Source organism: Neoarius graeffei, chromosome 2 (genome assembly GCF_027579695.1).
Source record: "Neoarius graeffei isolate fNeoGra1 chromosome 2, fNeoGra1.pri, whole genome shotgun sequence".
NCBI classification, from domain to species: Eukaryota; Metazoa; Chordata; class Actinopteri; order Siluriformes; family Ariidae; genus Neoarius; species Neoarius graeffei.
The window spans coordinates 8678862-8750950 of NC_083570.1; the positions used below are offsets into that span (position 1 = coordinate 8678862).

At 41.6% G+C, this 72089-nt stretch overlaps 1 protein-coding gene across 1 annotated transcript; it reads right to left on the bottom strand.

The window, feature by feature from the left end:
• Positions 1 to 8613: 8613 nt before the first annotated feature.
• LOC132868687 (E3 ubiquitin/ISG15 ligase TRIM25-like) lies at positions 8614 to 28268 on the bottom strand. Its single transcript, XM_060901778.1, has 5 exons — positions 27931 to 28268; positions 13229 to 13823; positions 11501 to 11596; positions 11145 to 11372; positions 8614 to 10050 (listed from the first exon to the last, which is right to left on the bottom strand). Exons 1-5 carry the CDS (start codon positions 27990 to 27992, stop codon positions 9427 to 9429), a joined length of 1605 nt encoding a protein of 534 aa, XP_060757761.1. The 5' UTR covers positions 27993 to 28268; the 3' UTR covers positions 8614 to 9426.
• Positions 28269 to 72089: the final 43821 nt, after the last annotated feature.

Consider the following 72089-nt stretch of genomic DNA (forward strand, 5'->3'; position numbering starts at 1 on the left):
AGGCTGTGAACACTATAAAGGTGAGCAGTGAGCAGAGACAGAGCTGCTCCTAGAAACACACACAACATGGACAACGAGTCATTTACAGTCCCAGTAAGAGAGGGAATGATAGACGAGCTTTAAGTCGTGTGTGTGTGTGTGTGTCCCCTAACAGCTCAGTGCACAGACAGCAGTGGAGGACAGTGAGAGGATCTTTACTGAGCTGATCAGCTCCATGGAGAAAAAGCGCTGGGAGGTGACGGAGCTGATCAGAGATCAGGAGAAGACTGAACTGAGTCGAGCTGAACGACTCCTGGAGCAACTGGAGCAGGAGATTGCTGATCTTCAGAGGAGAGTCACTGAGCTGGAGCAGCTTTCACACACACACGATCACATCCATTTCCTCCAGGTAACACTCATTGTCTGATATCACTTGCACTGTGGTCTGAGACTATTCGTCCATCTCGTACATCACTCCGTTTCCAGTCTCTCGGTGTCTCTTCTGGACGTGGCGACTCATCCATCATTACTGTCCATCAACATGTTTCATTTGATGGAGTGAGGAATTATCTCTCAGAGATGAAAAAGCAATTCAACAAAATCCCTTCATATGGTGAGAGGAAGTAAAATGTTATAAATCCACGCATATACATAAAAAAAAGATTTATTGTACTTATCTGAACTTAACATTGTCGCAGCTACCATCTGAAAGATATTGTACTTATACAGTTCATCAGTCATATTAAGATCATTTATTTTGCCAATATTCATAAATTCAAACATCGTGTTTCCTAAAATCACACTCTGAACATTGTATATTATTCCACCTCCATTTTCTCTCCGTCACAGCAATTTGGATGAATTTACCTTCAGAGCTGAAGACTCGAGAAGATTTTCTACAATGTATGTATGCATCTCTCTCTCTCTCTCTCACACACACACACACACACACACACACACACACACACACACACACACACACACACACACACACAGACAGTGCTGCCAGATCATTAAGAACATATGTTGTTTTTGGAGACGTTTCCTTCCACAATAAAGAGAAGTGAAGAATGGAGGTGTCATGTTGAGTGTCGCTGACAGCACAGCGCTGGTGAAGTTCGATATGTTTGATCCATGAATGTATATGAAGGTTAATAACATTCTAGTCATTTTCTTTCCTGAAGTTTATACAAGAAGCAAGTCAAGTTTATTTGTATTGCACTTTTAACAACAGACATTGCCACAAAGCAGCTTTACAGAAAATTAAAGACTTTGACCATGAGCTAATCCATCCATCCATTATCTGTAGCCGCTTATCCTGTGCAGGGTCGTGGGCAAGCTGGGGCCTGGCTGGGTACACCCTGGACAATTCGCCAGATCATTGCAGGGCTAACACATAGAGACAAACAACCATTCACACTCACACCTATGGTCAATTTAGAGCCACCAATTAGCCTAACCTGCATGGAGCACCAAGAGAACATGCAAGCTCCACACATAAAGGCCCCCATCAGCCACTGGGCTTGAACCCAGAACCTTCTTACTGTGAGGCAAGAGTGCTGTACCACTGTGCCACCACATGAGCTAATTTTATCCCTAATTTATCCCCAATGAGCAAGCCTATGGCAACGTTTGCAAGGAAATACTCCCTCAGGCGACACGAGGAAGAAACCTTTTGAGGAACCAGACTCAAAAGGGAACCCATCCTTATTTGGGTGATAACTGATAGCATGATTATAAATAACTCTCTTCCATAACTGTGTCCTACAGAGCCACAAATTATAACTGTGTAACCAGGAACTTCATTATAGTTTTAACACGAAGTCTGTTTTGTTGAAGTTATAAACTGTTCATTGATGGAAACTTGAGTGCAAAACTGTTCAAGACAACTGCAGTCCTAAAGTTAGCAAGTCAACTGTAGTTCTCAGACATAAATATATTACTGTAAGTGTCCAGAGCATCTTCTAAGTATGACTTTCGACTGTCCATATGGGACCATCCACCACAGGAGTGATGTGATGAGACTCCAGCCAGAAGTAGGGCATCAGGATGGATCAGGCAGGTCCGAGGAGCAGAAGAGGTCAGCATCACTGGTTTCTCAGAATTGACATGCAACTCAACAGAGACAGACAGAAGGAAGATATGAGAGAGAGAGAGAACAAAGGTTGTGAGGTATGCCCAGTGTCACCTTATGAATAAGAACAGTATATATTTTGCGCTGAGTGCAAGCAGGGACTCTGGCAACACTAACTATGACAACATATTTAAAAGGGAGAGCCAGAAGGTAACACAGGCATGAGGGAGCCCCGGGACATAAAGCAGCAGCCACTCCACCATCAACAAACCTGAGTGAGTGAGTGAGAGTGGGGGACTGACAACATCCATATATCCCAGTTTACCAAAACACTCTATGCCTGAGGACTCACCAGAGTTACTCCTTTACCGAATAAAAAACTATCTTGACTGAAAAGATATATTTTCAGCCTAGACTTAAACACTGAGACTGTGTCTGAGTCCTGAACACTACTTGAAAGGTTGTTCTATAACTGTGGGGCTTTGTAAGAAAAGGCTCTGCCCCCTGATGTTGCCTTCACTATATGAGGTACCAACAAATAACCTGCATCTTTTGATCTAAGTAGGCATGGCGGGTCATAAAGGACCAGAAGTTCGTTCAGGTACTGTGGCGCAAGACCATTCAGTGCTTTAAAGGTCAATAGTAGGATTGTATAATCAATATGAAATTTGATTGGGAGCCAGCGCAGTGTGGATAAGACAGGGGTGATGTGGTCATATCTTCTAGTTCTAGTAAGGACCGTTGTTGCTGCATTTTGAACTAACTGGAGCTTGTTTATGCACTTATTGGAACATCCAGACAGTAAGGCATTACAGTCATCCAACCTGGAGGTAAGAAAAGCATGAACTAGTTTTTCTGCATCTTAGTGACATTAAATTTCTTATCTTGGCAATATTTCTGAGATGAAAGAAAGCTATCTGGGTAATGTTATCATTATGAGTTTCAAATGAAAGACTGGAGTCGATGATCACACTGAGGTCTTTTACTGCTGCACATGAAGAAAAAAGCAGTGGACCTAAGACAGAACCTTGCGGAACACCAAACTTTACCTCAGCATGCATAGAAAAATCACCATATACATCAAGAAACTGATAGTGATCAGTTAAATAAGAGCTGAGTCAGGAGAGGGTCGTTCTCTTAACTCCCACAACATTTTCTAGTCTATCCAGGAAAATGGAATGATCAATAGTGTCAGAGTCTGCACTAAGGTCAAGCAACACAAGCAGCGAGACACTGTCCAGATCAGATGCCAACAACAGGTCATTTACTACTTTAACCAGTGCTGTCTCTGTGCTATGATGAGGTCTAAATCCTGACTGATACATTTCATGGTTGTTATTCCAATGTAAATATGAGCATAACTGCTGTGCCACAGCTTTTTCTAGGATCTTGGAGATAAAGGGGAGGTTTGATAATGGCCTTTCATTGGGCTGACAGGGGTCGAGGTCAGGTTTTTTAATCAGGGGTTTGATAACTGCAAGTTTAAAGGATTTGCATATGTAGCCAATTCTAAGGGAAGAATTGATTATTTCTAGAAGAGCTTAAATTGCTTCTGGTATTATCTGTTTGAAGAGACATGTAGGTAAGGGATTAGTACACAAGAAGAAGATTTTGATGTGGAAATTAATGAAATTAATTTGATTTCTCGAAGAGGAGTAAAACATTCTAATTGCTGAGCTTATAAAGTTATATTGTTAACGACTGGGTTATTTAAGTTGTCTGGGCTTAAATGAGTAGTTTGAATTTTTTTGTTGGATATTTTCAATTTTGTGATTGAAAAAAATTATGAAGTTGTTGCTGCTGCATATTGCAGGTGCATGTGTGTCTGTAGTGGTCTTTTTCTTAGTTAATTTTGCTACAGGATTAAAAAGGAATCTAGGATTATTTTGTTATCTTTGATTAGGGTGGAGAGATACATTGATCTTGCAGCACTAGGAGCTTTTCTATACTTCAGGAAGCTCTCCTTCCATGCTAATTTGAATACGACCAATTCTACAAGGAATATCATCTAATTGTGTAATCTCCTGCGCTCTCTCTCTCTCTGATATAATGTGTAAGAAACTGAGGGTGTGAGAGAGTGTCAATATGAGGCACTAATGAATTACTGGTTTAATTATGACTCATTGTACCCCAGTGTTTAATACACGATAAACTTTATTGCACAACATCTCTTTTCTTTCAGATTTCTGTTATCTGACTCTGGATCCCAACACGGCACATGGTTCCCTCCGTCTGTGTGAGAAGGACAGAGCGGTGAGACGCAGTTATAAAGAGAAGCCGTTCCCTTATCACCCTGAGAGGTTTACCTCCATCGCTCAGGTGTTGTGTAAGGAGAGTGTGTGTGGACGCAGTTACTGGGAGGTGGAAAGGAGCAGTGAGGGATGTGTGTACATCTCAGTCTCATATAAAGGGACCAATAAAAAAGAGCAGCCCAGACGGACCATATTTGGGTACAACGATCAGTCGTGGAGTCTGGTGTGTTCTCGGACTCCTCTTCATTTCTATCACAACAACATTAAGACCGAGTTCGGAGTTCCGTCACCTTCCAGAATAGGAGTGTATGTGGATCACAGTGCAGGAACTCTGTCCTTCTACAGTGTCTCTGAGAGGATGAAGCTCCTCCACAGAGTCCACACCACATTCACTCAGCCTCTATACGCTGGGTTTACTCTGTGGGCTCCTGAATCAGTTGTCAGGTTTTCTGATCCACAATAATGGATCATTAATGTATAGTATCCTGTACTGAGTGCTGCGGAGTTCTGGTCTGAAGGTGTTGATTAATTCCCTATAACAGCAGCTCTGACAGTAGTGCAGCTGCAAATCATTAGTGTTTCTATAGTAACAGCTCGTGTGTGTTTCTCACAAGCATTCCACCTAAAATACTCTCTTACTGCCACTCGACATGAACATGGTGGTCTCTGAAAGACTATACAGGCATCTGCCCAGGAGGTTGTGCCAGTTTTAGGGCTTGAGCAGTTTTTCGTCTCTTGTGTCTCTCATCCTTTGATTTCCGTCGATTGGATTCAAAGGTCTCAACTCCATTGCAGACCACACGCCTCCAGAGCAGTCTATCAGTTGATGCTGTAGCCCAATCAATAATCCCACACTCTTTAAAAGTTCTTTTTAGGGCATCCTTGTATCTCTTCTTAGGAGCACCAATGCTTCTCATTCCTGTGGGTCGCTGACTGTAGAAAAGCTGTTTTGGAAGTTGTTTTGCATCCATTTTAACAACATGTCCATACCACCTCAGCCTATTTTGCTGAAGCATAGCCTCGATGCTTGTTAAGGAGGCTCTATCAAGAATTGCAGCATTGGTAACACGATCATACCATTGGGCGTTCATGATGGATCGTACCGTAGGCATCTTCAGTGAAATTTCTCAAGTTGTTTTACTTGATATTGGTACGTAGTCCATGTTTTTGACCCATACAGGAGCGTTGGTATTATAGTGGCATTATAGACTCTTATTTTAGTTTTCAACTCAAGTTCGTGATGATCAAAATCATGCTTGCATAGCTTGCCAAAAGCAGTTGCTCCAGCACTGATGTTGTTATTAATTTCATGGTCAAGGGAAATATCACCTGACACATAGCTGATGAGATATTTAAAGTGTGGGACTACCTTAAGAACAGTTCCATCCACAGAAATTTCAGGTTGGGTGGTGATTGGGATGGAGGTGTCAGAGGCAGGTCGACACACAACCTCTGTTTTAGTGCAGTTCAGTGATAGCCTGAGTCTTTTGTAGGCTTCTGCAAAGGCATCTGTGATTCTATGCAAGCCAGCTTCTGAGTATGAACAGAGCGCAGCATCATCAGCATACTGAAGTTCCACAACTGAGGCTGTAGACACCTTACTTTTAGCTTGCAAATGATGTAGGTTGTACCATTGTATTGATAAACTATCTGTATTCCATGATAAGAAGAACAACAACAACAACTTTATTCATCACATGTACACTTATGAAATTCCTCTCTGCATTTAACCCATCTGAAGTAGTGAACGCACACGTGAGCAATGAGCACAAACACGTACTCAGAGCAGTGGGCAGCCGTGCTACAGCAGCCAGGGAGCAGTTAGGGGTTAGGTGCCTCGCTCAAGAGCACCTCAGCCTAAGGGCACCCCATGTTAACCTAACGACATGCCTTTGGGCTCTGGTGGAAACCAGAGCACCTGGAGGAAACCCACGCAGACTCCACACACAAAGGCCCCCGTCAGCCGCTGGGCTCAAACCCAGAACCTTCTTGCTGTGAGGCGACAGTCAAGTCAAGTTTATTTGTATAGCGCTTTTAACAAACATTGTCGCAAAGCAGCTTTACAGAATTTGAACGACTTAAAACATGAGCTAATTGTATCCCTAATCTATCCCGAATGAGCACGCCTGTGGCGACGGTGGCAAGGAAAAACTCCCTCAGACTACATGAGGAAGAAACCTCGAGAGGAACCAGACTCAAAAGGGACCCCATCCTCATTTGGGCAACAACAGACAGCATGACTATAATATTAACAGTTTTAACATGAGGACAGTTTCGTTGATGTTATAATTCTTCATTGATGGAAACTTGAGTGCAAAACTGTTCATGATAATTGCAGTCCTAAAGTTAGCAAGTCAACTTTAGTCCTCAGCCATAAAAGCATTACTGTAAGAGTCCAGAGCGTCTTCCAGGTATAAGTCCAGTAACAGTGCTAACCACTACACCACCGTGCTGCCCAGATAATGCAGATTCGGCTTGGCTACATGCAGGACAGCGCCTGTGAAGAGAGCAAACAATGCAGTGGCTACACAGCTTTGTATTACACTAACTTTCACAGGAAAAGGTTCCAGTTCTTCATCTTCACAGAGAACAGAAACAGTCATCCCATCATGGAGAAGACGAATCATTGTGATCAGTTTATCTGAGCACCAGGAATTCTCCAAAGAACCTCTCTATTCACTGAGAGCAAGAGATACTAAGAAATACTGAATAACGTAGAACTCCAGCATCATGAAGCTGAGAAATTTACTGGACTTATTGTCTTTTTTTTAAAACGAGACTAAAAAGCTGCTGTTCCATTAAACCCAGTTACAGTATGACGCACAGCAGGGACCGAATAAACCATTCATCTCATCATGAATCAATATTATTGATTATATTTATGATAAGACAAGTTTTCAGTCTGTTCTGATGTGAGTTCAGCAAAAATATTGAAAATGGTTCATTTCTTGCAGCGTCACGTGTCTATGAGCATCCTCTAGTGGTCAGAAATGATAAGACAAGTTTAAATTGCAGTCATTTAAATTTAATGAATAAATCACTCAATTTTTCATTTTCTGAAAATTTATAAAGAAATAAATGGCTAAAGTGAGATAAAGGAATTCTTTAAAGTGAATTTGATTTTATTGTCGCCTACACATGAATGTTAAATGGTAAATGTGGCCAGAGATCGATTTCTGTACTTCAATAGAAAGTATCATGTGTCATTTATGTTCTTTTCCCATTTTGTCCTTTCTTTCTGTCCATGAAGTGTATGCGGTGAAATCACATTTTAAAATCAGAACTCCAGATAGAATTCTATAATATGCGAATACAATCGAGTTGTTATTTGGAGGCTCAGTTTTACAGAGTAGCACCACATCACTGAAAAACAACAACAAAAAAAAAAAACCCCAGCAGCCTATAAACATCAATTCTGTATCTTCACTAAAAGACACACAAGAGGATTTACAGCAGGACCGTGTCTTACTACAAGCACTAAAAACTACCACATTGTGTTCATTAAGGATGGAAATAAAGCCGAAATATTTCACTGTCATCTGCACTTCAGTGTCATTTGTTCTGCTGAAATATTTTCCTCATTCTGTCAGTTTGGAATTTAGTGAGGAGTGAAAATGAATCGAAATAAATGACTTTATTACCACAAGGGGAGTCAAAACCTGATTTGATTTATTTTGCATTGTTTATTGCTAATCGAAGTCCCACTTTCTCATGAACAGATTGTTGAGATGGAAATGAAGTTGGTAGATGAATATGTTTGAGATCAGAGATCCTGAGTCGCCTCAATCAGTCATTAGATGTGTCTTTGAGAAGTAGGAGAACACTGGAGAACCAGGAGGAAACCCACACTGACATGGGTCATTTTACCTTTGGGTCATTTTAACATTGTTAACAGACTGAAATGAATCTCCTGAAAGGCAGAAGAAAGAAATCTGCGGGTAGTGTTAACACAAGACTTTATCTAATCCCAGTCAGTGCAGGGTTCAAACCCCATCCACCAGAAATATCATTAAAATCAAAGGGAAAGGCAGAGACGAGGCGAGATCATCAACAGGAGATCTATCCAGAATAAACACGGCTCACAACTGAGGAGATTTAATAACACACTGGAAGGGTTCACAGTTACTGTAGGATCATTGTGCATTTTTATAACAACAGACAGGAAATGAGTGGAGGAAGTGAAGTTATTCAAAATGTGTAAAGGCGCCCTCTGGTGGTCTGGAGGAGAAATGTCCAGGTTAAATATTACTGTGTTCATCCACGTTTCTTTTATTTTTATTTGTGAACACACAGGTCTAAAATAATTTCACTTCAATGAGCTGTTACTATAGAAACAAGGACGTATTAGTGCAAGTCCATTAATATAAACCTGCACTACTGTCAGAGCTGCTGTTATAGAAAATTAATCAACACCTTCTGACCAATCAGAATAGTCAACTGGAACATAATTTTTTTTTGTTTTATTTGATTGAAAATTAAAAGGATTTTTAAAAAATGTTTTTCCAACAATCATGTTGAGAATCTAAATCAGGAGTCAGAGCACAGACAGATCCAGTTCACAGAGACAGATTTATCATCATTACTCACACACACAATATATATGACAACATTAAAAGATGTTTTTTGGAGGAAAAAGTCAGTTGTAGGTTTACAGTGATTTTCACAAACACATATTTAAGACACTGTAGTTATTTCCCACAGATTAAATAATCTAAAAATATCCATCCAAAGTGGAGAAAACCCCCGTTGCGCATCAATCCAGCGGCTTGCTGACATCCTGACCTCAGTATTAAAAGCTTCTGTCTGAAAATGAGTTCAGCACAGAAACTCCATCACTGGGGGAAACTTTATTCTCCTGTGCTCTTATCTTTTATTCTGCAAAGCTTTGATTGTAATATTTGAATAAAAATCCCAAACTCACAGATAAACCTGGATTTATAAGGTTCTATCTGCGGGCCAATCATCATCCAGGCTGAATATGGGATGAACACGACATCGGCATATTTTATAATCTAAATATTAAAATGAGTGTTTTTGTGCAGCTGGATTGTGTTCTAGTGAAACAGACGACTGAGCAACAACGTGGCAACGTGCAGGAATTTTACAGAAAACACTACACACTTATTCTGGATCACACAATCTCACTGTAGAACCAGAAACCCCAAACCCAGCGTATAGAGGCTGAGTGAATGTGGTGTGGACTCTGTGGAGGAGCTTCATCGTGTCAGAGACGCTGTAGAAGGACAGAGTTCCTGCACTGTGATCCACATACACTCCTATTCTGGAGGGGGATGGAACTCTGAGATCAGTCACAATGCTGTTGTGATAGAAAGAGAGAGAAGAAGAAGAACAACACCACAGACTCCAGGACTGATTGTTGAAACCAAACCCACACTCATTACCCAGTCCTTTCCTGCTGATGTCTTTATATGAGCCTGATATGAACACACCAGCAGCACCGCTCCACTCCACCTCCCAGTAACAGCGTCCACACACACTTTCCTTACACAACACCTGATCCCAGGAATCAAATCTCTCTGGATGATCAGAGTAACGCTGCGCTCTCTCACTGACTCTCACTGCTCTGTTCTTCTCAGACAGAATGAGGCGACGATGTGCCGTGTTGGGATCCAGAGTCAGATAACAGAAATCTAAAATAAAAGAGAAAAACAAACTGAACAATGTGAACATGAATATCCGCGCTGGGGGCGTGGTCACGAAAACAGCAGTTCGGTTGCAGTGAAAACTTTTCTCTGTAGAACCCTGTCACTCCCCCCTCCCCCCACTCTGGGCTCAAGAACACAACAAAAGGGCAATAATATAACAACCAATCAGAATTCAGATACGACAACCAATCAGAATTCAGATACAACAACCAATCAGAATTCAGATACATTCTGTTGCCAAGTAAAATTGTAACCTGTCAAAGTTCTCGAGCCCTCGTGCTGTTTTACCGTTAGATCAATCACATATCAGCTTAAACTAGCATTCTAAACCTAGTTAAAGATCCCACAGAAGAGAGCGACTCCCCCTGCCAGCCTCATGGAACTGAACAAGTTGACTTAATTAAAAAGTTTACTGTTCTATGAAAGGGTGTATTTGCATGATCATTATTATTTTACTAGTGGAATAAAATTGTCTTGAAAAGACGTCAACAATAATATCGTTTATCACAATAATTTCTGAGACAATATATCGTCCAACAAAATTTGTTATCGTGACAGGCCCAGAAGCGTGTGTGTGTGTGTGTGTGTGTGTGCTTTAGATGTACATTTCAGAAACTCTTCTCTGCTCTGTGGTTCTGGTTCTGAAATGATCTGAACTGCTGCAGCTGTGGAGAGAAAAATAGAAACATGAGTTTGTGTAAAAGATGGAAAGAGTTTAAAGTGATCCAGTCAGTTTTTTCATTTTAAACCAGTGTTTTAGTTCAAAGTGTCGGGTGAATAAAGTGCCTGCAGAAAAGAAAGCAGGAGCATCGCTAAGAAATAACACATCACTGTGTTTCTCCAGCAGGAACAGCTCCTCTTACCATGCGGAGGGATTTTGTTGAATTCCTCCTCACAGAATTCCTCGAGTCTCTTTTTCAGATCTGAGAGAGAATTCCTCACTCCATCAAATGAGAGATGTTGATGGACAGTGACGCTGGATGTGTGAAATAATGGTCTGTGAAATGGAGGAGAGCGACGTCCAGAAGCTAAAACCTACAGAAAGCAAATGAAATGTAAAACCCACTTGTGATGTCAGACAGGGACATTTATTGTTCCCTTAATGAGAGGTGTTTTAGAGAGTGTGTGAGGAACAGCTGGCTCTGTAGATCAGACAGTGAGTGTTACCTGGAGGAAATGGATGTGATCGTGTGTGTGTGAAAGCTGCTCCAGCTCAGTGACTCTCCTCTGAAGATCAGCAATCTCCTGCTCCAGTTGCTCCAGGAGTCGTTCAGCTCGACTCAGTTCAGCCTTCTCCTGATCTCTGATCAGCTCCGTCACCTCCCAGCGCTTTTTCTCCATGGAGCTGATCAGCTCAGTAAAGATCCTCTCATTGTCCTCCACTGCTGTCTGTGCACTGAGCTGTTAGGGGACACACACACACACACACACACACACACACACACACACACACACCTGGGACTGTAAATGACTCGTTGTCCACGTTGTGTGTGTTTCTAGGAGCAGCTCTGTCTCTGCTCACTGCTCACCTTTATAGTGTTCACAGCCTGTTTCAGCTCCTGCACCTTCTTCTGCTTCTCCTGGATTCTCTGCTGGGATTTCATCTGCTCCTCCTTTAACTCACTCTGAGGACAAATAAAATACATTCAGCTTTTTATACAGTACGAGCGAACTGGTTCCATATTAATGCCAGTTCAAAGTACATTCATGTTTCGCTCTGAAGGTTATGTACTCTGTGTGTGTGGGTGTGTGTGTGAGAGAGAGAGAGAGAGAGAGAGAGAGAGAGAGAGAGAGATGTTCACTAACTGATCTGGGCTGGGTTTCCCGAAAGCCTCTTAAGGCCAAGAGAGTTTTAAATGACCTCTTAAGATCCATCATCAAGCTAACGTGGTTTTCCTGAACAACATCGTAGCATAAGTCGTCCTTTAGTTTGCTCGGAATTTACGAGAGACCCGGCGCACTCGTTCAAAACAAAGAGCGACTCGCTCGCTGCCGAATCCACAGAATGCGCATGCGGCTCTGAGGGACTCTCACAGTCAGCGGGGGAAACTGGGGTTGAATCTGCTGGTGGTGTTCAATTAGTTTTCTTCTACATTGCAAATACATCGAGTTAATTATCAGAGGTGGACAGTAACGAAGTACATTTACTTGAGTTCTGTACTGAAGTACACTTTTTGAGTATCTGTACTTTACTTGAGTATTTTTTTTTTAAACTTATGACTTTAACTTCACTACATTTGAAAGACAAATATCGTCCTTTTTACTCCACTACATTTCTATCAAGGTCCTCGTTACTCGTTACTATGAAGCAGCTTTGAAAGTGGATGTTTTTTATTTTCTAAAACGTGATTGGTTTTTCCGCAGGTGACACTGAGACAGTCTATCAGTAATCACTAGGGTCACGTCACGTCCATAGACTGGATAAAATCAAGATCAATGATTTCTCCGCAGCATTATTTAACACGATCAGTTGATGGCAGAATGGAAGGAGGCGGTTCTTCTGGGGAATGCACACACCCACGGTTCTATAGCTAGAACCCATGATTCAGTTTTCTGAAAGGAATAAAGAGTCATTTTGCTTTAAATGTTTGCTTTGTTTGCCTAAAACGGAGCACATCACAGCCGACAAAAACTCGCCATCCCAACTGTGGAAGCATATTGAGGGATATAAGCGTTTTATTAGCTTGCAGTGAAGTTGTCTGTGCTTTTAGAGTTAGTGATAATGTTGAAATAACTATGTAGTCTGATTAGTCAAATGATTTTCTGTGGATCTGCCCGCCAAGTTGCCATAGTCTTGTCCATGGCTAATGTGTACACATAGCCAGTTAACTTGGACACTGTTAGTTATGTCCAATACGATGCCTTTAGCAGCTACTAATGCCTATATCGGGGACGCGAACTACAAAGACGCTCTTCGTCCTGTTGCTCTTTAGACTCCTTCTTATGAGTGAATTCCGGAAAACCACACACAGAGACAACGTTCATTCTTTAAGAGAGTCTCTCAACTCTCTCTTTAGGTCTGAAGGGCAACGTTATCAGGAAACCCACCCCTAACCAGATTACGACCATCACTGAAGATAAATTTAACACTCTGTTCACCAGAACACAGACAATTTTAATCAGCTTTTACAGAATCCTTCTGATTGAGACACACATTGAAATTAAAGTTCAAATCATATCACTGACTAAAGCACCTGTTTCTAGATGGGAAACTATAATTAAGATGATTTAATTCTGGAAAGATTTCTAGTTCTCACCTGTTTTTCAGCTCTTTCTGTTGCAACTGAAACAGCGTCATGGTCTTTATGTTTCTCCAACATGCACAAATAACAGATGCAGGTTTGATCAGTACGACAGTAGATCTTCAGCACTTCACCATGTTCAGAGCAGATCTTCTCTTGGAGTTTTGCTGAGGCTTCAATTAATGTGTGTTTTTTCAAAGCAGGAACTTCAAGATGAGGTTTCAGATGAATTTCACAAAATGAAGTCAAACAAATCAGACAGGACTTGACGGCTTTGTGTTTTCTCCCGGTGCAGAAATCACACTCCACATCTCCAGGTCCAGCGTAACAGTGAGCAGGAGAAGCAGCTTGGACTTCAGTCTTCTTCAGTTTCTCCAACACTTCATCCAGCATGTTGTTTCTGCGTAGAACAGGCCTTGTCGTGAAAGTGTCTCTGCACTGAGGACAGCTGTAGACGCCCTTCTGATCCTCCTGATCCCAGCAGCCATTAATACACACCTTACAGAAACTGTGACCACAGGGGATAGCCACCGGATCCTTCAGGAGATCCAGACACACTGGACACATGAACTGGTCCTGAGCTACTGAAATACTGGCCTCGGCCATTTTCCTGAAATCGCAACGAGAGAGAGAGAGAGAGATCAGTTTTGTTTTCTCTGAAATGACAAGTTACTTCCTGGTTCTGTGTGTGAAAGAGAGAGAGAGAGAGGAGGAGCACAAACACAGAAAGGTCATGAACACTCCTCTATTAACCATTTCATCTCCCTTCAGTGCAGAAATATAACCCATGTACAGTAGCTGCACTGATTAGGATTAATTTCATGAAATACTCACAGAATGGATCTTAATTTTCTGGACTTTTCCACCTACTGACACCTCAAGCACAACTTTCAGCCTTGTTGATAAATTACAATTGTTTCACTTGAACAGCTTTTTCCTCGTGACATCTTTAAACTGATCTTCATCCCTAAAGAATGTTGCAGCCATTTTAAAAGTGAGGAGGACGCAGCTGTCAGGAAGTCCTTCCCACGCCTTACAGAACCTGGTATTCCTCGGCAGTCTCCCACTCAAGTACTAACCAGGCCCAACCTGTATGTGGCGCATCAGGCGGCGCCGATCTCCGTTTCCATAGCCCTCGGCCTCTCGCCTATTACATAGCTAGGGTTACAGTGGGGGGCTAGTCCTCTGGTAACCACGAGAGTTTAACTCCCCATGCACATCTGTATTGCAGTGTGCCTTGCCAGATGGCGGTAGGTACCATTTTTATGATGGTCTTTTGTATGACCCGACCGTGAATAGAACTCCCGATCTCCCGATCGAGAGGCGGACACGCTACCACTAGGCCACTAGTCGGTCAGCTGTCAGGAAGGAAAACCATATTTTATTGATTTCGCATTGTTTATTACGAAAAGAAATCACAAAAGTGGACCTTTTTTTCAACATAATCTCCATTTCACTCAGTATGAGCGCTCCAGGCTTAACAAGAGCCTGAACTCTTCATGACCTGCTGTTTGTGGAAACTAATCCACTTTGTGTTGATTCACATCCCACCACCTCATCACAGATTAGTTTCCTGGAGCAGCATGCCTCATCCTGTTTTATTCCTGACATCATGATTTATCAAGAACATTATTCCTGGTCGATGAAGAATTCTTTCTCATGAACAGATTGTTGAGATGGAAATGAAGTTGTTAGGTGAATATGTTTGAGATCAGAGATCCTGAGTCACTTCAATCAGTCATTAGATGTGTCTTTGAGAAGTAGGAGAACACTGGAGAACCAGGAGGAAACCCACACTGACACGGGTCATTTTACCTTTGGGTCATTTTAACATTGTTAACAGACTGAAATGAATCTCCTGAAAGGCAGAAGAAAGAAATCTGCGAGTAGTGTTAACACAAGACTTTATCTAATCCCAGTCAGTGCAGGGTTCAAACCCCATCCACCAGAAATATCATTAAAATCAAAGGGAAAGGCAGAGATGAGGCAAGATCATAAACAGGAGATCTATCCAGAATAAACACGGCTCACAACTGAGGAGATTTACTAACACACTTGAAGGGTTCACAGTAACTTCTTCTTTCTTGTGTTGAAAGGCAGTCAGCGTCCTTATTGTTGCATTGCTGCCACCTTCTGGATCAATTCCTTGCACCATTATACAGTGTCTTGCAAAAGTATTCATCCCCCTTGATGTTTGTCCTGTTTTATCGCATTACAAGCTGGAATTAAAATGGATGTTTTGGAGGGTTAGCACCATTTGATTTACAAACCATGCCGACCACTTAAAAGGTGAAAATTGTTGTTTTATTGTGACACAAACAATTTTTAAGGTAAAAAAGACAGAAATCTGGAGTGTGCATAAGAATTCACCCCCAAAGTCAATACTTTGTAGAGACACCTTTTGCTGCAATTACAGCTGCAAGTCTCTTGGGGTATGTCTCTATTAGCTTAGCACATCTAGCTCCTGGGATTTTTGCCCATTCCTCAAGGCAAAACTGCTCACACTCCTTCAAGTTAGATGGGTTGCATTGGTGTACAGCAATCTTCAAGTTATGCCACAGATTCTCAATTGGATTGAGGTCTAGGCTTTGATGAGGCCATTCCAAGATATTTAAATGTTTCCCTTTAAACCACTCCAGTGTAGCTTTAGCAGTATGTTTAGGATCGTTGTCCTGCTGGAATGTGAACTTTTGTCTCAGTCTCAAACCTCTGGCTGACTCAAACAGGCTTTCCTCCAGAATTGCCCTGTATTTAGTGCCATCCATCTTTCCTTCAGTCCTGACCAGCTTTCCTGTCCCTGCAGATGAAAAAGATCCCCACAGCATGATGCTGCCACCACCGTGCTTCACTGTAAGAATGGTGTTCTCAGGGTGATGGGTTTGCACCACACAGGGTGATGGGTTTGTGTTTCCCATGATGGCCAAAAAGATCAATTTTGGTCTCATCTGACCAGAGAATCTTCTTCCATGTGTTTGGGGAGTCTGCCACATGCTGTTGGGCAAACTCCAAACATCTCTGATTAATGCCCTCCTTCCCCGGTCTGTGAGTTTTGTTGGGCAGGGCCTTCTCTTGTCAGGTTTGTAGTGGTGCCATATTCTTTCCATTTTGCTATAATGAATTTAATGGCACGCCATGGGATATTCAATATTTGGGATATTTTTTATAACCCAACCCTGATCTATACTTCTCCATAACTTTGTCTCTGACCTGTTTGGAGGCTCCTTGGTTTTCATGTTGTTTGTTTTGTCATGTTACAGAGTCAGGGTCCTTCCAGAATAGGTTGATTTATATAGACACCATGTGACAGATCATGTGACACTGTGATTGCACACAGGTGGCTCTTAATCAACTAATTATGTGACTTATGAAGTGAATTGGTTGGACCAGCTCTTATTTAGGGGTTTCATAAGAAAGGGGTGAATACATATGCACACTCCAGATTTCTGGGTTTTTTTTAATCTTAATTATTGTATGTGTTACAATAAAACAACAATTTTCACCTTTAAAGTGGTAGGCATGTTGTGTAAATCAAATGGTGCTAACCCTCCAAACATCCATTTTAATTCCAGCTTGTAATGCGACAAAACAGGACAAACACCAGGGGGGATGAATACTTTTGCAAGACACTGTCCAGCAGCTTGCGGACATCCTGACCTCAGTATTAAAAGCTTCTGTCTGAAAATGAGTTCAGCACAGAAACTTCATCGCTGGGGGAAACTTTATTCTCCTGTGCTCTTATCTTTTATTCTGCAAAGCTTTGATTGTAATATTTGAATAAAAATCCCAAACTCATAGATAAACCTGGATTTATAAGATTCTATAAAAAAAGTAAATTTTATTCAATGAAACACAACATGCATTTAATACAATTCAATACAACCTCTCTCTCTGTCTCTCTCTTTTCTCTCCTTTCTCTCCAAGTCTTCATATTGGATCAGCACCAGAACATTCGTGCACTGATGTTAGCTGGACTTCCTGCATGTTTGCACCACCTTGATAACTGAAGCTTGATTGTGCATTTTCTGAATCACTGAATGAAACAATTTCAGCTGTATGTAATTCGGCTAAAAAGGAGCAAAAAACAAACAGTGACGAGCCATTTGGGAGCTGAACAAGTCAATTCTGATTGTAAATTGCTGTTCAGTCCACATTATGTAGAACATTTTGGAATCATTGTTCAATTCACTGCTTATTCATGCAGTGTGACATCTTCACGATACACAACAAGATCTGTTTTTTGTCTTGTTAACTTCGAGAGAGAGAAAAAATGAGGCTGGTGAGGGAACGACTCACTTATAGCTGCTATAACGATAGTGATGACAGGCTCTAACTCGTTTCATGGACGTTCCACAACATTATATGTAGATATAAATGGATAAAGAGTATGATGTGTCATTTTGTACACTGAAAAATACAATAGCAATTCCAAAAAAGTTGGGACGCTGTGTAAACTGCAAATAAAAAGAGAATGTGATAATTTGTAAATCATGGACACCCGATATTTCATTCAAAATAGTACAAAGACAACATTTCGAATGTTGAAACTGAGAAATTTTATTGTTTTTTGAAAAATACACACTCATTTTGAATTTGATGTCAGCAAAATGGTCAAGAAAGTTCAAGAAAGGACGGGGTGTGTTTACTACTGTGTTGCATCACCTCTACTTTTAACAATTCTCTGTTAACATTTGGGAACTGAGGAGACCAATTGCTGTAGTTTTGAAAGAGAAATGTTGTCCCATTCTTGCCTGATATACACTTTCAGCTGCTCAAAAGTTTGCGGTCTCCTTTGTCATATTTTGTGCTTCATAATGCACCAAATGTTTTCAATGGGAGACAGGTCTGGACTGCAGCAGGCCAGTTTAGCACCCAGACTCTTTTACTACAGAGCCATGCAGTTTTAATATGCGCAGAAAGCAGTTTGGCATTGTCTCGCTGAAAGAAGGAAGGCCTTCCCTAAAAAAGATTTTGTCTGGACGGCGGCATATTGCTCTGAAACATGTTTATAGCGGAGCTTTCGCACGGGCCGAAAATCTGGAAACCCATCGAGTTGATTTTTCATGAACACACAGGGATCCCAGCCGTGTTCGTCCATCCCCGCCCCTCACTATTCTGATTGGCTGTTTGATTTTGGCTGTAACTAGAAGCGCGAGCACCTACATAACTTATTTTTGTCTCCAGATAATTTCATATTTATCGGGTTTTTCCATCGAGAACAACTCAAACAGTGCAACACAATCATTTTAGTTGACTCAGTTGATATATATACAGTGGCATGCAAAGGTTTGGGCACCCTTGCTGAAAATGTCTGTTACTGTGAATAGTTAAGTGAGCAGAAGATGAACCGATCACCAAAAGGCATAAAGGTAAAGACGAGACATTTCTTTTCAGCGTTTTATGCAGGATTTGTGTATTATTTTTGTTTTGTACAATTGGAGAGTGAAAAAAGAAAAGGAATGCCATGCGAAAGTTTGGGCACCCCAATACATTTGAGTTCTCAGGTTACTTTTACCAAGGTTCCAGACCTTAATTAGCTTATTGAGCTGTGGCTTGTTCAAATTCTTCATTAGGAAAGGTCAGATGATGCATATTTCAAAGCTGTATAAATTCTCTGACTCCTCGAACTTGTCTCTAAAATCAACAGCCATGGGCTCCTCTAAGCAACTTCCTCACATTCTGAATAATAAAATAATTGATGCTCACAAAGCAGGAGAAAGCTACAAGAACATAGCAAAGTGTTTTCAGGTAGCTGTTTCCTCAGATTGTAATGTTATTAAGAAATGTCAGATCACAGAAACGGTCAGCTACAGCATAATCAGGTGTACAGTGGTGTGATGGTTAGCACAGTCACCTCACAGCAAGAAGGTTCTGGGCAGGGCTCTCAAGTCTCACGCATTGAGCGTGAGACACACGCATTTCAAGCAGTTCACATGCTCACACGCCACACCTTGTATCTCTCACGCACAGAAATTACTAAGACACCATCCACCAAGGTGCACCGCTATTTTTTAACTGTGGATGAAGAGCAGGCATCAAGTGGTTTCCCGCAGAGTTCAGAAACAGCTTGCCACACACCGATCAATAAATTGAGAAATGTAGCTACCCAACAGCCAATCAAAAAATAGCATTGTTGTTGTCGCGGCGAACGCCCTTTTTGTCAGCCGGTATGCAAGCGCGTTAATTACTCACCTGTGCGCAATCAAGGAGAACAAAGCGACACGCTGACTTCCTGCTCGGGTGCGAGGACTGAACAGCAAAAAGTAGGCTGCTGCAGTGCGAAATACAAATTCTGGCCCGTAGCCAGGGGGGATCGGAGGGTTCGTTCGCCCCCCCCGGACACACACGCCCCTCAAGATTACTCAAGATTTATTCATTTGTTCATGTCCGATGAATATACATTGATTCACATTTAAATTTACAATATCAAATCTAGACTAATCAAAAAAGAAAAGTAGACTAAGTGAGGACGAGTTAGAAAAACGGGTTCATTTCTCCTATGTTTATGTTTACACGTTTTGTTCAGACTGCTTTACACCCCAATCCAGTGGGTGGCGGTAATGCCCCATTAGACCCCTTTCACTGACGTCACCCGAAACCGGAAGTAAACAAACCCTGCGCCACATTGGAAGACCACCAAACTCGTGATTAGGGGGAAATAACGGCAGCGCGCGGTATGTGAACCCACGAGGCACTTGGTTCATCAAAAACCTACAATGGTAAACTTTTGTGCTGCGTTAGGGTTCTAACAAAGCTGATGGGAAAGGTGAAAAGAAGTCTTTCTACAGAATACCAGCTGTGATTGAGACACAAGGGGAGCAAACCAAGGAGCTTTCTGCCAGGAGACAGAGAGAGGATTTAGCTGCTTTATGCAGAGCGGATCTGAATACTTCAAGTCTATTTTGTTACTGGTAAGTCACTAGGCTAGAGTGTTGTAGAACATTTTTTTAAATGTTTACTGAATAAAAACATCCTTAATTTTATCAAATATTCTCTACTCTATATTTCATTTCTTTCTTTTGTTTTAATTTTCCTCCCTCCATCCCTCTTTGGATTTTAAATATAGTTTTTCCCCCAGGTCCAAATAATTCAAATATATATAAATAAAAACAGATAAGTAGTAAATTAAAAATAAATTATGAAATAAAAAAATAAATTCTCCCTTGCTCCGAGTCTTATCATATGGGTCAAACCCATCAATCACAGCCAGTTTCTCCACATACCGTGCCCTTTCTGCAGCTGGTAATGTACTCACATAACCAGAATTATCAGCCATCGTGTCACTTTACTCTCGCTCGTACTTTGTTTTATATTGTGAGTGCATGTACTTGGTCTTCCAATATGGTGCCTAACAAAATCTCGCAGTACGGTGATGTCACGCGGTAGCCCTGGATAGAAGAGAAAGTGGGGAAAAAAGAAGATAAAGACAGAAAACGCAAGAAATCTGCTGCTACTTTGTCCCAAAATATTGGCGCCATGTTCCAAAAAAGGGCTAAAATGGGTAAGGTGCTGAGTGCAGGATTTTGTTTTTCTTTTGTTTACAACAGTAGTGGTAGATCGATCTGTCAGAGTGATCAGTGGGGGTAGCGTCAGCCTGTCCGTCAGTCTGTGTGTGTCAGTGACACGCACACACAGAGATGAGTTAGGTGGCTCGATGGCTAGGTACTAGTAGCGTCGGACCTGGGGCTGCTTTTATTTTTTTTTTCAGCTTGGGAAATCGGAGCTGTGGTGTGGTGTGAAGACAGTAAAATGCGAGACTTTTAAGAGCACGTGTTTTTCAGTCGTCATGGTAACATAGCGTCATGGTAACATGACGCCCTGTCAGTGGTTTGGCATTTGGATCAGAGTGAAAAGAAACGTGTGCACTAGCTGGAAAATGAAAATGTTCAGACCAGTGTGTGTGAAAACACCCACTGTTGCTGCATTTGGGCAATTTTAAATTAATTGTCCTTATAGGGCTGTGTAGACCCCGAAGCCGTTTGTTTTCAGGATAATGGCTGGCTGATGAAATTATTGGCTGGCTAGCTGACTCAGCCAAAACCTTAATGGCTGCTGCAGCCACCAAAATGTTTATGGCTACAAATGGCTGATACTGGACGTCACTGTGTGGCATATATCCGGGCGAACGGATCAAACAAATGGGGGGAATAAATAGCAAATTACCACAGGTCCCCTGGTCTCTTACTTCATTGTAAATATAAATCTAGCAAGATTGTAGTTCAATGCTAATAATAAGCTAATCTGGATTGTTCGAGGAAGGCATCTAGCTATCTACTCTCACCAGCAATGACCAGTGAAGGACTGGCAGCTATCTTACTATGATGAAAGTAGAGTGGTGGAGTACTTTTTTTTTTTTTATCAATCTCGAAGTATGTGAAACAAACAAACAAAAAAAAATAACTTTACACTTTCCCTCAGCAGCGGCAAAGAATGCAGCCATCTCGTCGATATCGGAGTCGATTGATGCTCTGGGTGGGTTCCCGGGTTCCCCAGTGTATCGTGGTAACGGTGTGAGGGGCGGGAAGCCAGACAGGTAGTCACAACGGCAAGCTTGTGGTGGCTCTCTGTGCTGTAATATCAGTTCTAAATCTCTACAGTGTATGCCTATACGTCTCTATTGTGCTACTACTAGTGTGTACAGTTGATCATGTTTGTGTCACTTTTCTTGTAGCTCATGATGTGGATAAACCCATTATTTGATGTACACAATTCTTAGTGGCTCAGCCAAATTTTATTAGATAGCGGCTCAAATTGGCTTACAAAATTATTGGCTGGCGGCGGCTCAAATTCTAAATGGCAGTTTTAGCGGCGCCTGGTGGCGGCTTCGGGGTCTAGGGCTGTGCAATATTATTTCAATCTCAGGATTACTTGAAACACTTATCTCAATTAGAAATTGTTGTTTTTTATGCTAAAGCATGGGCAGATCAGGAGTGTTCTGATGCCATAAACAACAACTGAAGTGAGCAACAGAGACAGACAACAACAGACAGACAGAGGAGGGGAGGGCAACAACAGAGACAGACAATGAAGGAGAGCAACAACAGAGACAGACAATGAAGGAGAGCAACAACAGAGACAGACAATGAAGGAGAGCAACAACAGAGACAGACAATGAAGGAGAGCAACAACAGAGACAGACAATGAAGGAGAGCAACAACAGAGACAGACAATGAAGGAGGGCAACAACAGAGACAGACAATGAAGGAGGGCAACAACAGAGACAGACAATGAAGGAGGGCAACAACAGAGACAGACAATGAAGGAGGGCAACAACAGAGACAGACAATGAAGGAGGGCAACAACAGAGACAGACAATGAAGGAGGGCAACAACAGAGACAGACAATGAAGGAGAGCAACAACAGAGACAGACAATGAAGGAGAGCAACAACAGAGACAGACAATGAAGGAGAGCAACAACAGAGACAGACAATGAAGGAGGGCAACAACAGAGACAGACAATGAAGGAGGGCAACAACAGAGACAGACAATGAAGGAGGGCAACAACAGAGACAGACAATGAAGGAGGGCAACAACAGAGACAGACAATGAAGGAGGGCAACAACAGAGACAGACAATGAAGGAGAGCAACAACAGAGACAGACAATGAAGGAGGGCAAGAACAGAGACAGACAATGAAGGAGGGCAACAACAGAGACAGACAATGAAGGAGAGCAACAACAGAGACAGACAATGAAGGAGAGCAACAACAGAGACAGACAATGAAGGAGAGCAACAACAGAGACAGACAATGAAGGAGAGCAACAACAGAGACAGACAATGAAGGAGAGCAACAACAGAGACAGACAATGAAGGAGAGCAACAACAGAGACAGACAATGAAGGAGAGCAACAACAGAGACAGACAATGAAGGAGAGCAACAACAGAGACAGACAATGAAGGAGAGCAACAGAGACAGGCAATGGAAAAGAGAAACAACAGACAACTGAGGTGAGCAACAGAGACAGACACTGAAGTCACAGCACAGTTGTAGGAAGATAACAATAATAAGTTAGACAACAGAGAACTTATAACGAATAAAAAAAATGTCTAAATTAGAAGATTTGAAGTGTGCTCGTGTATTTGGGGGGTACGGGAGTAGGGGGCCAGATGAAGTCCACTTTTGGGGAAAAAAGATCCCCCCCCTCCACAATGCTGGCTACGGGCCTGCAAACTCGATCACTTGCCGAGCATTTTGTGAAGCTGTGTAGAAGTTTTACCATTGTCAAGATCTGAACAGACAGCCGGTAAGCTCGCATTTATTTTTATTTTGTTGTGAATGCGAGGAAATTGTTGCGCTGATGGGGCATTGAGATGCGGGGAAAGTGTTTGTGTTTGTAGGATCTTAAGGTTCAAATATTCACATGGTGCTTTGTGTAATTGTTGGCTGGTAAGGGTTATTGCAACTTGCTTTGTTTGGTGTGGCAACTTGCTTGGTCTCATGTTTGAAATGGCCTAATTTAGATGTGGTTTGATGCATGGATATTATTGTGCTGAATTCTTAGGTGCCAGTGAAGACATGGTTTAAAAGCATATCTTTTTCTACTTGCATACAGTGCATGTTTAAAATGAACTGGAAGTATTTCATTGCTAAAATGTTCATGGTGGATATGGTTTGTAAATATGTAGGGTGGCTTGTTACTTGGTAACTCATTTATTGGGTTTAGTAACTTGCTTAATTCATTATGGCCCTTGTGGTTAAAATGTATTTTAATATTTTGATGCATTTACATTGAAACTTCATTCAAAATCTGTCTTAAGTTAAAGTAAATTCTATCTATTTTCACGTACATGTATTTAATGTTAAAGGGATAGTTTGGGATTTTTGACATGAATCTGTATGGCATCCCCATCAATAGTGTCGTGCAAACACACTGACTTACCCCTGACAGCATCCTGTGAGTCCAGTTCTTGTCCAGTTTTGGTCCAGACGAAAGTAGTCCGGCAAGTTTGTTGGGGTCACGAAAGTAAAACGTTTTTCGTCTCAAAACAGTATGTGTTCAAAAGAGTGATATATTTGCATCACAAAACCGTTGTTCAGGCGCTGCGCGGTGTCTTTGCGCCTGCAGCAGTGCTTTGCCTGTGCTGTGGCTGAAAATAGTTCCAGATATAAATTGGTCTAGTAAATCCCTTCGTGTTAATTTGCATTGATGTGTGTACTCGATGTGAATGTACAAGTCATGAGAAATAGTCATAAAAAATCTTCCAAAACAGCCGGCTCCTTATAGTAAGAAGAGCCAAAAGAGCCGAAATTCCCATCACTAGTAAACAATGAATGAAACAGCCGTGGCTGTCACCTGGCGGCAGCGCGCAGTGATAAGAAGGGAGAGAAAATAGTGCCAAGCGATTTCGAGGTCTGACTTTTTATTTGACAACGGTTTTGTGATGCAAATATATCACTCTTTTGAACACATACTGTTTTGAGACGAAAAACGTTCTACTTTCGTGACCCCAACAAACTTGCCGGACTACTTTCATCTGGACCAAAACTGGACAAGAACTGGACTCACAGGATGCTGTCAGGGGTAAGTCAGTGTGTTTGCACAACACTATTGATGGGGATGCCATACAGATTCATGTCAAAAATCCCGAACTATCCCTTTAAGCTTTTGATAATCATTTTTTGTGTAACTGCTTTTATAAAAAAAAAAACCCTGTGCAAATTGGTAAATGGATGGTGTGTGTCTTTTAAGGTTTTTCACCTGCAAAGGAAAAAAATAAAAGGAAAAAGATGGAACAAGGGTCTGGTTTGAGTGAATTCCAGTTTTAATGTTCAGCATTGGTATTACCCTTCAAGTGTGGGATAAGCACAGCAAAGGAGCAAAACACTTGACAGTTGTATCCGGGTAAAATTTACGTGAACTTTCCGAAGAAGGCGATGTGGTGAAGTGCAGACGGACACACATTGGAGGACGCGGGAGCGCCATATTTGATGAGTAGCCTATAGTACAGTAAATCATCTCATCATATGATTTTGTATTTCCTGAACGAAATTAGTACTTGCATCACAAAAAAATTATGAAAGCTGATGTTGGGGAATATTGTCTCCAGCTAATAATGTTAACTATCAGTTTGCCCAGAGTCTGTGAGCTTGTCTAGCCACTTCAATCTTGAATCCTTGCTAATTTCAACAGCTATTTTTGACACCTGTTTTTAGTCCTAGTGTTGCATACTTGAATGAAAACTCGGTGTGATTTTTTTTTTTTCTCTTCCTTTACTGGGTACTTGCCAAACTGCAAAATACACAGATATAGTAGTACATCATTACGCGCTTCTGTTTACACGTTGCCCTTGACGGAACTCTCTTCTCAATCATGGCTGTTAAAATGGCAGGCCTGGAACCACTGTGTTTCAAGTGGGAGCCCCCTACCCCCGTACTGAAGGCCTCTAAATCTGCCACTACCACTTACAACACATAACACCAATCATAACCCACCCCCCTCCATTCCCCCTGTGCGCCGCCACCGACACCCCTCACCAGCACCACCCCTGCCCTTCCTGACAAATCTCACTCTGAACTGACTTCAAAACTTGAGAGCCCTGACGGGGAGAGAGAGACAACCAACTGTAAGGTTCCTAACATAACTATGACAAAGACTGCAAACAGAGCATACAAAACCTCTCGTTTAAACCACATTTAATATTAACACCACGAATCAGGCCAACAAGCTAACTAACACTGTCACCTGTGACTTTACTTACAACGTTAGCTAGTTAATTTAGTTAGCTAATCTAACTGTTTGAAAACATCACTGTGAATTAGGGAAAGAACACAACGTTTGGTTATGAATTTACAGCAAATAACAGGGAAATGCTTTCTTACCTCATATAGCAGGAGAACAGTTCTAACTGTGAAGTTCACTTACTGACCAAACATCCGTCTGACCCTTCAACTGCGGCCACACTGTTTCTGTTCTCCGTCCAAATCCCACAACTCGCATTCAGTCAAAATAAAATGGCAAGCAGAAGTAAAATAATCCAGGTAATCCATTAGTGGTCAGATAGTCCACTAGTGGACCGACTGACGCTCGCACCGTATCCAGAGCCATAGAGATCTACCAATCGCTCTGCCGGATCCGACTGACGGATTTTCAAAAAAGAAGGCATGCGCACAGTTGTCATTGGCCAGTTTTCTTGATGATAGCCACTTCAACCAGTCACATTCAAAGCAACGTGGTATCTTTTTCTTTATCGAGAAAAGATGATAAAGAAAATAAATGTTTAATTTTTATTTGTAGGCTGATCAGTTCCATAAGCATCTCTCTCTCTGTCACACACTATATACTGCATTATGTGTAAAGCACTATATAAACAAAGGTGAGTTGACGTCACTTAATTTAAGCAAAATATCAAAACGCATCAATATTTTACTCGCATTCCAGAATCTGGACATCATTTAGGTTTTCATGGCGCTGTCATTTTCAATGTGTTGAACAGCACATAAAGGGCTATTCCAGTTCAATGCAACACAATAGATAGACATTATTTTAATCTACATTGGAATTTATAAATGCTAACCCACTCATAACTTTTTATTTCATCATCTGAATTCAAGCTTTACCCATCCACAAGTTTACCGATTGCACGTGAGCGTGCCACTGCCCTGTTTTTGACTGCCCCTTCCCCCGCACGTGACGCTGCCAGACAGCGCCGACAGCCAACCGGAAGACGTGCCAGATCTGGCTCCGCCCTCCAGAGAGAGCTTGACTGACGCAATGGAGGAGACCAAAGTCCACAAACTAAAGCCTACAGAAAGCAAATGAAATTTAATACACGCTTGTGATGTCAGACACTCTGAGGACACAATTATATCTACAAGGTTATGAATTTTGAGTTGATAATATTTATGGCAGTTAAAGTGTTAAAGTTCACTCAGGTTCTCTCTCTTGTGTGGACTACAAGTTGTAAAATGGGCGTCGGCTGAGTCAATGTTCACTCTTCTGATCTGATTATGAGGAACACTGAGTAACAATACACTCTTGCCGTCTTGAATTGCAATTTAAATCTTCTAACTGACCAAACCTGTTAAATCTCGATGAGAAAAATAACGAGGACGAGTTTCCACTTGTTTCTCTACGGAAGAGCGATAGTGCCACTAAGAAATACATATATATTTTTTTTAATTTCTGAGAAAGAAACTCAGAAATTTCGAGAAAAAAGTCGAAATTTTCAAGAAAAAAAGTCAGAAATCTGTAGAAGGCGGGCTTCCATACGGAAGTGACACTCACTCGTGGCCGGTAGACATGAATGGCTGAGACCAGAGCCATGGAATTCAGAGTTGTGACAACCAGGGTACAGGAAGTCGGTTGGTGATGTGATTCACATAGATTCAAATACTTCTAGGCAGCGGCTTTCTGTTTGCTAGAGACTAACACAGAACCACTACATAAGCAAAACCCAATCCCAAAATAACATTTGATTAAGTCGTCCATTTCAGTAGCACTAAACACAGTAGTAGCAGACTGTGGCAGCAGGGGCATGGTCAAGCGCCGGTCTGTGACAGGAGGGCGGAGTCGGGGAAGGTAAGTGGCAGAATCACTACACCTGATGTCAATTCACCTGTGTTTGTGTGCGTCTTCCCAGTGACCACGCCCTACTTAAAGAGGGAGAGCGAGAGCAAAGGAGCTCATCCCCAAACCAGACGCCGGTTGTGTGTGTGTGTCTGTGTTAGTCACTGGATGTTTCAATGAAAAGTGTGGCAATAAAAGCCGTGTTTGCGAACCTGATCTCTGTCCTGTCGTCCTCTGTGCTCCACCAGAACAGTGGACTCTGGAGGAGCTTCATTGTGTCAGAGACGATGTAGAAGGACAGAGTTCCTGCACTGTGATCCACATACACTCCTATTCTGGAGGGTGATGGAACAATGAGATCAGTCTCGATCTTGTTGTGAAAGAGAGAAGAAGAAGAAGACGACCACAGACTCCAGGACTGATTGTTGAATCCAAACTCGCACTCATCAGCCTGTCGTTTCCTGCTGATGTCTTTATATATGAGATTGATATGTACACAATTCCAGCACGGCTCCACTCCACCTCCCAGTAACTGCGTGCACACACACTAAGGAGTGTGTGTGCGGACGCAGTTACTGGGAGGTGGAGTGGAGCTGTGCTGGAATTGTGTACATATCAATCTCATATAGGAGTCGTTCAGCTCGACTCAGTTCAGCCTTCTCCTGATCTCTGATCAGCTCCATCACCCCCCAGCGCTTTTTCTCCATGGAGCTGATCAGCTCAGTAAAGATCCTCTCACTGTCCTCCACTGCTGTCTGTGCACTGAGCTGTTAGGACACACACAAGATTTAAAGCTCCTCTATCATTCCCTCTCTTACTGGGACTGTAAATGACTCGTTGTCCATGTTGTGTGTTTTTCTAGGAGCAGCTCTGTCTCTGCTCACTGCTCACCTTTATAGTGTTCACAGCCTGTTTCAGCTCCTGCACCTTCTTCTGCTTCTCCTGGATTCTCTGCTGGGATTTCATCTGCTCCTCCTTTAACTCACTCTGAGGACAAATAAAATACATTCAGCTTTTTATACAGTACGAGCGAACTGGTTCCATATTAATGTCAGTTCAAAGTACATTCATGTTTCGCTCTGAAGGTTATGTACTGTGTGTGTGTGTGTGTGTGTGTGTGTGTGTGTGTGTGTGTGTGAGAGAGAGAGAAATGTTCACTAACTGATCTGGGCTGGGTTTCCCGAAAGCCTCTTAAGGCCAAGAGAGTTTTAAATGACCTCTTAAGATCCATCATCAAGCTAACGTGGTTTTCCTGAACAACATCGTAGCACAAGTCGTCCTTTAGTTTGCTCGGAATTTACGAGAGACCCGGAGCACTCGTTCAAAACAAAGAGCGACTCGCTCGCTGCCGAATCCACAGAATGCGCATGCGGCTCTGAGGGACTCTCACAGTCAGCGGGGGAAACTGGGGTTGAATCTGCTGGTGGTGTTCAATTAGTTTTCTTCTACATTGCAAATACATCGAGTTAATTATCAGAGGTGGACAGTAACGAAGTACATTTACTTGAGTTCTGTACTGAAGTACACTTTTTGAGTATCTGTACTTTGAGTGGTTTTTTTTTTGGAAACTTGTGACTTTAACTTCACTACATTTGAAAGACAAATATCGTCCTTTTTACTCCACTACATTTCTATCAAGGTCCTCGTTACTCGTTACTATGAAGCAGCTTTGAAAGTGGATGTTTTTTCTTTTCTAAAACATGATTGGTTTTTTCGCAGGTGACACAGACAGTCCATCAATAATCACTAGGGTCACGTCACGTCCATAGACTGGATAAAATCAAGATCAATGATTTCTCCGCAGCATTATTTAACACGATCAGTTGATGGCAGAATGGAAGGAGGCGGTTCTTCTGGGGAATGCACACACCCACGGTTCTATAGCTAGAAGCCATGGTTCTATAGCTAGAAGCCATGGTTCTATAGCTAGAAGCCATGGTTCTATAGCTAGAACCCATGGTTCAGTTTTCTGAAAAGAATAGTCATTTCATTTTAAATGTTTGCTTTGTTTGCCTAAAACGGAGCACATCACAGCCTACAAAAACTCCCCATCCGACCTGCGGAAGCATATTGAGGAATATAAATGTTTTATTCCAAGAGAAAGCTTCCAGTGTAGTTGTCTGTGCTTTAGAGCTCGCGATAACGTTGCAATCGCTACACAGTCTGATTAGTCAAATGACTTTCTATGGATTTGCTCGCCAAGTTGCCATCGCCTTGTCCACGTCTAATGTTTACACATAGTTAGTTAACTTGGACACTGTTAGTTAGCATGTAAAAACAGAGTTACACTAACATGAATAACGTTCACTTTTCTGAAGTCCTTTCCGAAGTGTTTTATCATAATCTTGCCAATTAAACAAAAAAGTAGAAATCTTTCTTTTCTCGTAATACCAGCTGCCCAATATGATTTTTTGAGTTTGAAAAGAGTTTGCTTGCATGTCAGGTGGAGCTTCACTGACATGATTCCACAGGCAGATTCATATGTGCATGAATATATACACTTACACATGCGCACACGTGAGACCTGTGAGATGGACAGTATTGTACTCGTCAGTCACAAATTGCTGGAATTTTTTGTTTTGATGTCAGATGATGGTCTTGCACCTTTTTTTTTTGCCTTGCTTAAAGCAGAGTTGCTGTTGGGCCGTTATTAAGCTCGAGGTGCGGATCTGGGTTTTAATCAGGTTGGATTGTCCTTTTTATTTTCTGAGCAAGCTGCATTTACAGCTGTTCCACTGTCTTCCTGATTAACACACACATACATGTGTGCACACACTGCCAGAGCTGGGTCAGAACACTACCATGCTGCTTTGTGGCGGTGGGGAGGAGGGTTACAATTAAAAAAAAAAGAAAACAACAATGAGTCTTTTTCAGTTCAGTTGTGTTTTGTTTAGTCTGTAAGTGACCAGTGTTTGAGAGACTTTACACGGGACACATTTTAAGCTGCAGACAAAACAAAATCCAGCACGCGGCATTTTTTGTTAGACAAACAGCCACACATTTTTTCTCTCGCTTAGAACATACACCACATGTACTACACAGTCTGTAAACTCAACATTTTCTCACTGCTTTCTTGAAGCTTATGTGCATATCTTCGTTTCGGATAATATGTTCGTGTTTAAGTCTGTTGTGAGCTACCTGCGAGGGGCTAATGGACTGCTAAGTGAACTGCTAGTTTTTGCACCCTTGGAAAGTGGAGCGAGGTGTGAAACCTTTAAGAGACATTTTCAGTTATCCAAGCGAACTTTGTAATGTAAAGTGTTAAATGATATTTGGATACGAGCATATTCTTCGTTTATCATTTGAGCATCCTGTTAATATTTTGCATAAACCCATGCACCTTATTTGTATTTTTATTTAGTTGCTTTATTTGTATCATACATTTAGTTTTACTTGTATTTTTATTTACTGCTTTATTTGTATCATACTTTTAGTTTTATGTTGCTGGAAGAGCGGCAATAAATGTTATTGCACCCGTTTGAGACTCCTCTTCATTTCAGTTCCGAGGGCTGCGACAGTAAAACTCATCACTAGGCCTGAGTCGTCTACCACGCTCTGCCAGGATCAGCTTACAAGATGTCCTAATGTCCACGATCTACAGATAATTCCACAATCAGAGATTTTGACAGAGTACAGGCTAAATTCAGTGACGGTCAACATTGGACATTTGAAGAGTTGATGCATTGAAAATGGTTTATGGTATTGTGTGTTTACACAATGATTGAGTAATGTCATGTAAATATTGTAACCTTAAAGTTGAGAATAGATACTTTCAAATAAGCAAGAAAAAATGAAGGTGAATGCATTTCACATTGTTTCATTGTGTTTAATCTGATAGAATTTAAAAGGAGTGTGTTGTCTGATTGTAGATCATCGGTGATACTGTCTGATATCGTGATTGCTGTTCTGTACTTAGCGTATTTTTGAGGGTAAATATCTAAAGTGAGTGGTTATATAGGTCAAGATTTGGTTAAAGTCACCACTTAACAGATTGAGCACAGACATAGGCCTACTACACTTAAAGCTTGTACCATAAACAGACACACAGATAAGCAGGCAAGATGCTAGAACGCACTGAAGAAGCAGACAAGACACCGCAGGTCAGGTCTAGCTCTCATGAGCGAAATCTAACAGAAATGGGCCAAGAGTTACATGAACAAGAAGCAAAGAAAAATGAGAGAGCATTCAATAAGGCTTATGAAGTGTGGCGACATACAGCAAGGGAAATAAGAACACAGCTAAAGTCTTGCTGCTTGGATGAAGAGCTTGAATCATGCCAAATCAACATTGAATCTAAACTCAACACAGTTGTGCAACATTATCAAGCTATGCAGCGAAACCATAGTACTTCTCAAGCCATTTTAAGGCGAATGGATGCTGAGGCTGAACTTGCTGCCAGATTAGAACAGGCAAAGGCCATGCAAGAACTACATGCTCAACAGTCAAGACTTGATGAACTGGAGAGTGAATGGTAAGCCAGGGAGGCTGAAATGAAATTAAGAATAGGGAGAGAAAAAATAAGGCTACAACAGCTACAAGCAGACAATAATGTAAAGGTAGCAGCAGCGCACGTGAAGGCTTACAATGACTGTGATAGCCTTATTCACGGTGGTGAAGAAACACGCATCCAAATCCCACCAGGCCATCAAAACACTGTCAAAACTCAATTAAACATACAAGCCACACTGTTCCAGTCTCATCGTGCACCACAGGAAGCATTGTCAAATCAGTTAGAATTCAATTTAGCTCGAGAAATTGCTAGTTCATTTACTCTGTCATCTACCTGTCCCAGAACCCACAACGTTCACTGGTGACCCCCTAAAGTTTTTTGATTGGCAATTATCCTTCAAAGCCCTAATTGATCAGAGGCCCCTTCCAGTTGCTGAAAAAAATGCTCTATTTAAAAAGAGTTATCTCGCAGGAGAAGCACGCAAGGCTGTGGAAGGATTTTTCTATCGGAACGCAGATGATGCATATCAGGGTGCTTGGGCGGTCCTTCAAGACAGGTATGGGAATCCGTTACAGATGGTAGAAAGCCATCTGCCTTGGCGCATTCCAGTTCGAGCAGGATGTCACCCAGTTCTCGGAGCTTGGCGCTGTCTTTATTTGTTAGCTTAGGGAAATCTTCTAACCTTTTAAGCAGTGCGTGTTCGATGACCTCTGGTGTGCCGTAGCAGTCTTCCAGGCGTTGCCACACCATGCTGAGGCCAGCGGCAGGATTGAGAGTATGCACTGAGCGAATTCTCTTCGCCTGTTCTGCTGAATCGGCTCCAAGCCATTTGACTAACAAGTCTAACTCTTCTCTAGGTGACACATTTAAATCTTGAATGACAGTCACAAAAGATGCTTTCCACGACCAGTAATGTTCAGGGCGGTCATCAAACTTGAGGAGGCCCGAGCTCACTAGCTCTCAACGCACAAGATACCTGGCGAGGTCTTGTGCTTGCTGCGGCTCATGTGTGGTATCTCTGTATGAGTTGGTGGGTGGAGGTTGGGGGTTCACCGTACTATGTTGTACTGGTTGTGGTTCTCCGCCAAACAGCGTTACATATTGCTGGACATAGTTACCGACTCGATCGGCTGCATTGAGAGAGTTTTCTGGAACATGCGGTCTGTAGCGCTTTCAATCTCCTCCTCGTAGGCAGCTGCTTCAGCTTCGGCGGCAGCCGCATCCTTTTTGCAGCTGAGGATGTGGAGGCTGGCTTCGAGTTCAGCTTTCTGCCTCATCACATTAATCAAATCAAAATCAAATCAAGTTTATTTGTACAGCGCTTTTAACAATAAACATTGTCGCAAAGCAGCTTTACAGAATTTGAACGACTTAAAACATGAGCTAATTTTATCCCTAATCTATCCCCAATGAGCAAGCCTGTGGCGACGGTGGCAAGGAAAAACTCCCTCAGACGACATGAGGAAGAAACCTCGAGAGGAACCAGACTCAAAAGGGAACCCATCCTCATTTGGGCAACAACAGACAGCATGACTATAATATTAACAGTTTTAACAGGTATAACCCTCAACTGTCCTCATGGGGCCGTCCTTCACAGGAGTGGGGCGATAAAACTCCGACCAGACACAGGGCACCAGGATGGATCAAGCAGGTCCGACATATTCTAACATATTGCCATTAGCTTCGAGTTCGGCAAAACGTAGCTTGGCCTGTGCAGCTTTCGATTTAGCGCATGCTCTGGCAGCGGCTGCCGACGTTGACCCGCTGCTGGAACACTTTGATGGTTGATAGGATTTTTGTGACCAGGCATCCTGTGTTTCAAATGAGTCTCCTGTTCTAGATGGCTCTGGAACAGCTGCATCTTGTTCAACTGCCTCTTGCTCTTGTCTGCTTGATTGTAGACTCATGTCCTCACTAGTCTTCTTATTTGAGCCTGCTGTGGTGTTTTCTTTTTACTGGAGCCCGCTGCGCTGATGTCTTTTTACTATGCTGCCCTCCCACCACGTTCCCAACTCCTGTAGCAGTAGGCAGCTAGCTAACACTGAAGAGATTTTCACATTTCTTGTATTTATCTTTTTATTTTCATTCATTCTTCATTTACTGTAAAACTACCAAAAAAAAAACAAGAAAAGCATACATAAACTTCACATACTAAAACTTGCACTCAAACATAACACACTGCATCTTTTAGTTTCCACGGACATTACAAGCCTTGTTCGACTAGCATCAAAATACTAGGAAACTAAACTATCAGATTTTACCATAATTTCAACTCATGTTGAAACACAAAATACATAGGCTACTTACAGACATAAATCGTCCAGAGCTCAAGTGTGTAAAACAAACAACAATGCATAACAGCGTGGCGTTATGAAGTCGTGGAGTCAGACTCAACAATTTAACAGGAAGTGGAACCCATGCATCCGATAGTGCTATTGCACATTAAGTCCACTAGGTGGCAGCATCCACCAGACCAACTGACCAAACTACATATAACCCAATATCCTTTTCAAAAGGCAGAATACCCAGCCTCACAGTGGGAGGGACATGGCAGTTTCCGCGAGGAGACTGGTGATTGGTGAAAGCGGCCGGATATTTTCTTTGATTGACAGCTCGTTTCAACTCTAGACAGGCAGCGGTGAATTTCAGTTCAGTCCCATGCGGATTCGCAAGTGCTGTGGTGTATTGTAAGAGATCAGCTTACATTTCGATTTCATTCATTACATACGGTTTCTACCAGCTTTTTTAGTTTGTATATATTTTCATTGTAAATAAAGTGTAAATATAGTGTTGTCAAGTTTGCTATCTTAGTTCCAGAAATTTTGTTTATTTGAGTGACTGAACTTGAACTTGAGGGGGCTAGTCAGCTAGCAAGAAAGCTGCGCACGGATGCCAAGCATTGCTGATTTAATTTTGGCGAAGCCATTTGCCAGTCTTCCTTTCGAGGAAAAAATTAAAATTAAAGAGCAGGGTAGACCAACGCCTCAAACTGACTTGGTGAAAAAGGTAGGGAATAATACTCGTTCCTTTCAGCTCTCCTGGTACGAGAAAGTGAATTGGCTAACAGCAAGTGACCCACATCAACAACAGTAAATAGGCTACTTTAGTAATATGTCATGGATGGACCAAAAATATAGAATCTATTTAAAATGTTTATGCTGAGTATATTATATTGGAATATATATTTTTCTGGATATGAATTAAACACAGCTACAATTTGGAAAACATTTTTAAACAAAAACACAGCCGAGAACATTTCACACTACAGACCTGGATTAAAAGTGAAGGGTTATCAAAATTGTCAAAACATTTCTCAGTCAAAATAAGTTAAATATAGGGAAAGTGTCATTGAATGAAATGTGTGGCACCCAGCTCTATGTTTGGCTCCCCAAGGTCAGTGCTTGTGCCTATTCCAGAACACTCTGCTGTTACTGCTGAGGTTCCTGACAAAGAGCTGCTTTCAATAATGATCAATTTTTAAACAACATGCCACAATTTTAAAATATAAAATTTTAAAATATACCCCCCCCCCCCCCCCGACACCACCATCATGTATATTGGACAGTAGGCTAATGGGCCAAAAGAACCTGTTATTTCACAGTTTGTGACCCTGCCAACAATCAGCCAGATCAGAGGCAAGAGTATGGGCAAAATTGATGTGTTTTTTTTCTTTTAAAATCTGGAAATATCGTAACCGACCAGCCTCCCCTGTTTGAAAGACTACCAGCCGCCACTGATATGGAGCCAACCAAATTTTGCACTCGGGGCTGAGTTATGAGCATGCTCAAAATCCCCAAGCATGAAAACAAGGCTCTCCATAAAAAAAAAAAAAACTTGTAAACCACCTGATTTGTAGCATTTTGGACAAAAAACTGCACAACAATGTTTCTGTGTTATTGATTGGGACTTCTAATTTCCAATGTAGTACATTAAATGCAAGTTTATTTTAAATTTGTGGGCTTCCTGTGTCAAAAATTACAAATGTGTTAATTTTTCAACCAAAAGTTTTATATTTGTGCCTGGAAAAAAAAGAAATAAAAATGACATTAATAGATATTATTCTCATGATATTTACTCAAAATATTTGTAATTTAGGCAGAAATGTTAATAAAACTAATATATTCTCCAAGGTTAGAGCCCAGGCCTCCACGGTTTTCAATATGGCTGCTTACATGTTGAAGACTTGCAGTGTGTGAAGAGAGTGACTTATTTACAATTTGTGATCATTTTTTCAAAGAAAATTGTTAAATGTATAGTTTGCTAGTTTTGTTATTATACAGTTTTCTAATTATGGACTGGAGACTGTGTTTTATTTGTCAGAAAGCCTCAAAAGACGAACTACAATGTCCAGCAAACACGAAGAGGAAAGATGTTGGTGCTGGTTATTTTTCATTTGTATCCAATGTAGAGGAGTTCCAAAAGCTTGGGAAACTTCCTGGTGGTCTTGAAATTTCCCTATTGGATGATGGAAGTGAAATTGTGGAGACATTGTACAGTAACAAGGCTATGTGGCATAAATCGTGTAGATTGCTTTTCGGCAATAGTAAGCTTGAATGAGCCAAGAAAAGGAAATTCAATGAAGTAGTAGATCAGGATAATGCTAGTGAAAATTCTGCTTCCCAGGATAAAGCAACGCTTAGCCCTATGAAGTCTCGCCGCAGTTCCATTATTGCCAGAGAAGTGTCAATAGCAGAGTACTATTGCTTCTTTTGCGAACAGTCTGACACCGCATCAAGTCTTCATGCTGCTTCCACATTTGAAGTTGATCGAAAAGTTTGTGAATGTGCAAGTCTTTTGAAAGACAACAAACTTATAGCTAAACTATCTGAAGGTGATATGATGGCTATTGAAGCAAGATATCATGCCAAGTGCCTTGTCAGTCTGTACAATAAAGCAAGAAAAGTGAAACTAATTATCTACAACTAAACATATGGATGATAATTCAGTAACATACATAGAGCTTGAAGAACTTGCTTTTGCTGAACTAATTGCATATATTGATGATTTTCTCAAGTCTGAGGAACTGGCTATTCTAAAACTTGCTGATCTAGCCAGCTTTTATTGTCTGAAACAACAGGAGCTTGGTATGGAACAAGCAACAGTCGACAAAACAAGACTGAAGGAGCGAATTTTAGAGGTATTTCCAGACTTGACAGTGCATACAGAAGGAAGACAAGTCTTGTTTGCACTGAAACATGAAATAGCTGGGGTCTTGAAGGAAGCAAAGAGAAAAGATTCAGATGCATGGCATCTAGCTAAAGCGGCAAACATTATAAGGAAGGACATGTTAAAAACCAATAATTCATTTAATGGAACATTTGCTGAAGATTATCAAAAAGATTCTGTACCAGCGTCGTTGAAAACCCTTGTTGGCTTGCTTTTGAAAGGTCCAACCACTGAGTTTGATCCGAATGACAGCCAAGCATGACTTACAGTTTCACAACTTATCCTTTTCAACTGTGTTACAAAATATCGAGGTCAGCGAGCTGAGTCCAAAGGAAGTACCCATGTGAAGTTCAGAAAATGTCCACTTCCTCTGTATACAGCTTTAAAAATCCATGGTGCAATTAGGGATAAATCTTTAATCGAGGCTTTTTACAGACTAGGATGTTGTATCTCGTATGACAGAGTTCTTTCCATTACCACCGAAACGGCAAACAGTGTCATAGAAAGATATGAAAGAGAAAAGACAGTCTGTCCTGCCAAACTCAAAAATGGTTTGTTTACTACTGGTGCTGTCGACAATGTTGACCACAATACCAGATCCACTAGTGTTCAAGATTCCTTTCATGGAACTGCAATTCCCTTAGTGCAGCACCCAACCAATGCAAAAATGGGTCAAGAAAGACCTGTTGACACGTTCGATTCAAATTTGCAAACTGGGTCCAAAAGGCTAAATCACCTTCCTTCTTTCTACAGTGAGGTACATCCAGTGGCTGAGCCCCCGAAAGACATCTTTTCTGCTCCTGCAAATGTCACTACTGCAGAGTTTACTCAATCAAGTCAAGAACATGATACTGAAGCAGATTGGCTAGAGAATACTAATCAACTTTTTTTCAAAGGAAGAGCTTGCTGAAGATGAATGGATCTCATGGGCTGCTTATCAGGCATCTCATTCTACACTGACAAGCTATCAACCCGCTATTATTTCACGCCTTCCAATGTTTACTGAAAATGCTCACTCCCTAGTGATGATTCAACGCTCAATGAAAGTCATACAATCAGCAGTCAAATATGTGAACCCGACACAAGTTCCTGTTATAGTGCTTGACCAACCTCTTTTTGCTCTAGCTAAGCAAATTCAGTGGACAAACTGCAGTGAGTTCGGCGAAGATAAGTTTGTTGTTTGTCTGTGAAGATTCTCAATCATCCAGGTCATAGTAAACTGTGGGTGGTAGAAAAGGGCAACTGGACTTGCTTGAAGATTCTTGAAAACGTTTCACCTCTCGTCCAAAAGGCTTCCTCAGTTCTGTCTGACTAATAGGGAGTATCAGATATTTATCCTCTCCTGGCTCAGAATCAGAATCAGAATTCTGATGACCAGCTCATCTAAGGTGTCACTGAGGCATCATGTTGGTGTGGGTCGCTGGAGGCTGGGTGTGAATGGCGAGTCATTAGGGTGATCAAAGGATTGCCCGTTAGGGTGATCAATGGCAATCTGACTCTCTCTGTCCTCCTGTGAGTCCCCGAAAACAGCTGGGTCCTGGCGTACACCCAGCCGTCTGGGAAGAGTGTCCAAGACCACCTTGTAGATGGTTGACAAATGATGTCTTAGACCCCCACCTCTGTTCAGTGATGGCCGTTCCAGGTTTACAAAAATGGCTTCTTTGACTCCTCGCTCATACCAACGATCCTCTCTGGCTAAAATGCGTACGTCACAATCCCGAAATGAGTGTCCTTCATTGTTAAGATGAATGTAGACAGCCGAGTCCTGGCCTGAGGAGCTGGCTCTCCTGTGTTGGGCCAAGCGCCTGTATAGCGGTTGCTTCGTCTCCCCAATATACGAATTTGTGCAATTCTCACTGCACTGAATTGCATACACTACGTTGTCCTGTTTGTGTCTGGGTATTCTGTCCTTAGGGTGGACCAGTTTCTGCTTCAGGGTGTTATTGGGTCTGAAATGTACTGGAATGTTGTGTTTGTAGAAGATCCTCCTGAGTTTCTCAGATAGACCAGAAATGTAGGGAATGACAATGTTCTTGCGTTTGTTCCTGTTATCATCCTTGTCAGTTATGTTCCTTTTTATGCTCTTTAGGAAAGCCCAGTTGGGATAACCGCAATTCTGAAGTGCTTTCTTGATATGGTTCTGCTCCTTCTCTTTTCCCTCTAATGTTGTAGGAATGTTCTGAGCCCTGTGTTGCAAGGTCCTAATGACCCCCAATTTATGTTCCAGTGGGTGGTGAGAGTCGAAAAGTAGGTACTGGTCTGTGTGTGTGGGTTTCCGGTAGACCTCGATACTAAGGCTTCTGTCTTGTCTAATGTGTACATCACAATCCAAGAAGGCTAGATTATTCCCAGAATAATAAGGCTAGATGCTCTCCAGAACAAGACTAAACTGAGGTTTGAGGAGTTGACAGCCCTTCTTCCCAGTGAAGTTTTGGAACGAGTCTCTGATCTCACTGAGAAGGCACAGCTTTCACAACACACCAAAGGTAAGGAACGTCAGATGCGCAAATTTCAAAAATTGCTGTCTAAAACCACCTCCTCTGGCAAGACAGAAGGTCTGACTTGGAGGAAGAAATCTGACCAGGCTACACAACCGGACATAGAAGAGAAATGGGTGAAGAACTTATCCAACAGGGTACTCACCCAACCAGAGAGAGATGTCTTATCCAAGGGTCTTAACTTTGCAGTTTCACCTGAGCGGATACCGGTAGTAGAACTCATCACAGCCACAGAGACAGCCATCAGGAACAACAACCTGACCAACACGGAGTCAGAACAACTTAGACTGAAGATATCAGCTGCTCTATCCAGTGCGAAAGCACCCCCCTCCAACCTCACCAGCCAAGAAAGGAGGGCTCTTACAGTGCTTCAAAGAGACCGGAACATCACCATCCTTCCTGCTGACAAAGGGAGATGCACAGTGGTGCTAAACACAGCGGACTACCACTCCAGGATGACCAGTCTCCTCAGTGATACAACCACTTATGAAACATTGAGGAGGGACCCCACAAGTGGTTACAAAAAGAAAGTTGTTAGCTGCTTGCAACAACTAGAAAAGGACCAAGCCATCAACCGAGCTCTTTACTACAGATTGTACCCTGGGGAAGCCGTGCCTCTCATATACGGACTCCCCAAGATTCACAAAGAAGGAGCTCCTCTCAGACCTATTATCAGCAGTATAAACTCGGTCACATATAACATTGCTAAACACCTAGCCACAATCTTGGCTCCTCTGGTTGGGAATACACCATATCATGTCAAAAATTCCCAAGATTTTGCTTCTAAAGTTGCAGACCTCAAACTAGATTCAGATGAAACCATGGTTTCCTACGATGTCACTTCTCTGTTCACCTGCATTCCCACCACAGAAGCAGTCGAATCTGTAAGAAAACGACTCCTTCAGGATAGCTCCTTACTGGATAGAACGAAACTCACCACGGATCAGATTTGCACCCTGCTTGACCTCTGCCTGACTACCACTTATTTCCAGTTTAATGAAAGTTTCTACAGACAGAAGCATGGATGCGCCATGGGATCACCAGTGTCCCCTATTGTGGCTAATTTATACATGGAGGAAGTGGAACTGAATTGCATACACTACGTTGTCCTGTTTGTGTCTGGGTATTCTGTCCTTAGGGTGGACCAGTTTCTGCTTCAGGGTGTTATTGGGTCTGAAATGTACTGGAATGTTGTGTTTGTAGAAGATCCTCCTGAGTTTCTCAGATAGACCAGAAATGTAGGGAATGACAATGTTCTTGCGTTTGTTCCTGTTATCATCCTTGTCAGTTATGTTCCTTTTTATGCTCTTTAGGAAAGCCCAGTTGGGATAACCGCAATTCTGAAGTGCTTTCTTGATATGGTTCTGCTCCTTCTCTTTTCCCTCTAATGTTGTAGGAATGTTCTGAGCCCTGTGTTGCAAGGTCCTAATGACCCTCAATTTATGTTCCAGTGGGTGGTGAGAGTCGAAAAGTAGGTACTGGTCTGTGTGTGTGGGTTTCCGGTAGACCTCGATACTAAGGCTTCTGTCTTGTCTAATGTGTACATCACAATCCAAGAAGGCTAGATTATTCCCACTGACATCCTCCCGAGTGAAGTTGATGTTGCTATCCACTGCATTGATGTGTTTCGAGAAAGCTTCCACCTCCTGGATTTTGATTTTAACCCAAGTATCATCCACGTATCTAAACCAATGGCTGGGAGCAACTCCTGCAAAAGTGGTCAAAGCTATATGTTCCACTTCCTCCATGTATAAATTAGCCACAATAGGGGACACTGGTGATCCCATGGCGCATCCATGCTTCTGTCTGTAGAAACTTTCATTAAACTGGAAATAAGTGGTAGTCAGGCAGAGGTCAAGCAGGGTGCAAATCTGATCCGTGGTGAGTTTCGTTCTATCCAGTAAGGAGCTATCCTGAAGGAGTCGTTTTCTTACAGATTCGACTGCTTCTGTGGTGGGAATGCAGGTGAACAGAGAAGTGACATCGTAGGAAACCATGGTTTCATCTGAATCTAGTTTGAGGTCTGCAACTTTAGAAGCAAAATCTTGGGAATTTTTGACATGATATGGTGTATTCCCAACCAGAGGAGCCAAGATTGTGGCTAGGTGTTTAGCAATGTTATATGTGACCGAGTTTATACTGCTGATAATAGGTCTGAGAGGAGCTCCTTCTTTGTGAATCTTGGGGAGTCCGTATATGAGAGGCACGGCTTCCCCAGGGTACAATCTGTAGTAAAGAGCTCGGTTGATGGCTTGGTCCTTTTCTAGTTGTTGCAAGCAGCTAACAACTTTCTTTTTGTAACCACTTGTGGGGTCCCTCCTCAATGTTTCATAAGTGGTTGTATCACTGAGGAGACTGGTCATCCTGGAGTGGTAGTCCGCTGTGTTTAGCACCACTGTGCATCTCCCTTTGTCAGCAGGAAGGATGGTGATGTTCCGGTCTCTTTGAAGCACTGTAAGAGCCCTCCTTTCTTGGCTGGTGAGGTTGGAGGGGGGTGCTTTCGCACTGGATAGAGCAGCTGATATCTTCAGTCTAAGTTGTTCTGACTCCGTGTTGGTCAGGTTGTTGTTCCTGATGGCTGTCTCTGTGGCTGTGATGAGTTCTACTACCGGTATCCGCTCAGGTGAAACTGCAAAGTTAAGACCCTTGGATAAGACATCTCTCTCTGGTTGGGTGAGTACCCTGTTGGATAAGTTCTTCACCCATTTCTCTTCTATGTCCGGTTGTGTAGCCTGGTCAGATTTCTTCCTCCAAGTCAGACCTTCTGTCTTGCCAGAGGAGGTGGTTTTAGACAGCAATTTTTGAAATTTGCGCATCTGACGTTCCTTACCTTTGGTGTGTTGTGAAAGCTGTGCCTTCTCAGTGAGATCAGAGACTCGTTCCAAAACTTCACTGGGAAGAAGGGCTGTCAACTCCTCAAACCTCAGTTTAGTCTTGTTCTGGAGAGCATCTAGCCTTATTATTCTGGGAATAATCTAGCCTTCTTGGATTGTGATGTACACATTAGACAAGACAGAAGCCTTAGTATCGAGGTCTACCGGAAACCCACACACACAGACCAGTACCTACTTTTCGACTCTCACCACCCACTGGAACATAAATTGGGGGTCATTAGGACCTTGCAACACAGGGCTCAGAACATTCCTACAACATTAGAGGGAAAAGAGAAGGAGCAGAACCATATCAAGAAAGCACTTCAGAATTGCGGTTATCCCAACTGGGCTTTCCTAAAGAGCATAAAAAGGAACATAACTGACAAGGATGATAACAGGAACAAACGCAAGAACATTGTCATTCCCTACATTTCTGGTCTATCTGAGAAACTCAGGAGGATCTTCTACAAACACAACATTCCAGTACATTTCAGACCCAATAACACCCTGAAGCAGAAACTGGTCCACCCTAAGGACAGAATACCCAGACACAAACAGGACAACGTAGTGTATGCAATTCAGTGCAGTGAGAATTGCACAAATTCGTATATTGGGGAGACGAAGCAACCGCTATACAGGCGCTTGGCCCAACACAGGAGAGCCAGCTCCTCAGGCCAGGACTCGGCTGTCTACATTCATCTTAACAATGAAGGACACTCATTTCGGGATTGTGACGTACGCATTTTAGCCAGAGAGGATCGTTGGTATGAGCGAGGAGTCAAAGAAGCCATTTTTGTAAACCTGGAACGGCCATCACTGAACAGAGGTGGGGGTCTAAGACATCATTTGTCAACCATCTACAAGGTGGTCTTGGACACTCTTCCCAGACGGCTGGGTGTACGCCAGGACCCAGCTGTTTTCGGGGACTCACAGGAGGACAGAGAGAGTCAGATTGCCATTGATCACCCTAACGGGCAATCCTTTGATCACCCTAATGACTCGCCATTCACACCCAGCCTCCAGCGACCCACACCAACATGATGCCTCAGTGACACCTTAGATGAGCTGGTCATCAGAATTCTGATTCTGATTCTGAGCCAGGAGAGGATAAATATCTGATACTCCCTATTAGTCAGACAGAACTGAGGAAGCCTTTTGGACGAGAGGTGAAACGTTTTCAAGAATCTTCAAGCAAGTCAAGTTTGTTGTTATGCTTGGTGGATTACACATCGAAATGTCCGCCCTCAATGTTCTTGGCAAGTGGCTGACAAGAAGTGGCTGGCCAGAAACCATTGCCAATGCTGGAGTTGCTACACCAGGTGTTGCTGATTCTTTTTTTAAAGGGGAAACATGTAACACATGCGCGACGTGCTCATCAAGTGACGGCTGCATGTTTGCACATCCTGATGACAAAGGCCTACACAGCTGACACCACTGATCCTGATGAAGTTAAGCCATTCGAAGAGTGGAGGAAAGAGCGAGCAAATACAAGTCCTCAGTTTCTCTACTGGTCCAGAGTTCTTGATTTGCAGCTTTGTTATCTACGACTTGTCAGATCATTCAGAGAGGGAAACTTTGAGATGTACATTGAGGCAATTAAGGAGCTTTTGCCATGGGTGTTTGCCCTTGATCATCAAAACTATGCAAGATGGCTCTCTGTACTGTACATCTGTGAGACATGTTGAACCTTCCAAAGAAATATCCAGACATACACGAAGAATTCACAAATGGATCTTTTGTTGTCCATAAGACACAAAAGCTGTTTTCATCAATTGCTTTAGATCACGCCCATAAGCAAGTCAACGCTGTTGTGAAAGGTGAAGGGGGAGCGGTTGGTCTTACAGAAAGCCCCACAGCGTTGTTGAGATGGATGGTTTCAGGTCCTGAGCTATCCAGAATGGTGGAAGAGTTCGAAAGTAGCCTGTCCATGACAAATAATAAACACCATCATGAGCAAACACCTGCAGTACAAGGTGCATTTCTCCAAGATGTTCAAAAGCTGGTATCGAGTTTTGAAGAATGTGGCAACCCTTTCTTGGAAAAAGGCAGTGATCTCATGGCCATGCACACTAAAGACGTCATGGATGCTGCTATCGTCAAGTCTATAAGAGATGTGAAAGATGTTGGAGAGTTACAGTTTAAATCATTTGTTAAAGAGCGACTTGTTGATCAAAGCAAGGCTATTACAGAACCTTTGAAAAAGAACAATATCTACACCCTTGGCTCTCAAAGAAGATGATCTCCAAGGATAAAGCAAAGGTCAAGGAACTAAAGGAGGACTGTGCTCTCTTTTCGAGGTTATACATTACCTGTCAAAGTCGTGATGGCAATCTAGACGACTTTTTACATTTGAGAATCAGCCATGGCCGCCTTCTTTGGCCCAAAATGAGAAACTTCGAAGTGGACAGAAAGCAGATCTTGTTAAGTGTCTCATCGATGAAACCAGAGAGGAGTCTTCAGACAGCTATAATGCAGATGCAGTCATCCTTGATGGTGCTGTAATTGTCCAGATGCTACCGGTCAAGACAGCATGAACCTTTGAGGAATACTTTGATTCTGTATTTGCTCCATACATACTACATCAACTTGAGGCTGCGAACAGAGTCGACCTACTTTGGGATGAGTATCGAAGTGATTCCTTAAAGAGCTCAGTAAGGGAAAAAAGAGGGAGCCAGACCCGTTGCAACAAGGTAGGCAGACTTGGCAATTGCCTAGGGCCCCAGCCCTCGAAGGGCCCCTGCTGCTGAACGACTGGTTATGTATTCAATAGCAATGACAACTTTTTGAGCGCGGCAGCGCAGCGCCTAATGACACTTGTTGAAATACCCTAGTTCCAAGGGGGGCCCCCTAATGCACAACAGCGCCTCCCTACATGCTTTGGCCGAAAAGTGCAATGACTGTCTGTCAACCCCTCAATACCCATCTCCATCCAGTCAAGTGGTTGCAGAGCTCCGCGGCAAAAAAAAAAACAAAATCAAATATGAAGCGAAATTACCCCTCAGGGAGCCAGAAGAGAAAGAAGAAAAGGGAAGAGGAAGACAGAAAAAAACAAGACACTGGTAAGTGAGAATGTACACACTCATTAATACCAAGCGGGTCGACAAGCAAATTTGGTAGCTAGCTTACGTTAATGGTAGTTATCTTGTAGACAGTGTTTATAACAGTGTTTATATCCACACTTTCCCAGATAATGCATCTACCTGCCCATTTGACATGCTTGACTACATATACAGTGAGAAGCTACTAGACTTGTACAGCAATTTAAGCATTGCACTACGTTTACTTCTTACACTTCCTGTGTCAGTTGCCTCAAGTGAGAGGAGCTTTTCAGCTCTGAAGCTTATTAAGAACTATATGAGGTCCGCCATGGGCCAAGAGAGGCTCTCCGGACCGGCACTGATGTCAATTGAATGTGATGTCCACAGGTCTTTGGACATGGAGGGTATTGTGGCTGCCTTTGCTGAAGCCAAAGCCCGCAAGCAGCAGTTTTAGACATTTTGCCCATGATTCTAGTTGTGTATTCTTAAATTTTTGTGTGTTTTTCTATACCTTTTGCACTTTTCTGTGTGCTGGTTCTTATTAAGATTCTTATTCATGTTTGTAATCATTTAATCACCATTTGAAGTTATTTCTACTTGTGTATATACTGTAAATATTTAGTGTTGTGTTATTTGCACATTTTATATTACTTTGTCTTATTTTCATATTTTATATATATATAGTGTGTGTATATATTTTGTCTATTGTGTTTAATTGGGTTTGATAATTATTTATAATAATGTAAAGAGTTCATTTATTAAGTAAAAATCGTAAAAATGATTACAATATGTGTGATGTTTATTTATCAAGTCTTCAGTGGGTAGGCGGCCATAAGGGCTTTCGTCGAGGGGGGGATAATTATGGGCCCCAGATCCCCCTTTGCCTAGGGCCCCCAAATAGCTTGAAACGGGCCTGGAGGGAGCAGTCAATGCAGAAAGGTTCTCCCAAACACACTCATCCCCTCTGATTGGAAAGGATTTCTCAGAGTAGATGACAACAAAACGGAACTGTTCAGATATCTTTCTGAAAAGGTAAGAGAAAGCTTACTTAGAGTATTTTTTTAATTACAATACTATTTATAACATTCTATAAGGGCGGCACGGTGGTGTAGTGGTTGGCGCTGTCGCCTCACAGCAAGAAGGTCTGGGTTCGAGCCCCGTGGCCGGTGAGGGCCTTTCTGTGTGGAGTTTGCATGTTCTCCCCGTGTCTGCATGGGTTTCCTCCGGGTGCTCCGGTTTCCCCCACAGTCCAAGGACATGCAGGTTAGGTTAACTGGTGACTCTAAATTGACCGTAGGTGGGAATGTGAAAGGTTGTCTGTGTCTATGTGTCAGCCCTGTGATGACCTGGCGACTTGTCCAGGGTGTACCCCGCCTTTCGCCCGTAGTCAGCTGGGATAGGCTCCAGCTTGCCTGCGACCCTGTAGAACAGGATAAAGTGGCTAGAGATAATGAGATGAGATGAGACATTCTATAAGTGATCTGATTAATTTGCATTTCAAAATGATGTTGATGTGAGAAAAAAATTGTTGTTAATCATCTCGATATATCAATTATCGATTTCAGGTGGTGTCACTATCAATACCAGATGGCAAAGAGATCTATTCTACAAGTGGGCCATGTGTGCTGTATCCAGCAGAGTGAACATGGAAAGACTTGAACCTTGTTCACACTTGTTGATTCATGCATTAGATGCACAAAGATGTGGTCATCAGCGAATCAAGATAAGAAGCAACGGCACAGATGTTGTGGTTTTAGCAGTTTCAACATTTCATACTATTCAGGCAGAAAGGCTGTGGGTTGTGTATGGCACTGGGAAGACACTTAAATATGTTCCTATACATGCCATTGCACAATCTCTTAGCAAAGAAGAAGCTCAAGCATTGCCACTATTCAACGCCCTAACTGGATGTGACACAGTTTCTTTTTTCTGTGGCCGCGGAAAAAGAACTGCTTGGGAAGTGTGGAGTGTGTATCCAGAACTGACACAGCAAATGAACACTATTAATCCATCAACCCACGATATTGATGATGCATTTATGAGTACCATCAAAAGGTTTGTAGTTCTATGTTATGACAGAACAAGCACCTTGGTAAGCGTCAATAAACTGAGACAAGAGCTTTTTGCAAAGACGTCAAAGCTCCTTGATAGTATCCCTCCAACTTGAGCTGCGCTTTTGGAACACGTAAAAAGGTTTGTATATCAAGGTGTGCATGTATGGGGTCAGACACTTGTTACCCAGCCAATTCTGCCATGCCCATCCAACTGGGGCTGGAAGTTCGACCATCAAAGCTGGCTACCATACTGGACAGCACTACTGCAAGCAAAGGACATTTGCTACGAGTTAATTTGATGTGGTTGTAAACTTGGATGTGGTGGAAGATGCAAATGCAAAAAGGCAAATTTAGTATGCACAGGCTTGTGTAACTGTGGTGGTAGCTGTGGAAGCTGTGACTAGAACCCATCTGTTTTTAAGGAACTTTATAATAAACATGTTTGCATATTTTCAAATGAAACACACTGTTTGTAAATATATTTTCATTTTTTGATTGCCACTACTTCCTAGCAATAGTAGAATTTGGATAGAAATTGTCTTTGGAAATGATGCTTTTTGCATATTATTAAAGTGTAGCCAATGCTTATTTGTTTGTATAAGCAATAGTAAGTTTAATTTGAAAATACAATGAAGTAAAAAATAGACAAAATTGCTTTAAAGTGATATTTTATATTATTCACCACAGGAATCCTGCTCATTTAAGTACAAATGCATGATTAATCACGTGATGCAAGTTAGCTAAAAAAAAAGGGATAACCCTAACTGGAAAATTAATTCTGTGCAGTTTTTTGTCCGGCGGCACGGTGGTGTAGTGGTTAGCGCTGTCGCCTCACAGCAAGAAGGTCCGGGTTCGAGCCCCGTGGCCGGCGAGGGCCTTTCTGTGTGGAGTTTGCATGTTGTCCGCGTGGGTCCCCTCTGGGTGCTCCGGTTTCCCCCACAGTCCAAAGACATGCAGGTTAGGTTAACTGGTGACTCTAAATTGACCGTAGGTGTGAATGGTTGTCTGTGTCTATGTGTCAGCCCTGTGATGACCTGGCGACTTGTCCAGGGTGTACCCCGCCTTTCGCCTGCAGTCAGCTGGGATAGGCTCCAGCTTGCCTGCGACCCTGTAGAACAAGATAAAGTGGCTAGAGATAATGAGTTTTTTGTCCAAAATGCTACAAATCAGGTGGTTTACAAGTTTTTTTATGGAGAGCCTTGTTTTCATGCTTGGGGATTTTGAGCATGCTCATAACTCAGCCCCGAGTGCGAAATTTGGTTGGCTCCATATCTAGAATTATTCACCTCGGCAAACTTACGGTAGTAATCATGCAAAGTTTCATGCTTTTATCATCAAAATGAACATTTTGGACGACAACAGCTGGACTATTTATTAAGATCAGATTTTGCAGCTAAAATTACAATACGCCTAAGGTGACTTGACTTGACCTATTACAGGACTTGACTTGACATAGCCTGTGACTTGACTTTACTTGACTTGCCCAAGAAAAAAAATACTTGGGACTTACTTGTGACTTGAAGGTTAAGACTTGAGACTTACTTGAGACTTGCACATGTGTGACTTGGTCCCATCTCTGCCACAGACTCCAGGACTGATTGTTGAATCCAAACAGCCGTCTCACGCGACTCTCTGTCAGAGGCGGGGCTTCCCAGCATGCAACAGTTATCTAGCCAGGGGATCCACTGAATGGGGAAAAGACAACAACACGGTACTCCGCTGTACAGACCATAGGTGTAGAATTGGGTCTGGACAGTATGGACGGGTTCCTACCAATATTTCTGACTGGAGAAAATAAAAATCCACTCCGTGCACGGTACACAAAGGGTTCCTGTAGGTTTCCACTGGGTGGAGCCATGCAAAATTTGCTCATGAGTATTCACTCTGGGGGCGTGGTCACGAAAACAGCACGTAGTTTGGCTACCGTGTCCATAGATTTACATAGAAGACTAGATGCCTCGTCCCCGTTGCCCGTCAACGAAGTCGAACGTCCGCACATGGCGGCCATCTTACCTCAGACAGCTGGCTTACCCATTACATTGTGTTGGTAGCGATATGTACTTTTCAGATGACCGTAACTTCCTCAAATTTCAATCGATATTCAAACGGTTTGGTTTGTTATATAAAAAAAAACAAACGGAAGTATGTATTTATGATATTAATGATGAATAATCATTTTATGTTTTAAAAAAATACGCATAGCTTGGCAAAAATATTTCAGTATACTACAGACTGTAAGACAGGATGCATGCTGAAATTCCTCTGCTGTGAGAAGCCTAACACTGCATACTTATGGATAACTGCGGCCTTAGGACAAATAACCATACAATTTATTTCCAATTTTTAGTGAAAATATTTTTACATGTGATAGGGCCGTAGGGGAAGCTATAGTTAAATAAACAGCTTACTCACTTCTGAAACTTCAGAAATACTTCATCCACCTCAAAAACCTAATGCACTCACATCATAGCATAATAACAAATGTAAACTCACATCATAGCATAATAACAAATGCACTGCCCGAGTAAGTAATAGTATAAAACAGTGACAGCGACTCACGATAGTTTGTGACCAAAAAAGCATTTAATTAATCACATGTGGTTATACTTCCAAGGATAAGATATCTTTACATTTACAAAAAGAACATTCAAAGCTGATTATCATGTCAAAGTCAATATATGTTAGCACAGAAGATTGAAATTTCATTTGACTAGGCTCCAATGTGCAGTTAAAATAAAACTAAACATACTGATATAAACATCTACAATTAAAACACACACAGACACACACATCATCTTGTCATCAAAGTCAGTACTTTGATTTCCTGTAAATCATAATGTGAGTGCTGTGCTGTGCTTGCGTAAGTCTTCATACCCCTTGTCTGTGGTAAGATGGCCGCCCTGTGCGGACGTTCTGGAATACGCGGTGAAGAATCGAGTCTTCTACGTAAATCTATGACCGTGTCAATTAGCAAGTGGATTGTTAACTGCCAATAAATCGACAGAAGAAGAAGAAGAAGAATTAGCAAGTGCGGTTGCAGTGCAGTGAGCGGCTGCTAGCTAGCAAACTGTACTTGAGGAATGCAGCGTTAGATTAGCTCGGAAAATTAATCAGTTCACAACAGTTCGGATTCAGTGTGTAAAAATGACAACATACGAATATGACTGTTTTCTAAGTTTGTGTGGCGTGTAAATAACAATCCGACTTGATACAACAACTGGTGTTCATTAAGGTCACAAAGACATTATTAAATCCTATCAGATTGTGCTAATGTTGGCTAATATTGTGTGATGCTCACAAAATGTAAGGTCACATTTTATGTAATTTTGTTTGTTTTATTTTGAAAATATTCTTTCTGTAAAAGGAATGTGTTGATATGGTCCAAAATGGTCAGTTATTACCTCTTGGTAAAAGCAGAAGCACAAAGAGTTACTCAGTGTTACCAGCAGGAGGCAGTGTGGTGAGTTGCTTCTCCTCTCAGACTCTCCCTGTGAGCGGACTTTTGTCGAGCTGCAATGAACAGAAGTAAACAGTCGTCTGTCGCATTCTTTCTCCTGTTTTCAGGGGCGAAAGTAAGCCGGTCTGGCATACCACTAAAAGATTTGGCCGCACCGGAAAGAGAAATATACTGTCTCTGAAAAAAAAAATTCAGCCGTACAGCTTAACCAGATCTTGTGCTATAACGTGCGCAGCTGGTAATCAAAGTGTTTTAGCAGACAGACGTTAGTTGCAAAGTCTCCCAAATAAAAAGGCATATAAAGAAACGTTAATATTTCATGATAGGCTATTTAAAAATTACTTTGATCAGAATTCGTAAATCAAGTGGAAGTTGGGGCAAAGATTCTAGATTACTGTCTGGTTGGAGCGAGCAGAGTAACTAGGCTACCAATGCATGGCACGCACAAGGGCGCGGGAAGTGGGGTGCTGAGGGCGCTGCAGCGCCCTCTACTGGAGTACTGAGGGTGCTGTGCACCCCTACTGAGCAGGGATGAAACGTTTTAAATCATTACTAATTTCACCATCTGAGCAATTTTAAAATATCACACAATGAAATTCATATCAGAATATAAACATAATAATGCATAAAAATGACTGTGTATTAAAAATTAGTTTTTATGTAGGCTACATTGTAAGGTCAAAGGTAAAAACTCGTTACTATGGAGATAGCCTAGCATCTACGCCAAAGCATCTGATAAAATCTCTTCATCCTACTTCCAATGCGCACCTGCATGGTTTTCACAGCCTAACTGATATGAGAACATGTTTTCTGGTAGCAAAGTAAGACCGTTCTCTTTCTGTCTAAAATTGCGTAAAACCCACTATCTAGCCTCTACAACATTAAAAATTTTCTCGGGGGAGAACCCCCCGAACCCCCGCTTATTCTTACATCACTTTAAAACTGGTTCTGGCACCAATGCTTCAGGATATGTTAAAATAATAGTTAGCCTGTATATCTTTCCATCACCATGTAGTTAAAACAATCTGTTAATGATGGAAAATATTCAGTTAACGTGCCTCAGGAATGGAGCTTCTTCGGAGTCTTCAGACATATCGGCCAAAATTACAGGTTGGTTCTGCTTACATGCCTTACATGTAGATTATGGAACGTCGGGTACCGCGCTGCAGCGATGTCAAGGTATCAATCTTAAAGTGCATTTTAACGGCATATATGAGATAATGAGATGAGACAGAGCATTTTTTAACATGGTTACTGGGAGACCAAATGGTCTCCCAGTGGCCAGATTTGGTCTCCTAGTCAATGCCAAACCAGCTTCACTGGGAGACCAAATTTTAAACCAAGTTATGTCTTATCATTTGGTTCAATCAGGTGCAATTAATTAACCAAGTACCATGTAAGTATACATTTAACAAGGAAAACTTGGCACTGCATTAACTATGTTGATATTATGCTGACTGAAACGAGGATTCGTAATGCAGCAATTTGCATCACAGAATATGCCGCAGCGGTGCAGCCGCATGGACTCTGGGGCCTGTGATTTGTATTGCTCAGACCAGTTGGTCTCCTAGTGGAAATCCTTAAAAAATGCTCTGGATATATATAAACCCATGACCCCCATTAACTAGGCTACTTGATATGCAGCACCCCTGACCTAAAATGTGTTCCCGCGCGCCTGGGCACGCACACTGAGAACACACGCACTTACTGTAGAACACACACACTTTCTCAAACGTTCAAGCCTCTTTGAAATTTATTTTAAGTGTTTTACCTAAAAACCTTCACTTTTCTGTTCTGTTACACTGTTCTGTGTCCAGTGTCCAAAATGAAAAGTTAGTTTTCAACTGTTCAGCTTAAAAAATGTTATTAAAATGATTGTGTTGTTGAAATGATGTTTGCAATTTATTTATAATCAAAAACTGATACAGGTGGATGAAAGAGTGATAGTGTGATAAAGTACTATACTAGTACTACTGAGTGATAAGAAGTCCTAGTGAATGCTTGATAAGTAAACAATAATAAATAATTAGGTGTATTTTTCACTATGACTCAAAATAATAGTACCGCCAAGAAATAAGTTACTTTCACCCCTGCCTGTTTTACAGGTTGGTGGTGTTTTAAAACTTGTATAACTATACACACTTGTGTGATATATTTCAATAATGGTAGGTCAAGTTTTTATGGGTATTGAGTATGTTTAACTGGTTTTCTGAACAAGTGGCAAAACTTTTAGCTCTCTGTGCGTCGCGGGTGACCCAAGATGGTGCCGCTGTTTACTTTTTTTTTTTAGGTTGTGACCAAACCATGTCGTAGTTTCTGGCTCCAGTACATTTAGTTTTGGGTTAAAAACTATTCTTTTGGGTACAGTATTTTGTTACCTGTGTAAATAAATAAGATGTTACAGTTATACAGGGATATACATGCACATACCCACAGTTAAAATTGTTAAACCTTGCAAGTCTTCAGCTCAGGCATTTATCTCGAACCAACAGTCATTCAGAGCAATATGCTTGTCTTTTTTTTTTTATTTGCACTACGAGTGAGATTACATGAGGGAACCAGTGAGGGCCTATACGTTTGATATTTCATGGTATTATTATTTTCAGAAGTTTTGAACTAAATGATAGCTCAGTCAAGTGACTGAATGAGGATGTATTAATACAGTGGTTCACTGAAATCAGGATTATTCTTTATGAATAATGAGAAAATGTTTGTTTTATTTGGAAACAAGGATGATGCTGTAACTAGCCTATATGTATTTTGGTTTTGTTTCTGATAGTATGGATGTTGTACTGAACTAAATGACAGTTGAATATGGAAAAAGAGGTATTTTGCACATTGATAAGTAAATTATATTGAGCGAAGCTGCACTGAACAGAAGCAAACAGTCGTCTGTCTCATTCTTTCTCCTGTTTTACAGGAACCTTATCTGTGTACAGGTACTCTGCCTGGGACCTGTTACATATAGCAAAAGACATGAAAGCCTCTGTCAACAGTTGAGCGAATTGGATTTAAGTACTTACTAAACGTGATGGACCAGAGGTACGAAATCCCTGGCAGAAAATACTTTTCACAAACTGCCATTCCACAGCTTTATGATAAATGCCGTACGAAGTTGGAAACTCAGCTCCAAGATATCAAATACTTTGCAACTACCTCTGACCTTTGGTCCAGTCGCACATCTGAGCCATATTTGAGTCTCACGATCCATTACATTGACAAGGAGTGGGCTCTTCAAAGCACATGCTTGCAGACGGTGTATTTTCCGGAGGACAACACAGCCAAAATAATTTGTCAGGGACTGGAGGATGCACTGGAATCTTGGGGCCTTAGTGAAGACCAGCTGATGTGCATCACGACAGACAACGGAGCAAACATTGTCAAGGCTGTTGCTCTTAAAGGCTGGACTCACCTGCAGTGCTTCGGTCACTGGCTAAACACAGCTATTGGTTAGTAGCCTAAATGAACACATCTCAGAAAAGCTGTCTTTTTTTCTTTAAAATATTGTGTTTTTATTTTTATATTCTTTCTGATACTATATCACAGTGTTTGGCTGTCATTTAAAACAGTTGCTGTTGTAAGCAAAATGATTATTAGGGGGCGTCGTGGCTCAGGTGGATAAGGCGCCATACCATAAATCTGGGGACCCAGGTTCGATTCCGACCCAAGGTCATTTCCCGATCCCTCCCCATCTCTCTCTCCCACTCATTTCCTGTCTCTACACTGTCCTATCCAATAAAGGTGAAAAAAGCCTAAAAAATGTTTAAAATGATTATTAGGCCCATGTTAAACAAGTAGGTTAGTTTTGCATATTGTTATGCTGACCTTCAAACATGGAAAACAGTAATGTTACAAGCATCAAATGTATCTTCTTATTGTTTGCAAAAAGTAATGACAGTATTTCAAATTATTATATTGAGGGCTTCTAAACTGATTTCTTTCTTTTTTTTATCTTTAGAGGGCAGTATGAATGACTGGAGAATTGACAGGGCTGTCAGTGTGTGCAAGAAAGTGGTCAGTGCTTTTTCTTACTCATGGAAAAAGAGAAGAGCACTAGCAACTGCTCAAGATGACCTCAAGCTCCCTAAACATAGGTTGATCACAGAATCTCCTACCAGGTGCGGGTCCCGTCATGCCATGATAGCACGAGTACTGGAGCAGGAGAAGGCTATTGCGAAGGTATTATCTGCTGGCAGAAAAAGCAGGCACCCCACTCCCACATGGCAGGATATTGAGGTATTGGAGTCTTTCTACAAGGCCCTAAATCCACTTGTGGACTTCACTGATGCCCTTTCTGGCAAAGCATATGTCAGTGTCTCTTGTGTGAAACCTGTCCTCCAGCTCTTCAATGAGGAAGTCTTAAGGCCAGAAGATGATGACACAGAGCTTACCAAGGCCATCAAGACTGCTGTCATTACCTATTTGAATGAGAAATTCAATGATGCTGCCACTGATGACCTCCTGAGCATGGCGACCCTCGTTGATCCTCGCTTCAAGACCCACTACATCCAGCCTGACAAAATAGAGGCTGTGGGGGTCAACACTGTCTCTCAGATACTGGATGAATGGAGGACCTCACAGTCTAGCCCTACTACTCCATCAGAAGTGTCAACTTCAACTGCACCAGTCATAATGCAGAAAAAGACACTTGGCAGCTTTTTCAAAAGGCCAGTTGCTACTTCTGGTCTAACAGACCAGCAGGCTGTTGAGGCTGAATTGAACAGTTACCTGCAAGCTCCAAATGCAGATAGTGAAACCAATCCCCTGGAATGGTGGAAGACCCACTGCACAGCATATCCCAGAGTGAGCCTTCTGGCAAAGCGGTACCTTTGCATCCCTGCGACCAGCTCGCCCTCAGAGAGAGCTTTTAGCACAGGTGGCAATATTGTTACCTGCCACAGGGCAGCTTTAAAGCCAGATGCTGTGGACAGACTTGTCTTTCTGGCAAAAAAACCTAACAATAGATCCTGAATGATGTGCACTTGATTCAGCATATAGGCCTCGCATGGTATTGACTGATTTATGTTAATATGTTTGCACTTTTTTTCAACTGTTGGTTTACATTTTTGAATACTGACCATGGAGATTTGCTGTCTGCTAAAACAATTTGATGTGAACTGTCAGAGCTTTTTTTTTGTTTGAATACCTATGTTAAACATATACTAGTGCATCTCAAAAAATTAGAATACCATGAAAAAAGTTCCTTTTTTCATTATTTAATTCAAAAAGGTAAACTTTCATATATTCTATATTCATTACATGTAAAGTGAAATATTAAAATTTTAATATTTGTTTTAATTTTGATTATTATGGCTTATAGCTCATGAAAATCAGAAATCCAGTATCTCAAATTATTTGAATATTCCCCAAGATCAATCAAAAAATGATTTACAATACAGAAATGTCCAACTTCTGAAAAGTATATTCATTTATACACTCAATACTTGGTTGGGGCTCCTTTACCATGAATTGCTGTATCAATGCAGTGTGGCATGGAGGTGATCAGTCTGTGGCACCGCTGAGGTGTTATTGAAGCCCAGGTTGCTTTGATAGTGGCCTTCAGCGTATCTGTATTTTTGGGTTGGGTGTTTCTCATCTTCCTCTTGACAATACCCCATAGATTCTCTATGGTGTTCAGGTCAGGCAAGTTGGCTGGCCAATCAAACACAGTAATATGGTCAGCAAACCATTTGGTAGTAGTTTTGGCACTGTGGGCAGGTGCTAAGTCCTGCTGGAAAAGGAAATCAACATCTCCAAAAACCTCGTCAGCAGATTGAAGCATGAAGTGCTCTAAAATCTCCTGGTAGATGGCTGTGTTGACTTTGGACTTGATAAAATACAGTGGACCAACACCAGCAGATGACATGGCACCCCAAATCATCACAGACTGTGGAAACTTCACACTGGGCTTCAAACACCTTGGATTCTGTGCCTCTCCACTCTTCCTCCAGACTCTAGGACTGTGATTTCCAAATGAAATGCAAAATGTACTTTCATCTGAAAAGAGGACTTTGGACCACTGAGCAACAGTCCAGTTCTTTCTCTCCTTAGCCCAGATAAGGCACTTCTGACATTGTCTCTGGTTCAGGAGTAGCTTGATATTAGGAATGCGAAAGTTGTAGCCCCTTTCTTGAAGATGTCTGTTCGTGATGGGTCTTGATACACTGACACCAGCCTCAGTCCACTCCTTATGAAGCTCTCCCAAGTTCTTGAATCAACTTTTCTTGACAATCCTCTCAAGACTGCGGCCATCCCTGTTGCTTGTGCACCTTTTCCAGCCACCCTTTTCAGCAATGACCTTTTGTGGCTTACCCTCCTTGTGGAATGCATCAGTGATCATCTTCTGGACAACAGTCAAGTCAGCAGTCTTCCCCATGATTGTGGTTGTGTGTACTGAACTAGACCGAGAGATACACTGTGTTCATACTGTTTTACTCAAACTCGAAATGAAATATTCTAATATTTTGAGATGTTTTTTTTGTACTGTATGCCATACTGATTAAAATTAAAATGGAAAAATGCTTGAAGCATTTTAGTTTGTGTAATGAGTCTACGTATAATATATAACATTTTCACTTTCTTAAATAACTGATGGAAAATATTGAACTTTTTCACAATATTCTCATTTTTTGAGATGCACTAGTACACAGTCATTGGTATTTACAGATTAGTCATAATTTGCAAGTAGAAAATATGTGGACAGCCAATGTAGCATTACAATTTTTTCATTGTGGGTGGTAAAAGAGAGCAACTGGACTTGCTTGAAGATTCTTGAAGACGTTTCACCTCTCATCCGAAAGGCTTCTTCAGTTCTGTTTGACTAATAGGGAGTATCAGGTATTTATCCTCTCATGGATGAAAACAATCCTAAGGTGTCATTGAGTCATCTTGTTGGTGTGGGTCACTGGGGGCTGGGTGTGAACGGCCTCGAGAGTCGTTGGGGTGATCAATGGATTGTGGTTCTCTCTGTTCTCCTGTGAGTCACTGGAACACAAATTGGGGGTCATTAGGGCCTTGCAACACAGGGCTCAGAACATTCTCAGAACAATGGTAGAGGGAAAAGAGAAGGAGCAGAATCACATCAAGAAAGCACTTCAGAACTGCGGGTATCCCAACTGGTCTTTCTTCAAGAGCAGAAAAAGGAACATAACGGACAAGGAGGATAACAGGAACAAATGCAAGAACATTGTCATTCCCTACATTTCTGGTCTATCTGAGAAACTCAGGAGGATCTTCTACAGACACAACATTCCGGTACATTTTAGACCCAGTAACACCCTGAAGCAGAAACTGGTCCACCCTAAGGACAGAATAGCCAGACACAAACAGGACAACATAGTGTATTTAATTCAGTGCAGTGAGGATTGCACGGACTCGTATATTGGGGAAACAAAACAACCACTTCACAGGCGCATGTCTCAACACAGGAGAGCCAGTTCCTCAGGCCAGGACTCTGCTGTCTATCTTAGGCTACGTTTATATTACGTCGAATCAGCGGATCATCAGATTAATGTTCTTAAAACGATTCGCGTTTACACTAAAACCGTTAGCCGTGCACATAGCAACGCCAATACGCGGATACGCTCGGCTCCGCAGGCATCCTGTGCTCCAAATCACTCCGCCCTGAACAGCGAGTGCCCTCTGGAGGGTGCGCACTCCGGCCCTGCGCAGCTCACACAGCGCGCGAGTGAAGTGCACAAGCCACGATTCGGGACTGAGCCGCTGTGTGTGTGATCCCAGCGCATATCACTTACTACTTGCAAGTGGAAGGATGGCAAGCCTAAAGACAATCATAACTACACAATGGGCAGTATTTGCATCAGTATTTGCAGTATTTTCATACTTTTATACTCTTTAATGAAAGGTGATACAAGGCGGAAGTCCGCGCCGTTTTTCAGCAGTCGCCTCACATGACCAACGCCAGCGAATCAGGAAGGTGGATGTCACAGTGACGTTGTCCAATGAGACGCCAGCTAGAGCTCAGCACAGCGTATTCGCGTATTCTGAATGTTTACACAGCACCGGATCAGACACGATCTGGATTGAATATGTGGACGCTGGCGGATTCCCGTTTCCTGGCTTTTCCAGGGGGGTTAATGTAAACGGACAGTGCATCCGCGAAGAAAACGAGACAGATGCGGTCTAATGTAAACGTAGCCTTCATCTTAACAACAAAGGACACTCATTTCAGGATTGCAACGTACGCATTTTAGCCAGAGAGGATCGTTGGTATGAGCGAGGACTTAAAGAGGCCATTTTTGTCAACTTGGAATAGCCATCACTGAACAGAGGTGAGAGTCTAAGGCTACATCCACACGACAACGGCAACGAGATGTTATTTAAAAATATATCGCGTCCAAATGGGCAACGATCAGTAAAATATCAGGTCCATATGGCAACGCAACGCTTGCTGAAAACGATGCAATACACATGCCACACCTCTAGGGGCGCTGTAAGACGGTCCCTTCAGAGACACCAGAAGAATAGAAGTAGTAAGGACGCATGCGCATAAACTATTATGCGCGAGACTTCATATTAGCCACAAAGTCAGGAAAATCTGTTCGTAAAATTACATTATAATGACCAAATACAATGAAAAGTATTTTTCCAGTCTCACCTGTGAAAGGTAATCCCATGTGATCTCGTTTGGACGGTACAGTTAAACGCAGCTAATCTTTATTCTCCGCTTTGACCTATCCAATATGGCGGCGAGGATGACGTATGATTCTACGCGGAAGGCGGCGTCTTTAATGGTCCGGAATAAATTGAATGCTACACGTTGATGGATTAATTTGTTGTTTCTCACCTGTGAAAGGTAATCCCATGTGATCCCGTTTGGACGGTACAGTTAAACGCAGCTAATCTTTATTCTCCGCTTTGACCTATCCAATATGGCGGCGAGGATGACGTATGATTCTACGCGGAAGGCGGCGTCTTTAATGGTCCGGAATAAATTGAATGCTACACGTTGATGGATTAATTTGTTGTTTCTCACCTGTGAAAGGTAATCCCATGTGATCTCGTTTGGATGGTACAGTTAAACGCAGCTAATCTTTATTTTCTGCATTGACCTATCCAATATGGCGGTGAGGATGACGTATGATTCTACGCAGAAGGCGGCGTCTTTAATGGTCCGCAATAAATTGAATGCTACACGTTGATGGATTAATTTGCTCTTCTACGCCCTTTTTGAGGAATGTATTGTAGGACTTACTGTAAACCAATATCTGAAGAGGTGAGATCGCTCCTTTTTTTCCCTATTTTTGCTGGCGGGATTGACTCTGCCCTAAGGGCAGAGTCTCTCTCTCTCTCTCTCTCACTTTGCACCATTACACAATAAATATTCACAGTGAAAATATTTTGTAAGCGCGGTTCATGAAACAAGTTATAGGATTTGTTGACAACTCGCATCGAGTTCGTTACACTTCTACCCGGCGTGAAGCACTCACAGTCATGTGGTTGTGACGTCATCGTAAACAAATCCGTTCTACTCATCCAGACGACTTCACAACGGCAACGTTGCCAGATCTTTCCACTCTGGAACCCGTTCTCAAAAAGATTGTGTTTTGGGCACCCAAAACGCCGGTGCCGTGTGGACGCCAGGCCTAAATGATAAGCAATTGTATCGGAGTTACCTGAATCCGTTGCCGTGTGGACAGGGCCTGAGACATCATTTATCAGCCACCTACAATGCAGTCCTTGGCACACTTCCCAGACAACTGAATGCACACCGAAACCCAGCTGTTTTCAGTGACTCACAGGAGGACAGATGCCCCTTTTCCACCAAACCAGTTCCAGGGCTGGTTCGGGGCCAGTGCTTAGTTTGGAACCGGGTTTTCTGTTTCCACTGACAAAGAACTGGCTCTGGGGCCAGAAAAACCGGTTCCAGGCTAGCACCAACTCTCTGCTGGGCCAGAGGAAAGAACCGCTTATGTCAGCGGGGGGAGCGGAGTTGTTAAGACCAACAACAATAACAAGACCGCGAAAGATCGCCATTTTTAAGCGACGAGAAGCAGCAGCTGTACAAATGCGAAGTCAGCTATTATTATTATTATTGTTGTTGTTGTTGCTGCTGCTTCTTCCGTGTTGTTTTTGCTTTGATATTCGCGCCAAGGTTTATGCAAACGTAGCGACGTAACTGACGTATACAGCGACGTAATGACGTGTCTTCCCTTAGCACCGCGAGCTATGGAAAAGCAAACTGGTTCTCAGCTGGCTCGCAAGTTGAACGAGTTGTGAACCAGCACCAGCCCTGGAACTGATTTGGTGGAAAAGGGGTAAGAGAGAACCAGCAATCCATTGATCACCCTAACAATTCTCGAGGTCGTTCACACCCAGCCCCCAGTGACCCACACCAATAGGATGACTCAACGACACCTTAGGATTGCTTTTCATCCATGAGAGGATAAATACCTGATACTCCCTATTAGTCAAACAGAACTGAAGAAGCCTTTCGGATGAGAGATGAAACGTCTTCAAGAATCTTCAAGCAAGTCCAGTTGCTCTCTTTTACCACCCACAGTTACTATGACCTGGATGACTGAGAATCTTCACAGACAATTTTTTCATGTTTATTACATTTGTTACATACTGAGCAATTTAAATCAGTCCATTGGTTTTGAGATGTTTGCTTGGTCTTCTGTGCACTGTATTAGTTCACAGTTGTGCAGATTTTACATTTCACTCCCTTGCACTTTTTTCAGTTGGTACAAGTGTTGGTTTACATTTTAAAATATTGACCATGGAGATTTTGCTGTCTGCTTAAACCACTTGATGTGAGGTTTGTTCTGATATTTTCTAAATCACTCTTGTTAAAGCATGTCATTTGCTTTATATGTTAATAAAATGTTAAACTAATCTCTGGTTTCTTCCGGTTTCAGTCCAGATGCTTTCAAACTGGCAGTGCCGGGAGTTCGGATAAAAATCATGATAAATATCGATATCGTTCAATATGGGAAAATAAATCGTGATAACTTTTTTTTTGCCATATCGCCCAGCCCTATAACAAACTGAAATGAATCTCCTGAAAGGCAGAAGAAAGAAATCTGCTAGTAGTGTTAACACAAGACTTTAATCCCAGTCAGTGCAGGGTTCAAACCCCATCCACCAGAAATATCATTAAAATCAAAGGGAAAGGCAGAGACGAGGCGAGATCATCAACAGGAGATCTATCCAGAATAAACACAGCTCACAACTGAGAAAATTTACTTACACACTGGAAGGGTTCACAGTGACTCAAGGATCCATGTGGATTTTATGAGAATAAACAGGAAATGAGTGGAGAAAGTGAAGTTATTCAAAATGTGTGTAAAGGCGCCCTCTGGTGGTTGGGAGGAGAAATGTCCAGGTTAAATATAACAGTGTTCATGGACATGTCTGTTTCATTTTTATTTGTGAACACACGACACAAGTCTAAAATATTTTCACTTGCTGACCAATCAGAATAGAGAACTGTAACAGATTTTTTTGCTTTATTTGATTGAAAATGAAAAGGATTTAAAAAAAAGTTTTTCCAACAATCATGTTGAGAATCGGGCAGCATGGTGGTGTAGTGGTTAGTGCTGTCGCCTCACAGCAAGAAGGTCCGGGTTCGAGCCCCGTGGCCGGCGTGGGCCTTTCTGTGTGGAGTTTGCATGTTCTCCCCGTGTCCGCGTGGGTTTCCTCCAGGTGCTCCGGTTTCCCCATAGTCCAAAGACATGCAGGTTAGGTTAACTGGTGACTCTAAATTGACCGTAGGTGTGAATGTGAGTGTGAATGGTTGTCTGTGTCTATGTGTCAGCCCTGTGATGAGCGGGCGACTTGTCCAGGGTGTACCCTGCCTTTCGCCCATAGTCAGCTGGGATAGGCTCCAGCTTGCCTGCGACCCTGTAGAAGGATAAAGCGGCTAGAGATAATGAGATGAGATGTTGAGAATCTAAATCAGCAGTCAAAGCACAGACAGATCCAGTTCACAGAGACAGATTTATCATTATTCACACAGACAATATATGACAACATTAAAAGAGATGTTTTTTGGAGGAAAAAGTCAGTTGTTTACAGTGATTTTCACAAACACATATTTAAGACACTGTAGTTATTTCCCACAGATTAAATAATCTAAAAATATCCATCCAAAGTGGAGAAAAACCCCGTTGCATATCAATACAGCGGCTTGCTGACATCCTGACCTCAGTATTAAAAGCTTCTGTCTGAAAATGAATTCAGCACAGAAACTCCATCACTGGGGGAAACTTTATTCTCCTGTGCTCTTATCTTTTATTTATGCAAAGCTTTGATTGTAATATTTGAATAAAAATCCCAAACTCACGAATAAACCTACAACAGGCTCTAACTCGTTTCATGGACATTCCACAACATTACAAGTAGATATAAATGGATAAAGAGTATGATGTGTCATTTTGTACACTGACAAATACAACACCAATTCCAAAAAAGTTGGGACACTGTGTAAACTGGAAATAAAAAGAGAATGAGATCATTTGCAAATCATAGAAACCCAACATTTCATTGAAAATAGTACAAAGACAACATTTCAAATGTTGAAACTAAGAAATGTTATTGTTTTTTGAAAAATATACACTCATTTTGAATTTGATGTCAGCAAAACGGTTCAAGAACTTTCAAGAAAGGACAGGGGCATGTTTACTACTGTGTTGCATCACCTCTACTTTTAACAATGCTCTGTAAATTTTTGGGAATTGAGGAGACCAATTGCTGTAGTTTTGAAAGAGAAATTTTGTCCCATTCTTACCTGATATACACTTTCAGCTGCTCAAAAGTTCGGGTCTCCTTTGTCATATTTTGTGCTTCATAATGCACCAAATGTTTTAAATAGGGAGACAGGTCTGGATTGCAGCAGGCCAGTTTAGCACCTTCATCACTGGGGGAAACTTTATTCTCCTGTGCTCTTATCTTTAATTCTGCAAAGCTTTGATTGTAATATTTGAATAAAAATCCCAAACTCACAGAGAAACCTGAATTAATAAGGTTCTATCTGGGGGCCAATCATCATCCAGGCTGAATATGGGATGAACACGACATTGGCAGCCTGAACCAATCATGTACTGTATGTTCCATCCATCCATCCATCCATCCATCCATCCATCCATTATATGTAGCCGCTTATCCTGTTCTACAGGGTCGCAGGCAAGCTGGAGCCTATCCCAGCTGACTATGGGTGAGAGGCAGGGTTCACCCTGGACAAGTCGCCAGATTATCACAGGGCTGACACAGAGACAACTAACCATTCACACCTACGGTCAATTTAGAGCCACCAGTTAACCTAACCTGCATGTCTTTGGACTGTGGGGGAAACCAGAGCGCCCGGAGGAAACCCACGTGGACATGGGGAGAACATGCAAACTCCACACAGAAAGGCCCTCGCCGGTTGCGAATCCAGGACCTTCTTGCTGTGAGGCAACAGTGCTAACCTCTACACCACTGTCTGTTCTGGCTTTATTACTGTTTATTAGTTATTTAATGAGATGCTGCTTAATATGAAACAAACAGAACTTTAGAATGCGAAGGTCATGAGATCATTTTCTTTTTACATTTGACGAGTTTCTTGTCTGACAGTTAATTTTTAACATTTCCTTTTTAATTATTTTAAATTATTCAAATGTTTTCATTGAAATAATAAAATGAGTGTTTTTTGTGCAGCTGGATTGTGTTCTAGTGAAACAGACGACTGAGCAACAACGTGGCAACGTGCAGGAATTTTACAGAAAGCACTACACACTTTTATTCTGGATCACACAATCTCACTGTAGAACCAGGAGACCAGTAGGGTCCAAACCCAGCATATAGAGGCTGAGTGAATGTGGTGTGGACTCTGTGGAGGAGCTTCATCGTGTCAGAGACGCTGTAGAAGGACAGAGTTCCTGCACTGTGATCCACATACACTCCTATTCTGGAGGCTGATGGAACTCTGAGATCAGTCTTAATGTTGTTGTGACAGAAAGAGAGAGAAGAAGAAGAAGAACACCGCAGACTCCAGGACTGATTGTTGAGTCCAAACATACACTCATTACCCCGTCCTTTCCTGCTGATGTTTTTATATGAGACTGATATGGACACACCACCAGCACGGCTCCACTCCACCTCCCAGTAACAGCGTCCACACACACTCTCCTTACACAACACCTGACACCAGTAATCAAATCTCTCTGGATGATCAGAGTAACGCTGCTCTCTCTCACTGACTCTCACCGCTCTGTTCTTCTCAGACAGAATGAGGCGACGATGTGCCGTGTTGGGATCCAGAGTCAGATAACAGAAATCTAAAATAAAAGAGAAAAACAAACTGAACAATGTGAACATGTTGGGTTTAATTCACATAATATATTTAAGTGAAATGTGTGTGTGTGTGTGTGTGTGTGTGTGTGTGTGTGTGTGTGTGTGTGTGTGTGTGTGTTAGATGTACATTTCAGAAACTCTTCTCTGCTCTGTGGTTCTGGTCCTGAAATGATCTGAACTGCTGCAGCTGTGGAGAGAAAAATGGAAACATGAGTTTGTGTAAAAGATGGAAAGAGTTTAAAGTGATCCAGTCAGTTTATTCATTTTAAATCAGTGTTTTAGTTCAAAGTGTCGGGTGAATAAAGTGTCTGCAGAAAAGAAAGCAGGAGCATCGCTAAGAAATAACACATCACTGTGTTTCTCCAGCAGGAACAGCTCCTCTTACCATGTGGAGGGATTTTGTTGAATTCCTCCTCACAGAATTCCTCGAGTCTCTTTTTCAGATCTGAGAGAGAATTCCTCACTCCATCAAATGAGAGATGTTGATGGACAGTGACGCTGGATGTCTGAAAATTTGGTCTGCAAAATGGAGGAGAGCGACGTCCAGAAGCTAAAATCTACAGAAAGCAAATGAAATGTAAAACCCACTTGTGATGTCAGACAGGGACATTTATTGTTCCCTTAATGAGAGGTGTTTTAGAGAGTGTGTGAGGAACAGCTGGCTCTGTAGATCAGACAGTGAGTGTTACCTGGAGGAAATGGATGTGATCGTGTGTGTGTGAAAGCTGCTCCAGCTCAGTGACTCTCCTCTGAAGATCAGCAATCTCCTGCTCCAGTTGCTCCAGGAGTCGTTCAGCTCGACTCAGTTCAGCCTTCTCCTGATCTCTGATCAGCTCCGTCACCTCCCAGCGCTTTTTCTCCATGGAGCTGATCAGCTCAGTAAAGATCCTCTCACTGTCCTCCACTGCTGTCTGTGCACTGAGCTGTTAGGGGACACACACACACACACACACACACACACAAGATTTAAAGCTCATCTATCATTCCCTCTCTTACTGGGACTGTAAATGACTCGTTGTCCATGTTGTGTGTGTTTCTAGGAGCAGCTCTGTCTCTGCTCACTGCTCACCTTTATAGTGTTCACAGCCTGTTTCAGCTCCTGCACCTTCTTCTGCTTCTCCTGGATTCTCTGCTGGGATTTCATCTGCTCCTCCTTTAACTCACTCTGAGGACAAATAAAATACATTCAGCTTTTTATACAGTACGAGCGAACTGGTTCCATATTAATGTCAGTTCAAAGTACATTCGTGCTTCACTCTGAAGGTTATGTACTGTGTGTGTGTGTGTGTGTGTGTGTGTGTGTGTGTGTGTGTGTGTGTGTGTGTGTGAGAGAGAGAGGGAGAGAGAGAGAGAAATGTTCACTAACTGATCTGGGCTGGGTTTCCTGAAAGCCTCTTAAGGCCAAGAGAGTTTTAAATGACCTCTTAAGATCCATCATCAAGCTAATGTGGTTTTCCCGAACAACATCGTAGCACAAGTCGTCCTTTAGTTTGCTCGGAATTTACGAGAGACCAGGAGCACTCGTTCATAACAAAGAGCGACTCGCTCGCTGCCGAATCCACAGAATGCGCATGCGGCTCTGATGGACTCTCACAGTCAGCGGGGGAAACTGGTGTTGAATCTGCTGATGGTTTTCAATTAGTTTTCTTGTACATTGCAAGTACATCGAGTTAATTATCAGAGGTGGACAGTAACGAAATACATTTACTTGAGTTCTGTACTTCAAGCATATACACAGAGCCATGGCCTCACTTTCGTTTATAAATGCCTTGAGACCTCAAGAATGGCACAGGAATAGTTTTAAGCATCAACAATAAATCTAATATTGTAATTTTTACGATTAAAGTGATTTATATAGGTAGCTTTCTGAGTGAATGACCTTGAAGTCCGTAACGTCACAGCAGGAATTCTATCGGTCTCATTGCCATTTCCGCTATTCTAAAACATAGAGCTGACTGCAACTCCGATCCTCCATTTTGAGCTAATTTATCACCATCCCACATAAATGTGTTTTTGGCCGGTGCAGCAACACGACAGAAGGTGGATTTACGTTGCATTCATGGCCCAAGAATGTTCAAACTGCAAAGATTTGGACGCATTTTGCGAGAAGTTCACAGGCACATTGGGCGCCTATGAAGTGGTCTCTCCTCTGCTCTGCACATTTTACTGAAGACTCGTACGAAACCTCTGATTGGAGGAGCGTTGGCTATAAGTCCGTATTGAAAGAGGGTGCAGTATCAACGATTAAAGAAAAGGAAAACTACAAGAAAAGGAAAGTATTTATGGTTGGAATTTATCTTTGGAACACCACCAGTGAAGTGTAATGCAGCGTTAGTACTGTGTTCTGATCTTTTCGACCACAGTGACTTTTCAAACTTTGGTGCCTTCAGTAGTGGTTTTGCTTCAAGGTTGTTTTTAATACCTGGATCTGTACCATCAAGACGATCGACCAGCAGCTCACAAGCTGTAAGTAAAACATAAACTTTTTGTTCGAAGGTTTTTGTTACAAAATAGCATGTTCATATTTTCCACATTAGCATGAATGACATGGTCACAAGCTAGGCTATTACACTCATAGGCTATCTATGACCACACTAGCTCGCTAGCTTCTACCCAGAGACATAACTTGTTTAATCTACAGTCTTTTATCCTAAGATAAGCATTAAACCATGAATTCTAATGAAAGCAACCATATCTTATGTAGTGTAGCATAGTCTAATAGTGCACAGACATTGTTCTAGTCTAAACAGAGGAAACCAAGAACGGCTGTATCTCCGAAGACATTATGTGCAACAGTTTCCTGAGTTTTAGCTTTCAAGTTGACTGTGAACAACTGAGGCTAGAAAAACCGTAGACCCTCGACAATTCCCATATGAAAAGGATATAGTAAAATCCTAAACAACTTTTACATGTTTTATATGGACAGAACGTATATGAATTTACCACTGTCTTAAAAGAAAATCCTTGTATGCCATGTATGATTTACTCCTGAAAGTGGCCCCTTTTGGTGTTTCCTCATACATAGTTATTTGCTGAAACGAGTGTAAATTAAGTAAAAATTTTGTATTGCATTAACAGATAACGTGTATGGCAAATTACTTTCTTTTCATATAATGTTTATAGGTCTTTTAGTGTCAAATGTATGTCTTTTATATTAGAAGTCATAGAAATATACAGGTTGTTGTCTGAATTGTGAATGCATCATAAAGGTATAATATGTTGGCTTTCTATGTTTTTTATATGTTAACCTACTATTATTAGGTAAAACTAGTATAATTAAAGCACAAATTGTGCATGGCATTAACAGAAAATGTGTATGACAAAATATTTTCTTTATATGCTTCATATAATGTTTATAGTTCTTAATTCTATTTTTTAGATTCAAATATATATGTCTTTTATATTAAAATTAATACAAATAAATATGTTTTGGTTTGAATTGTAGATGTATCATAAAGGTGTTATATATTGGCTTTCTAACTTTTTTATATGTCAACTTTCTATTAATATAAAAAAAACCCTGATTATTTATAAAACTTTTATAGGTTAGTCTAGGTTTTTTATATGAAAATCAATTTCCCTCAATGTAAGTAAAACACACTTTTTTGCAATGAATTGTTGAAGGTTTATCTATGTTTTTTATATTTCAACCAAATATTGTTAATGTAAGAAAAACACAGAATTTTTCCATGAAATAACCAGTTTATTCAACAGAACAATATATAAAAAAGAAAAAGAGCAGACTTGGGTTGGATTACGGTAATAATGAACAAAATAAAAAATAAATGCTTAGAAAAACCCTTTAAACATAAAAAATATACATAAACATAAAAAATATCCAAAATTCTGCCATACTAAGTAACATAAATCATGCCCTCCCTCCACATTTAAAGTGTAAGTTCACTATTTTTTACATAAAGCCCTGTTTTTAGGTAGTCTGGGATGAAATAAGGTGGTTCTGAACAAAATTTGAACATTTGCTGCTGAGCCGAGCCCTTACATCGATTCCAATGGGCACTCGAACAATCACTCCTAAAATGGCATTAAACTTTCGTTCACAAAGACATGAAACTTACCTTTGTGGTCAGTGGTGGACAGCCATAAAATGACTCAAAAATCACTGCAAAATATAATTTCTAATAGTGTTTGTCAGACATATTCTTCTGTTTAATAGTAGACATCCGGCCAGTACACAGAAACCTAAACAGAAGAATATGTCTGGCAAATACTGATATAAATCATATTAATAAAAACTCATTGCTGTAAATGATGAAATTAATGACTTGTTAATTGTGTAATTGAGTTGTAATTGAGATGAAACAGTAGAACATGCATTAAGGGAAAATGTGCATAAAGTTTCACATCACTTCAATAAAGTGACATCACCTCACTTGTTTTTTTTTTTTGGAAAACCAAAAATGTGTATGGCGGCTTTCTTTAAGTTGGTGGTATATATCCACCTATGCAAGCTCACGCTTAACTTACTCCTAGTTACACACACACACACACACACACACACAGACAGTGATAGGCCAATTCATAGAAATCAGTTGAAGTAGAACTGCGTCATTTCATTTGTTCCCCTATGTTTATTTGGTAAGGATGAACTTTATCTGACATTTGTGAGGATATCCTATGAGGGACTGGTGTCATATACAGATTTAGCAGTTTGCAAAGTTTTATATGTTTCATGTTACACATATTTACCAAAAAAAATGTATCTGTTTTCAATGTCATGTAAAATATTTTAGAATTCAAAGTTTTATATGTTTCATGTTACACATATTTACCAAAAAATGTATATCTGTTTTCACTGCCATGTAAAATCTTTTAGAATTCATGTAAAATGTGTAAAAGTTGTGTATGATTTTACTACATCCTTTCCATATGGGTTACCCACTGCAGAACCAGAAATGGTTCTGACTCACTGGAGGCAGAGTCACAGTGCCGTTAGCCAATCAGAGGTAACACGTTTACATGTCATGAATATTAATGAATAAGAGCTGAAATCCTGTCGTTCTCCTGCCACCCACTCCTCCACCAAACTAGAACAGCCTGAAACAGAACCACAGCATTTTTTTCACCAAAACCGGCTCACAGGGCATTCATTCATACGAGAGATCACTGCAAAATTAATGAAAAAATGATGCAATGAGACCTTTAAGTATTTTTAAAAGCAAATACTGCAGTACTTTAACTGAAGTAAAAATTTGACTGTCCAACTTTCACTTGTATCGGAGTAACATTTGCCCAGTGGGATCTGTACTTTGACTTAAGTAATGAAGTTGGGTTCTTTGTCCAGCTCTGTTAATTATTAAATAAATATACACAAAACACGATGAATATATTTCAGTATGTTATGGAATTACGTATGGATATCAGAATGTCACATTTATATCACTATATTTTAAACAAATTTAGCTCCATTAGGCGAGTGATTAACGAATTTAGTGTTATGAGACCAGTGCCGTATTAAGCCAATGCGGTGCCCCTGGGCACTATACCTCAAGTGCCCCCCCCACACACACACACCACCACCACCCTGCGCGCACGCGTTCAGTAACCTCCTGCACACACTCACAAACCTTGCCCTTTGCTGTCAAAAATAGTAGCATATACATAAACAATAGTACACATAAACAAGGTCATTCTTCCTCATTGAAAATGTATTAAGTAGGCTACATCAGCCCATCAAATTAACTGAAAACAACCAACGATATGCATGTAGGCATATTGAAATGTCTTATTCAAAAATGAGCAGCATATATTTGTATGTCTCAATAAAAACCTTCAAAGCATCCATACTCTATTCTATCCATATTAAAATGTCTCAATTCAAAATGTGTATCAATTCAAACAGCATCAGCAATTTAAACAGCATCCATCTATATACAATACAGCATATTCAAATGTGTCAATTCAAAATGTGTATCAATTAAAATAGCATCGATCTAGGCAACATATTCAAATGTCTCAATTCGAAATATAAATATAAATTCAAATAACATCTAGTACGGCATATTCAGATGTACAATGTACATATGTGTATCAATTCAAAGAGTATCTGTTCTGTATGAACCTAGACATGTTCTCCCCATAGCGCAGGATCAGTTGAAATAGAGAAGTGTTCTACTGGCGTCGGCTGTGCTGGGTTGACATCCATAACACCTTCGTCTTCCTTCTCGTCACCATGGTGTGAACTGATCTCTACCTGGCTTAAAGTGGCTTCGCACATATCCTCCTCCCCGGCTTCAGCGCTGGTAGTGACAGCAGTTGTTGATGTTTTTATAAAAAAACGATCTAACACTGGAACATTTTTAATTGCAGCTACACGCCTGGAGTCTTTCTCTTTTTTAATTTTCTCTTCGCACAACCACTCAATTGATGTCTGTCCATTTTTCATTTCTACCGCAGTTTTTAAAAAATTGATACATTTCACCGTAGGTGGACTGGCTCAACTGACAGGTTGAGGAAAGGGGGGTTAATGGTCACATAGGCCACTCTTGCTCAGATTTATGATTATTGTTGTTGTTGTTGTTG

Excerpts from the sequence above, each read along its gene's own strand:
- LOC132868687 (XM_060901778.1), bottom strand. The coding sequence starts at position 27,992 with ATGAAGCTCCTCCAGAGTCCACTGTTCTGGTGGAGCACAGAGGACGAC. Across the intron at positions 11,373-11,500 it reads AGGCTGTGAACACTATAAAG|CTCAGTGCACAGACAGCAGT; the intron begins GTGAGCAGTGAG and ends GTCCCCTAACAG. Across the intron at positions 10,051-11,144 it reads CACACGATCACATCCATTTC|TTTCACTGCAACCGAACTGC; the intron begins CTCCAGGTAACA and ends ACAGAGAAAAGT.